Source organism: Lactuca serriola, chromosome 9 (assembly GCF_051521515.1).
Source record: "Lactuca serriola cultivar US96UC23 chromosome 9, Lser_US96UC23_V15, whole genome shotgun sequence".
NCBI classification, from domain to species: Eukaryota; Viridiplantae; Streptophyta; class Magnoliopsida; order Asterales; family Asteraceae; genus Lactuca; species Lactuca serriola.
Window position 1 is genome coordinate 35910342 of NC_136416.1, and position 72089 is coordinate 35982430.

The 72089-nt window shown below is 41.3% G+C and overlaps 3 protein-coding genes, 1 long non-coding RNA gene and 1 pseudogene across 5 annotated transcripts; 3 read left to right on the top strand and 2 right to left on the bottom strand.

Moving 5' to 3' along the window:
• The first annotated feature begins 13706 nt into the window (after positions 1-13706).
• LOC145074535 (uncharacterized) lies at positions 13707-22795 on the top strand. 2 transcript variants are annotated; one of them, XR_013691888.1, is made up of 4 exons: positions 13707-13942; positions 14410-14478; positions 21308-21433; positions 22515-22795. It is a non-coding gene; the product is annotated as an uncharacterized LOC145074535 (long non-coding RNA). The 2 variants fall into 2 exon arrangements; XR_013691887.1 differs by lacking the exon at positions 22515-22795 and adding an exon at positions 22215-22475.
• Positions 22796-24272: 1477 nt separating this feature from the next.
• On the top strand, positions 24273-26986 carry LOC145073326 (putative receptor protein kinase ZmPK1). Its single transcript, XM_079019875.1, has one exon. It carries the CDS (start codon positions 24363-24365, stop codon positions 26760-26762), a length of 2400 nt encoding a protein of 799 aa, XP_078876001.1. The 5' UTR covers positions 24273-24362; the 3' UTR covers positions 26763-26986.
• A 1921-nt stretch (positions 26987-28907) lies between these two features.
• Positions 28908-31032, bottom strand: HIT3 (HIS triad family protein 3). The gene is made up of 5 exons (XM_079020886.1): positions 30870-31032; positions 29862-29919; positions 29484-29573; positions 29243-29360; positions 28908-29149 (listed from the first exon to the last, which is right to left on the bottom strand). Exons 1-5 carry the CDS (start codon positions 30992-30994, stop codon positions 29082-29084), a joined length of 459 nt encoding a protein of 152 aa, XP_078877012.1. The 5' UTR covers positions 30995-31032; the 3' UTR covers positions 28908-29081.
• A 1512-nt stretch (positions 31033-32544) lies between these two features.
• Positions 32545-35178, bottom strand: LOC145073341 (putative receptor protein kinase ZmPK1). The gene has a single exon (XM_079019894.1). It carries the CDS (start codon positions 35130-35132, stop codon positions 32742-32744), a length of 2391 nt encoding a protein of 796 aa, XP_078876020.1. The 5' UTR covers positions 35133-35178; the 3' UTR covers positions 32545-32741.
• A 5478-nt stretch (positions 35179-40656) lies between these two features.
• LOC145075539 (NAC domain-containing protein 17-like) lies at positions 40657-43034 on the top strand (annotated as a pseudogene).
• Positions 43035-72089: the final 29055 nt, after the last annotated feature.

The following is a 72089-nucleotide window of genomic DNA, read 5'->3' on the forward strand; positions in this document are numbered from 1 at the left end:
CTTTATATACATGTAGACTATTAGGGTTTACAACTAGGAAAACCTAATCTGGCTGCTTAAGCCCTAAGCAGCCCATGGACTCCTTAAACATATCCCTTGGACGAATTCTTTATGGGCTTCCCATAGAATTCGTCCAACATATATATTATTAGGTAATCGATAGCCCAATTGTAATTATCTTATAATTACAACTCCAGTCCCCTGAGTTTAATTAATCTCTTTTAGCCACAAAATTAATTATCAAGTAATTCTTGACTAATATTAATTAAACAATATGATTTCTCCTTTAATATATTATTCTCATCATATATTAATAAATCATAATTAAACCTTTCTCTCCTTAGTTCATCCTACATATTGCTATGGTGAAGGCAACCCAAAAGGACCATTCTCATAATCGGGTCAAGTACATACCAAAATAGTTATGGACTTAGACACTAATCCAATAGTTACATCATAAAGGTCCAATATTTGGACCTAGAAGGATCCCAAAACTTCCTACATCTAGATCTAAGCTTTTATAAGGAAAGTTAGAAGCTTTATACCTTCTAGGGCTTGCAAATGGGCTAGAGAACTTGGATCCAAAAGCTCTTCCTCGATCTATGAGACTTCAAGATGATCCCTCCACTCCAAGAACACTAAGATGCACTCAAAATGACATTACAAGCTTCAAGAACACTCAAGAGGATTAGGGTTTCTGTGGGAGTTGTGTAGGGGTGAAATGGAGGTTGAGGATTGGGGCATAATGTTCCTTATATAGTGGCAAACCCTAAAAATAGGGTCTCTAGACACTGGACGTACGCTGGGCGTAAGCCCCCGCGCACCCGCGACTAAGCGACTTATTACGCTGGACGTACCCACGCGTCTTGTTGCATGCATGGCTCTACTTGCCAGCTTTTCCCATTTAGGGACTATTTATGTCAATATCTTCAAAGTGCCCTAACTCCTCCATTCTAAGTCCATTTTCGACGAACTTTATACCCACGAAAAGGTGGCGAGAAGCCCTACGCTTCTAGCAGCATATCTCAGCCCTAAAATGAAACGACCCAAAAATACAACCCAAAAATTTCAATTTTTATTATAACAAAACCATGAAACCAAGTATCACATAACAAAACCATACGTTGCATGTTTCAAAAACCATGATAAAATACTGTGAGAAAAACTGTATCACAACTGTATCCAAACATATCAAGAAACTGAATCAACTCCCAGGACAAAAACTGAAGTTGTGGTGTGTGCGATGCGATCATCCCGAGCTCTTTCCTTTGCTTGCGGAAGTACCTGAAACCAAAACTGAAACTGTAAGCACCAAGCTTAGTGAGCTCCCTCAAACTACCACATACCATACAATACATATAAAGCACATACTGGGCCTTGCCCACTGCATCGGACCGAAGTCCGGAACTAACTGCATCGGACCGAAGTCGGGAACTGACTGCATCGGACCGAAGTCCGGAACTGACTGCATCGGACCGAAGTCCAGAACTGACTGCATCGGACCGAAGTCCGGAACTGACTGGGACCTTGTCCCCTGCATCGGACCGAAGTCCGGAACTGACTGATCATAGCATAGCATAACACATATCAACTAATATAGACACATATACTGGATACTGCATCGTACCGAAGTCCGGAACATATAACACACAAACATGCTTGAATCACATAGACATAAAGCATACTGAGCTACTGCGTCGGACTAAATTCCGGAACTGCTACTAACTAAACGGGCCGACATTGTGGCCGTAGACCCGTTCCTACTGGAAGGAAACTCACCTCGTGAACTGGCTGCTGTGTGTATGGCTCTGGAAGCTAACTGCTGCTGCTCCGGTATCTCCCCGGCTACAAATCCATAAACACACTCAATCAAATGCTAATCACTACACTGGGGTAAAATGACTCTTTTACCCTTGGTCAAAGTCAACTCTCCCGGTCAAAGTCAACCCACAGTTGACCTGACTCGCCGAGTTGGGCCGCCAACTCACCGAGTCTCTTGTCTCACTTCTCAACCCTACTCGTGACTACTCGTCGAGTATGGCATCGACTCGACGAGTACCCTCTCGATTCAAGAACTCAGACAATCTGCATCCGACTCGCCGAGTTATATGAACAACTCAACGAGTTGTTCTTGAGCTAACAAGATTGCCTTGGACTCGCCGAGTTGTATGAACAACTCGTCGAGTCCCTCCATTATTGAGTCTAACCTCCGACTCACTGAGTCCATCCTACTTCTCACTGGCTTCCACTCAGAATCACTCAAAGGGGTAAAAATCGGGGACTCGCGACCTGACTCGCCGAGTCACATGCATGCAGATCCTAAGAACTCGATTATGCTCAACACCACCGCATACAAATTATAGATCTGAGTTCCTAAGGCTGATTTACCACGTAAAGTTTCCAACTTTACGTGTACATACACATGAAAAAGGGGATAAAGGCTAAAAAGGCACTTAGAAGAGTAGATCTAGGGCTATCATGCAAAATGGATTCATAAAGGTGATAGATCTACGATTTTGGAATTGAAACATGGCTAGATCCGAAGGCTAATCACTCTAATGTAATCTCTCTACTAAGAACAAGCTAAGAAATGGCTAAAAGAGGCTAAATATGCTTGTGAAAGAGAAATAAATCATAGAAACAAAAGGAAATCGGCTGATACCTCAATAAACTCTGAAATGGTTGCAAGACCTTGGATCTTCTTCTTCTCCTTTGGATCTAGCCTCATTCTTCTCCTCAAAACTTCAAGATTCACACAAGAAATGCTCAATTACTCAAGGAAACGATTAGGGTTTGCTAAATGATGCTCTGAGGGTGAAGGGGACGAGTTTGGGGGCTCATAAGGTGGTTTAAATAGGGTGCAAACCCGGGGATTTAGGGTTTCTACCTGGCAGGCAGACTCGCCGAGTCCCGAATATGGACTCGCCGAGTCGCCGACTAACACGTGCTCGAAATCTCGTCCCTACTCGAAGAGTCGGGCCATAGACTCGTCGAGTCCCTCTCGAAAACTTCTAAATAAATGCCACGTAAGCAACATACCAGGAATGGGGCGTTACAATTCTCCCCCACTTGACCCAGACTTCGTCCTCGAAGTCTGCTACAGCTGAATCTGCAAATAACTCCGGGTAGTGCTCTCTCATTTCCTCCTCAGCCTCCCATGTCCACTCAGACCCCTTTCGGTGCTGCCACTACACCTTCACTAACTGAATTGCCTTGTTCCTCAAGGTCTTTGTCTTCCTATCCAGAATTGCGACCGGCCTCTCAATATAATTCAGGCTGCTATCAACCTGAATATCCTCTAGGGGAACAACTGCTGACTCATCCACCAAACACTTCCTCAACTGAGACACATGGAAAGTGTTGTGGATCTGGCTAAGCTCTACCGGAAGATCCAACCGATAAGCAACCCGACCCACCCGGGCCAAAACCCTGAAAGGACCAATAAACCTGGGGCCCAGCTTTCCCCTCTTCCGAAACCTGATGACACCCTTCCAGGGTGAGACCTTCAGAAGGACCATATCGCCCACCCGGAACTCCAAGTCTGAACGCCTCCTGTCGGCGTAGCTCTTCTGCCGACTCTGCGCAGTCTGCAGTCTACTACGGACCTGCTGAATCAACTCGGTCGTCTTGAGCACCACCTCTGTGCTCCCAACGACTCGCTGACCGACCTCGTCCCAACAAATCGGGGTCCTACACTTCCTCCCATAAAGCATCTCAAAGGGAGGTCGATCAATGCTCGCATTATAACTGTTGTTGTACGAAAATTCCGCTAACGGAAGATACGTATCCCAACTGCCACCGAAGTCTAGAACACATGCCTTGAGCATGTCCTCGAGAGTCTGAATCGTCCTCTCGCTCTGCCCGTCCGTCTGAGGGTGGAAAGCGGTGCTGAAATGGAGACGAGTACCCATCTCGTCGTGAAACTGCTTCCAGAATCTGGATGTAAAACGGACATCTCGGTCTGACACCACCGATACCGGCACTCCATGACGTGCCACGATCTCACGCACATAGATATCGGCTAACTTTTCTGCCGATATACTCTCCTGGATCAGGATAAAATGAGCACTCTTCGTCAACCGATCCACTACTACCCATATCGAATCTACTCCTCGTGCGGTCCTGGGAAGCTTGGTGATAAAATCCATGTTGATGTCCTCCCATTTCCACACGGGAATGTCTAACGGCTGCATCTTGCCGTGAGGCCTCTGGTGCTCCGCCTTGACCTTCCTGCAGGTCAGGCATCTCTCAACATACCAAGCGACATCTCGCTTCATGCAGGGCCACTAATAATCGGGTCGAAGATCTCTATACATCTTCGTCGCCCCTGGGTGGATAGAAAATCGAGACTTATGAGCCTCATCCATCAACACCTGCCGTACCCCACCCCAGTACGGTACCCACACTCTCCCATGAAGTGTCAGCAATCCCCGACTATCATAATTAAACGAAGCTACTCGGCCCACTATCCTCTCACACTTTTGTCTCTCCTCCTTGAGGCCCTAAGCCTGAGCCTCCCTGATCCGTTCCAACAACGGAGTAATCACTGTCATCCTCAAACACAAATCTCTGATAGGGGCTACCAACACTTTGCGGCTTAGGGCGTCGGCCACCACGTTGGCTTTCCCTGGATGGTAAAGGATCTCACAATCATAATCCTTCAGCACATCCAACCACCTCCTCTGCCTCATGTTCAGACTCGGCTGATCCATAAGGTACCTCAAACTCTTGTGATCCGTGTAGATAGTACAACGTACCCCATAAAAATAATGTCTCCAAATCTTGAAGGCAAACACAACCGCCCCCAACTCTAAATCATGGGTAGGATAGTTAGCCTCGTGAGGCTTCAACTGCCTCGAGGCGTAAGCTATCACATGACCTCGCTGCATCAACACTGCTCCCATACCTGTGATTGAGGCATCACAGTAGACTACGAAGTCCTCTACTCCCTATGGCAAGGTAAGGATCGGAGCCTCGCACAATCTCTGTCTGAGGGTCTCGAACGCTGCCTGCTGCTCAGGCCCCCAACGAAATACCACCGACTTCTTGGTCAGTCGGGTGAGCGGCACTGCTATCTTGGAGAAATCCTGAATAAACCTCCGGTAATACCCTGCCAACCCTAGGAAGCTCCGAATCTCGGATGGAGACTTCGGGACCTCCCACTGCATCACGGCCTCTATCTTGGCCGGATCCACCAAAATACCCTTCTGGTTGACGAGGTGACCAAGGAACTGCACCCCGCGCAACCAGAACTCACACTTGGAGAACTTTGCGAAAAGTCTCTCCCTCCTCAAAACTTCCAGCACCTCCCTCAGGTGCTCCTCGTGCTGCTCCTGCATCTTGGAATACACCAAGATATCATCTATGAATACTATCACTGACCGATCCAACATCGGCCTGCACACGCGATTCATGAGATCCATGAACGCGGCTGGAGCATTGGTGAGCCCAAATGGCATCACCACAAACTCATAATGACCATACCTAGTCCTGAAAGCAGTCTTCTGCACATCCTCATCCCTAACCCGCATCTGATGATACCCGGAGCGTAGATCGATCTTGGAGAACCAAGACGCTCCCTGAAGTTGGTCAAACAGATCATCTATCCTCGGAAGTGGGTAACGGTTCTTCACCGTTACCTTATTCAACTCCCGGTAATCTATACACATACGATGCGACCCATCCTTCTTCCTCACAAACAGAATCGGCGCTCCCTAAGGCGAACTGCACGGCCGAATGAAACCCTTGTCTAGCAGCTCCTGCAGCTGCGTAGATAATTCCTGCATCTCAGGGGGAGCTAGGCGATATGGTGCCTTGGCTATCGGAGCCGCACCAGGAATCAGGTCGATCCTAAACTCATCCTGCCTCTCAGGAGGTATTCCCGGTAAATCCTCGGGAAATATATCCGGGAAGTCTCGCACTATCGGAACATCATCAACTGTCGTCTTGCCCTTCTCCCGGGCATCCAAGACATAAGCTACATAACCCGCGCAACCCTGCTGAAAATAGCGTCTCGCTCTCGCGGCGGAACAAAAGGTTGGTCCGCGCTGTGGCCTCTCGCCCTGAATCACCAACTCTCCCCCACTGGGAGTGCGAACCCTCACTAGCTGCAGCTCACAATCAGTGTTCTAAAAGGCGCGCCATGGCGTGAGGCGTGGCTTCGCCGTTACGAAAAGCTTCATAACGTTGCTGTTAGGCGTAACGCGTGGCAAGGCATGATATGGCGCGCCATGGCGCGTTATGGCGTGTTATGGCGCGTGTTTTTTCGTTTGAGACACAGTTTTTTTCTCTTCGTTATGTCTTTTCAAATCGGAGATACAAGTATTGTGGTTTTTGTTAACTTTTTGTTATTAGTTATTGATCTAACACTTCTAATAAGTAGTTATATTTAATATAAATTTATATTTATATGGTAATATAATTTTAAATTAATACAAAATCGCCACCTTACATCACGCCTTGAAAAACGCCGTGGCTCGCCATGGCTCGTTAAGCTTGAGGCTTGGCCTTGCCGCCACGCCACGCCTCACGCCATTTAGAACCTTGCTCACAATCAATCACCGCCCCATTGGGACTCAACCAATCCATGCCTACTATAACCTTATTCCCTCGCAGGGGAATAGGAACCAGGTCCACCGAAAACTGCTCGTCAAACAACTGAAGAGAACACCCTCTATGCACTCTGGCGACCCTCACGGTCCTGTCATCTGCTATCTCAACCTCTAGTGGACAATCCAGCTCCCCTGGAGCTCTACTAAATCTCTTGCTAAGCGCAAGCGATACAAATGATCGGGTAGCCCCCGAATCAAATAATACCATAGCAGAAATGTCGTTCACAAAGAACGACCCTATATAAAAACATATAATCATAAGCAATAATCAACCAATAATAATAAATAGATGAAGGGAAAATACATACCCGTCACCACATCAGGAGTCGCTCGCGCCTCCTCTGCTATCATCTGAAAAGCCCTACTCTTCGCCACTGGCGCCTCGGCTCGGCCCTGCCGGCCATCTGTAATCCTCAAAGTAGCAAGGGCAGGTGCAGCCACCTTCCCTACTGCAGCTGAACTCGGACACTGGGACTTTTTATGTCCCCTCTTATTGCACAGAAAGCAAATCAGATCTGATGCTGCAATGGCAGTAGCAGGGGCCGTACAATCCATGCTCAAATGCCCAGTCCGACCGCACTTGTAGCAGCCGAAACTCCCTGCCTTGCACACCCCATCGTGCAATCTCCCACACTTGCCACATCGACCGTGGCTCTGCTGACTCCTGGATCTGTGATCAGAAACCTTGGGCTTTTTGCCCGAACTGCCTGTACCCGAAACCGCCTCCGATTTCCTCTTCTTCTCCATCTCGAGATCAATCTCCCTCTCCCGATCCCTAGCAATCATGTCATCCAGCGTTTTACAGCTGGACCGGCTCACAAACTGGCGGATATCGCTCCGCAACATCTCATGATAACGGGCCTTCTTCATCTCCTCATCGGCTGCATACTGAGGAACAAGAAGAGCCCTCTCCCTGAACTTGGCGGTGATCTCCGCCACGGTCTCTGTAGTCTGGGTGAGGTCCTGAAACTCTCTGGCTAACTACTGCACCTCAATAACTGGTGCAAACTCCGCCCTGAACCTGGTAGAGAAATCAGCCCAGGTCATGGCATCCAACGCTGCATCATCTCCAATGGTATGTCCGACCTCCTCCCACCAATCCCGTGCCCTGTCCTTCAGAAGACAGGACGCCAATCTAACCTTGTCCCCCTCGGGACACCTGCTCGTGCGGAACGCGTTGGCCACATCCGCCAACCATCTAGTACTCGCTATGGGGTCCCGCGCCCCGTGATAGTCTGGAGCTCCACATGCCCTGAACTCCCTGAACGTAAGTGTGCGCGACCCCATCATGGCCGCCACCTCGGCACGGAAGGTGCCCAACCTCTCATCCATCAGCTCTAGGATACCCTCCTTGATCGAACCGAAGATCACAGGAGTCTGCTCTAAAATGATACGAGTAATCTCTGAAGAAAGAAACTCTCTGGTCTGCTCATCCATGCGCTCGTTCCCCGAGCTTGATCCTGATCCTGATCCCTCCCCGGCACCTCCACTTTCGGCTGCTGGCCTCGAACGCAAAACCACCATTGTGAAACACATCATAGCAACATCAGAAAACTGAAATATCTCAAGGGATCATTGATACTACTACTAGCTTCCTGGTCTTGTCTCGGCCTTTCTTGATTCGAGTACGGATCCTCTGCTTTCAGTAGTACGGGCCCATACTACCTTCCACATCTATCCGTACTTTCCTCAAGAACTGCCCTGACTCCACCAAGTCACTTCTACTACTACTGATCTCTGCTACTCTCATCCTAGGCTTGCCTTAGGGAAATCTCTGACTCCACTCAAACCAGTCCTCAGCTGCTGAAGGCCTCCTTGTAATGCTAATTAGCCATCACCTGAATACCATCACATGTGATGAGGCTCGGATAATCCTTCGAGTAAAAGGCTCGTCCCTACAACGGTTAGACTCAAACAAGAGCTGCGCAATAGGGCCAAATCCAATACTCTGAGATTATTCAACCCTGATCACATGTGACGTGGCGTATTCATCTAACGGCTAACTCTCATCACCAAGAGTTCTACAAAGCACGAAGCAAGCAGCATTCGGACACCGGAAACTACTCAAGAAAATCTACTCTCATAACGAGAAACTGTACTAGCATACAATGCTAAGCTCGCGCTACCAGGCATAACCTAAACAGGCTATCCTACTGCTGTCTACTCAATACTAGCATGCAATTCTCATAAAGCTGAAACACATAAAGCAGGCACATAAGGCATCCTCCTAGATCCTTAGTCCTATACTAGCATGTTGTTCTACTGAAACTGGAACAATTAATCATAATAATAAAACTTGTATGGGTAATTTGGGAGTACTTACTTGAGCTCGGCTGATCGCACGCACCACACCATTATCTTGTTTAAAAATTCTTTTCTTTCTAAGTGCTTTTCAAAATTTCACTCGAAAACATTTTTCTTTTTGAAAATCTTTTTATCTTTCCCTTAGTTTGAGTTCAAATGCACCCGGAGGTGTATCCAAATCCCTCAAACCAAGGCTCTGATACCAACTTGAAACGACCCAAAAATTTCAATTTTTATTATAACAAAACCATGAAACCAAGTATCACATAACAAAACCATATGTTGCATGTTTCAAAAACCATGATAAAATACTATGAGAAAAACTGTATCACAACTGTATCCAAACATATCAAGAAACTGAATCAACTCCCAGGACAAAAACTGAAGCTGTGGTGTGTGCGATGCCATCATCCCGAGCTCTTCCCTTTGCTTGTGGAAGTACCTGAAACCAAAACTGAAACTGTAAGCACGAAGCTTAGTGAGCTCCCCCAAACTACTACATGCCATACAATACATATAAAGCACATACTGGGCCTTGCCCACTGCATCGGACCGAAGTCCGGAACTAGCTGCATCGGACCGAAGTCCGGAACTGACTGCATCGGACCGAAGTCCGGAACTGACTGATCATAGCATAGCATAACACATATCAACTAATATAGACACATATACTGCATACTGCATCGGACCGAAGTCCGGAACATATAACACACAAACATGCTTGAATCACATAAACATCAAGCATACTGAGCTACTGCTTCGGACTGAAGTCCGGAACCGCTACTAACTAAACGGGCCGGCATTGTGGCCGTAGACCCGTTCCTACTGGAAGGAAACTCACCTCGTGAACTGGCTGTTGTGTGTATGGCTCTGGAAGCTAACTGCTGCTGCTCCGGTATCTCCCCGGCTACAAATCCATAAACACACTCAATCAAATGCTAATCACTGCACTGGGGTAAAATGACTCTTTTACCCTTGGTCAAAGTCAACTCTCCCGGTCAAAGTCAACCCACAGTTGACCTGACTCGCCGAGTTGGGCCGCCAACTCATCGAGTCTCTTGTCTCACTTCTCAACCCTACTCGTGACTACTCGTCGAGTATGGCATCGACTCGACGAGTACCCTCTCGATTCAATAACTCAGACAATCTGCATCCGACTCGCCGAGTTATATGAACAGCTCGACGAGTTGTTCTTGAGCTAAGAAGATTGCCTTGGACTCGCCGAGTTGTATGAACAACTCGTCGAGTCCTTCCATTACTAAGTCTAACCTCCGACTCACTGAGTCCATCCTACTGCTCACTGGCTTCCACTCAGAATCACTCAAAGGGGTAAAAATCGGGGACTCGCGACCTGACTCGCCGAGTCACATGCATGCAGATCCTAAGAACTCGATTATGCTCAACACCACCGCATACAAATTATAGATATGAGTTCCTAAGGCTGATTTACCACGTAAAGTTTCCAACTTTACGTGTACATACACATGAAAAAGGGGATAAAGGCTAAAAAGGCACTTAGAAGAGTAGATCTAGGGCTATCATGCAAAATGGCTCCATAAAGGTGATAGATCTACGATTTTGGAACTGAAACAAGATCCGAAGGCTAATCACTCTGATGTAATCTCTCTACTAAGAACAAGCTAAGAAATGGCTAAAAGAGGCTAAATATGCTTGTGAAAGAGAAATAAATCATAGAAACAAAAGGAAATCAGCTGATACCTCAATAAACTCTGAAATGGGTGCAAGACCTTGGATCTTCTTCTTCTCCTTTGGATCTAGCCTCCTTCTTCTCCTCAAAACTTCAAGATTCACACAAGAAATGCTCAATTACTCAAGGAAACGATTAGGGTTTGCTAAATGATGCTCTGAGGGTGAAGGGGACGAGTTTGGGGGCTCATAAGGTGGTTTAAATAGGGTGCAAACCCGGGGATTTAGGGTTTCTACCTGGCAGGCAGACTCGCCGAGTCGCCGACTAACACGTGCTCGAAATCTCGTCCCTACTCGATGAGTCGGGCCATAGACTCGTCGAGTCCCTCTCGAAAACTTCTAAATAAATGCCACGGAAGCAACATACCAGGAATGGGGCGTTACACAAAACCTTCCCAAAATAAACTCCCATCCCATAAATGACCAAAATGCCCCTAACTTTGGTTTCTGAAATCCACAAACGAATACTTTTAGAACAGGGCGTTACATTGGGATTCCTGGTGAGTACATAAGGTTTTCAACCCATAATAATAAAGATATTATGTTTCATCATCAAACAATTAACCTAATTACTCATCCCCATTATCTTCTTTATTCTTAAGGATCTACCATAAGAATCATATATTCTTCATTTATTCATTCCTAAGGATTGTCCTAAGGAATAAGCACGAAGTCCATCGCTGCCAATGGCACATTTGCCAATGTTATCTATTAGGCACAATTGCTAATATTATCATTTAGGCACGGCTAGGATGTTTAGAGTACATCGTAGTTCACAAACAGCAACAGGTTGTAGCGCAGCTACCAATGTTCATCTATGTCATTTTTCATCCCTCATCATTCATCGACTTATCTGTACCCAATATTTTTATAGGTATAAAATACATATATAGTTTACATCAAATAAAACATATATATTTGGTTCATCCATCATAACGATCAAGAACACAGATAATATGCACACATAGCACGTAATTTATATTAAATACTTCATATCTATGTGTAAGATGAAAGTAACTATGCACTCACTTCTTAAAGTGATGATTCCAAACTCGGGCAGCGCTTCGCTTCTAAAAAATATATTTTCCTTCGGCGAAACCTAGTATCATTGCCGTTAGATTTTAGTCTAATAATTATAGCGACTATTTACGAGCGATATTGTTTTATAAGTGTTAAACAATACTTTCCAGCCACTATGTACAGACAGGGGCGAAACATGAAACATCGGAGGGCAGGACCATTTTGACATTATAGCACTTCTGAAATCCAACAACCCTATACGGCCCTTCAAACCAGATTCCCCATACCGCGAGTATTTCAAAGATATTATAATAACACTTTCTATATTATATTTTATAATTAATATATATATATATATATATATATATATATATATATATATATTGTTTATAAGTTCATAATAGCGACATTGAACTTAAACATAAGCTATACTTAAAATAGGGTAAGCATAACTCACTTACTGGGAGGTTTGGCTAGGAACCAGGATCTGCGGGGGAAAAACTTCCAAGCCGAAAGCTCTTCTTCTCGGATCCTTCTAGCGCTCCGGGACTCGCCTCTAGCACTCGGGAAGTGCTAGGGAATGGAAGGGGCTAATAGGAGTGTTTGAGAGATAAAGAATGGGAAATGTGTGAGTTTTTGGGGTGATTTGTGCATTTATTTATAGGCTGAGTTCGGTACGAATGTGGGGAATTCCCTTGCTGAACATTGGGTGTTTATGGCCACGTGTCATCATCTGGTGCCAAGCCATAGTGAGGAAGCAGTGGTTTAGACTTTAGATCGCGCAACGTGTCGCTCGCTGGTTACTCCAAAAACTAATTATCTTCTAAAATCCGTAAATTTTGCATACGAGCTCCGTTTTTGACATTCTTTATATCCACACGTACGTATTGATAAGATATACAACTTTCCTTTTGACTCCATCGGCTAATTCTCGACCGATTTTAAATTTAATTGCACGAGAAGATTACACTGTTAACGACCATGTAAAATTCATAACTTCTACATACGGACTCCGTTTATGTCTATTACGACTTTTGTTTAGATCGTTAAGGCTAAAAAGTAATTTATCAAAAACTCACTTTTTACGTTACGCGGTGTCTTGCCGGTTTAGCCGTAAAACTTCGACGGGTGATAACTTTTTTGTTATAACTCGGATTTCAATGTTCTTCATATGTACGGAACCCATGTAACATATACTCTAAATTGGTTAAGATTATTCATTCTAAATAATTTTCTATCAAAAAGTCGTTTTTGATGTTTATTGTCTCTAAATTGACTAGCCCGAATCTACGGACGTTACAGAAGGAGGTGTATGCAAAGTGACAAACCTTCTTTTAGAAGAATAAGGAAGTTGTGAACATCGTAGAGGAAAACGATTTGAAGTGGTGGATCGGTGGAGGGATTAAACTAACCCAACAAGTAATCAAATGAACAGTATCCTGCTCAGGTATTGTTCCTAAGAGCTATGTGCATATATATATATATATATATATATATATATATATATATATATATATATATATATATATATATATAGCAAGTAATGTCCAACCTAGCTGGGTTGATGCACCGGGTTTTATACCCATGTGGGGCGTGAAGTTGGGAGTTCGATTCCCTTAAACTACCTCTTGTGGTGCCACATGTGTGGAATTTTTTCCTGGAAATTCCTATGACGGCTGGGTTTACCCTGTAAATGAGCTCGAACCCGGGGTGCTCATTGAAATATTGCGAGTAGGCTTCTATTTAATCCGTTTGGTCTTTCCTATATATATATATATATATATATATATATATATAATGAAGACTTATTTTTAACTGTGGAAGGCATTTTTTATTGGATTTTAGATACGTTTTGTTTTTTGTTCTTAGATTTAATGGTCATCAGTGAAAATGATTTTCAATAATAACAAAAAAGGAAAAATAATAATTTATTAAATGAAATAGATATATCTATCTCTTCCTAATAAAAACCTCTCTAAGGTGCCCCATGTCATTTTTATAAACCATTCCTATGACACGGCATTTTCTAAGACTTTATTACTTTTTTTTCCCGCTCATCGATTTTCCTCCTCAATCGGATGTTTCAATCAATCCAAAAAATCAGGAATTAATCTTCAAAATCTTCAATCAAATCTTGCCTCAAATTTCGATCATTTGAATCGGTCTACAATTTAATTTCAAAATCCCTTAGAACCTACTTTTTCTCCATCTCCATCTCGGTTGCTGCAACATTCAAGGCAAACCAGTTTCCCGTGGCGGGTCCTTCCCTTCCCTTCACATTCACCGTAACCTTCATTCAGGTATGATTCATGGTCAATAACCCTAAGTTACCATCTACGAACGTTGCTTCATCCTCATTGTTTCTTTGAAATGAATCTGACATTGAAATTGAAATTTTGAAACCACTTTCACATTTTCTCTCTCTTAAAACCTATACATATTTTGATTCTTGGTTACATCCATTGATACCTGTTAACTTTTCATTCATAATATCAACAAATGACGATTTTTGAAAGAAAAAATGTTCGATTTCCTCTATAAATCAAAAACTATATGAGAAAATTAATAAGACAATATATCAATCAAATCGATTAATTAGGAATCATCGATCTTAACTTCGTCTTCTTCATATCTTCCCTGTCAGTTAATTCCTTACACGATATCTTTTCCTTTATTTTTTCACTGATGAAGATTGATACAATAAATTGTAAAACAAAGAGAGCTAAATGTATACATCCGCTTCAAATTGACTTTCTTCCTGTTTTAGGTTTTACTACAGCAACAAATTCGCAAATCAAAAGACAGAGAACGTTGACATTCAACACAAAGCCTAATGGTATGTCGATTTTATTTATAGGTTTCAACTTTAAGATTCAAGTCATCATTTTCTGATGTATTGTTGTGGTAACCATTATGTCTCAAATTGTCACGATTTCAGTGTTTCTTTACGTCTACCCTTGCTCTTCTTTTTCAATATGTTGTTCATCCAAGTTTCTTCTTTAATCTGTTATTCTTATATTATATTTTTTGTTTTCAACATTTGATTATCATTACTGGATGTATGGTATTTGATTGTGATAATCCAATGATATTCATAAATGTCACACCCCAAAACCGGAACGGCGGAAACGTTCTGGGGTGGATGACGTCATGTCAAGTATCACAACACATGCATTATAGAAATCAAAGTACAACAAAACATTGCATTAATAGTAATAATTTTACATGGTTACATTACAACGTATTAAAGTATACAAGCAAATAGAATAAATACAGCGTGGTACTAAGCTATCTTCATCAACAACTCCTGGGATGTACCTGTCTAATTTCTGACCTGAGAATACAAGTTATTTGAAAAAGCGAGTATCAACATTTTTACAAATGCTGGTGAGTTCATAAGTATTTAGTGACATTTATTCAAATATCTTTATAAAGTAGTAGTTTAAGTGTTTACTGTGTATTAGAGTTCTTTCCATAAAATCCTATATTTTCTTTAATAAAGCAGCCTTCTACCAAGACTGGTCAGTGTTTTGTGGTAAAAAGTCATTTTCCCTACATTGCTATCATTATCAAAATACTAAATTTGATTATTGAGGAAAACAAACGACAACAGGGAATAGCATATGCCTCAGCAGTGAGGACTGCTGACTAAGGCAAGGAATCATTGACTCCAGGAGAGTATCGAACTAACGACACGCCTGGTTCAGTCTAACAATTAGAGACTCAGACCCCAGAAGGTACCAAATGAAAGGTACAGCTGGTAAGGTCTAAAACAGTGAAAAACAGACCCCAGACAGTATCAAATGAAAGATACGTCTTGTAAGGTCAAAACAGAGAAAACAGACCCTAGACAGTATCAAATGAAAGATACGTCTTGTAAGGTCAAAACAGTGTGACTCTGAAAATGAATTACCACCATACAGTGTAAATTGTCAGTGAAATACCGTTACCTTAAGGCCAAAGAATTATAAGGTAAACCCAGGATACTCGTAACCATACTGACTAGAGTACCAGACGCCCTACAAGCGTCTAAAATATGACATTTGTCACCCGTTGGCTTGGTAGGCCAGGACTGTAGCTAGCAGTCTGGGTGCGGGGGTGTCAATCCCGTATAGATCTATACACACAATGTTCGCTCTCCCTACAAGAGATTCTGGTTACCAACTAGACGACGGAGAAGGCCGTGTCCTGAAGATGCATCCCAAATAGTGGGTAGAGACTTCCAAATAGTGGGTAGGGTGTAAGTGTTGAACTAGAGGTAGAGACTTCCAAATAGTGGGTGGTGTGTTTCTAATGTAAGTGTAGACTAGAGGTAGAGAACTCTCAACTGAACTGACTAGAGAATTCCTGTATGTCCATTCTCATATACATAATATATAACTAATGAATCAAACGACCTTCGGACGGCCATTCGATCCCACCAGACCACATCTCAACGAAGAAAAGGAAATAGGGCGGACGAGCCTTCCTAAGTCTTTCAATCATTACTTATATGTACCTATATAAGCACAAACATACATCTAACTACGACTGAGTGTGTATTAAGTAGAAGTGATTCTTGTGAAGTAGGAGTGTCTAACAAGTGAAGTAGGAGCGGTCGCAAGTGAAGTAGGGGTGTCGAACAAGTATAAGCGTATCACGCCGTAGAGACGACATTAAGTGAAGTAAGAGCGTCTATCAGGTATAAGCGACTACAAGTATAAGTGAAATAGAGACAATAACAGGTATAAGCGTATCAAGAAGTGAAAGCGTTATCAAGTAGGAGTTTACAATAAGTGAAAGCGAAGCAGCGGTAACTAACAAGTATAAGTATTCGACGTGAAAGAGAAATTTGATGAAAACCTTGGAAAACCTTTCTATTTCGGAAAATCGCATTTTGTATTCTTTGGTAAAATCAGTGTGAAAACCTTTAGAAATCCTTGGAACCTTTATAAATTGGTTTGAAATGATTTTGAATAAAACAGTATAAGTAAGAGTTTGAAACAGTTTGAAAACCTTTTTGAAAGTCGTTATAGTATCCTACTCGGTAAAACAGTGTACAGTGTGGTAAAATCTTGTGCATGCGGGTTATCAATCACATGTGATTGATATGATAACCGGCATGTTTAACTTGTATTCCCCCCTATAAAACATGTAAAAACATTAAAAGGTTCATTCAGGGGTATGAACTCACCTGGTATAAATAGGTCCGACGAAGGTGTCGTTTGGGCGTTCGGTGTCACGTAAGGACTCGAACACACTCAATGACCTATTTAACATATGATAACATATTTTCACATACAATTAGTATATTTAATACTAATTAAACACGTATACGCACTCAAAGGAGCGGAAAACACTTTGGTTAAGTGTTTGGGGCGTCCCGGGTAGCGTCTAAAGGTGTGTATGGTTTAGGAATGGAGTTTACTCTCCAAGATTAAACCCTTAATATGTTGTTTACCAAGGTTTTGAAAACCGGACCGGAGACCGAACCGGTCGTCTTACTGGTTCGATGGTTCAGGTGGTCCAACCGGTCGGACCGGTCTCAAAAACCGGAAAAACCAGATGATGTCATAATTATATTTAATTATATAAAAAATACAAAAAATGAAAAAAATAAATATTTTTTAAAATTTCCGGTTTTGACCGGTTCGACCGGTTTTTACCGGTTTTCACCGGTTCAAACGATTACCGGTTTTTTGGCCTTTAAGAACCGGATCCGGGACCAGTTCCCGGTTGAACCGGTCGAACCGGCCGGTCCGGTCCGGTTTTCAAAACATGGTTGTTTACGGCCCAGGGACTATTCACCATGAGTTTACGGCCATAAACTCATGGTGAAGGGTTCTAGTGTGTTTTAAGGCTTCAATCTTGTTCATGGAATTATTCTAGGTCCAAATCTAAGTGGTATGGATGAGTTTAAGGCTTCTAAGGGCACCATTATGGAGTTTACGGCCCATGAACCATCCCTAAGGGAGTTCACGGCCGTGAACTCCTATACCATGGTTTTATTGAAGTTTCAAGCCCTTATTACACTCCTAGCATTTTATAGAAGTAGTCAAAGGCCATTTGGGGGACAAAACTTAATGTTTTGACATGTTTAAGGGTGTTTACGCCCTGGTACATGCCTGGGCCGTAAACTCCTTTTGTCCCTTCATTTTGTTGTGCTTTATGGCCCTAAGCATTTCCTAAGTTCATATCTAAATTCTATCATGCCTTAGATGAGTTTTTGGGACCATTTAACATGGAAATTGGGTGTTTACGGCCTAAGAATAAGCTTGGGCCGTAAACCCTCTTTTAGGTCCTAAAAACTTGTGTTTTGGTGTCCAAACTCATCTAGGTATATCCCTTAATTAGCATGCAAGCCTAAAGGAAGGAAAAATTGGGGTTTGGCCAAGTTTTGGGGTGTTTACGGCCTAAGGAGCTTCTTAGGCCATAAACTCCTTGTTTTCCCCTCATTCTTATGATTTTCTAGATATAAACACTTAGATGTATGATTAGAACAAGTTAGGAAAGAAAATCTTACGTTTGGAAGCCGAAATTCGCGATTTTGGAGTCGGATTCGGGTCTAGAGAGAGAGAGTAGTGAGAGAGAGGGTGGAAAAGCTCCAAATGGAGTTTACTCCCCCTTATAAATGGGTGGGAGTTGGAGCTCAGTGGGATTCTACCCGATACTGCCGGTAGACGGGGCTTTTGGGCGCACCCGATTTAGTGGTCGTAATAATAAAACTTAACATTTTCCAAATAAATGGAAATGTGTATTATGTGTTTTTATTCCCTTTTATCACGACTTAACGACATATTAAATATAAACAAATGAAAAGTTTATTTAATTGACGATCTCTAATTAACGGAACTTTTATAAACTGGAAAATTCTGTTAACGGTAACGGGGAAATGTAACGGAACAACTTGGGTTGTCACATCATCCCCCCGTTAGAGGGAATTTCGTCCCGAAATTCAGGTCTAGGCAAGGAAGTAGGTATGAATGGCCAAGTAGAGGTATGAGAGTACTTCCTATACGGTTGTCCTCGCATTCCCCAGTGAACTTTAGTCTGTGTTTGTCATTCCAACAGACCTTCACATACGGGATGCGGATTTCGTCTCGTGTAACTAGTGGGTTCCGATTGGTGTATCTACGAGGTTAGGGTTCTCAATGGTTTCTATCAAGATGAGTGGGGTACGAAGAGTGATATCGGGCAATCGCATATCTAGTCTAAGAAGTGGATTGACCAGGTGTGAGTCTTGTGGTATATCTGAAGGTAGTAGCGGCCTGAATAGGGTTGGACGAAATCTCCATGAGAATTCTCATATGGTCCTAAGCTCTCGGAATGGTAGAGCTTTTCAGTACTCAGAACATAGTGTACTTCTATGGCAAGATCATCACTGGCGTGATCGCCATTCCGAAGTTCCTAACGTTCTCACTCGTACTGTGTGTGTAGTCCTTCAGGTTGGTTCTTAGGAACCTCGAGTGGTCTTTGGTTTCGTGTTTTCTGTCAACTGACTGATAGAGACTTTCTAGATCGTCGAGTGGGTTGCGTGACTATGGTTATCGGTTTGCTGTAGAGTGTCTATCTCAAGCTTGTGCAAAATGGACCTGCACTAACGAATCTTGAGATACGGAAACCCTGAGGGTCAGGGAGATAGGGTTTCACCAGACGAGCATTGGACTATCTCAGGAGGTGGTTCTACTATCTCTGCATGAGATGGTATTCGTGGAACACCTAATAGTCCAAGGATTCTCCAAGACTTTGGTTTATTCTAGTGCGGAAAGCGCATGTTCCTGCATAACCCTTCGACTAACACCAAGGCTGGTGTCAAGTCTATAATCTCTTCGGGATCTGGTCACGAGGCTTAACGCAATTACTTTCGCACTTGATCAAGTATTCTTGGCCGCGAAGGTTATCCTGTGGATTCTCGGTATCCTAACGTTCACTTCGGAGAAGGTATTTTTATCGTCTACAGGGTGACGACAATTTCCTCCATGCAAGAGGGTGGAGGATGATAGGCACTACCTGTCTATAACAGGGTGGGCAAAGTGCCTGAGTAGTAAGAGCACCTACTGCAACTACTCTTCCGAAGGTTCTGAGTTTCCTCGGTCTAGGTCAATTCTAGTGAGTATAGTGTCTCATCACTCGGAACTTTACTAGCTTAACCCGCAGTGATTCTCTTGACTTCGGCTTCTATGTTATGGAATAGGGTGAAAGTGTTTTGCTAACAGGTTCGTGGTGGAGCTCATACTTAGCCTAACCACCAATACTTGGTGTATGCAGGCAGTATACAATTGAGGTCGGCAGGATGTTTAGCTATGCGACTCCACCCCAAACCCACAACCCAATGAGGAACAGGGAGTAAGGAGGAAACACACACCTTAAATCTTTTTGATCTCAATTATATGCCACCTTTATGCATATGCCGAGTTATAGTGGTCAGTCTCATGAGTTCTGTTCTTTGGGTTCACGAACTGGGTGCGCGAGGTGCGTAGGGTCTCCCGGGGGAATCTACGGAGTATGCTTCGGTTGGTTGTCGTCTACTGGAGTTTCTACAGTGTCCTTCGCTTCGGTGTTCATCTGGCTACGAGGGGTCGGTCGACGACGCGTGGTACCCTCTCTTGGGTACTTCGGAAGGTTTGAGATAAGAGAGACGATTGACGGTTTGCATTAGGTTTGATTATTCGTGTTAGGTTTAGGTTCGGGAGAACCTTTATTTGCCGACATGGCTATGGAGAAAGTTCTTTTTACACAGCACTAAGAATGTACACATGGTTGCACGAAGTCGAAACATGATCAATAGGGTCGTCGAAGTTGGCACACTCCAACATGATATAAAATGAAGAGCGGTAAAGTCATGCGCCAAACGGGCACACAAGTTCTAAGCGTCTCGGGTTTCGTCCTATGTATCACTACCGCGGATACTTGGACCGATAGAGTCGACGCGGAACCATAGAGAGTCCTAAGTGTTTCTGAATAGAGTACCTTTTTATGAATGGATTCTCACGAGGCATTTCTATAATCGCCTCACATATACTAGTCATGTATATTTAAGGTGGGGAGGACTGTTGACTGAGCGACCCCGCCCTAAATCCACAACCAAACGAGGAACAGGAAATGAGGCGGCATTCGCTCACTCTAGGTCTGTCCATCTTAAATATACATGGCCGTAACGTATATGTTTAGCCATTATAGTTTTACCTGATAAATTTTTAAATTTTATAACAGTGCTGCGACTTTCGCCTTACTGGGAAGAATTTACATTTTGAATTAAACCTTTATTGTTTTTAGTTTAGTTAACCGAGATCGAGAGACGTACCAAAAATCTACTGAGTTCCTTGACGCTTCTTCCTAAGCAGTAGAGTCAGGCTCCTCCTGTGTCCTTGTTGTTTCCTTCAGCTGGGCAATTCCTTTTGAAGTGTCCAATCGCACCACATAGACGGCAAATTGGATTGGTCGTCACTTTGGTGATTGATGCAATACGCTCCACCGGAGTTCTGCATACACGAGCAGTATGCCCCTTCATGTTGCACCTAGCATATAAGAGTTCCCGGCAGGCACCATGATGATGGTAGTTGCACTTGCTGCAGTGGGGAAGATCTCCTAGGTACGGTCTTCTTGGAGTCGGGAGGGAAGGATTTAGCATCGGAATTTCATGTTGAGAAAGTAACTCGGTGATTATCTTTTGTCGATAAATACAGTGAAGACATAAGGATATGTTGAAAGATTAAAGAGTTTGAACTCCATCTCAAAATTTTGTGCATGTTTGTACCGGAAGATCACAACCGGTAGCTATCATGGCTGCTTCAACAAGAGTACATGTAAAGGTAATTATTTTTTTCCCTTTTTGTAACTTCCGAATTTAATAAATTTGTATCCATAAGCATCTATATAATTTTATAGTAAACTAACCATCTTTTAAAGTCTCTTATTATGTGATCATGTCATGGTGTTGTTCAAGGATTTGCTGTCTCACATTGTAAAACGAATAGTAGCCACCATGTGTTAGAAAAAATGCCACAAACAATAAGTACATAATGATTGCATTGATTTTAATTTTAGAAAGTTTTCTATTAGATTAACCAGCTTATTTGCCTATTATTCTTAAACAATGTGTTGCTGAAATATTTCACTTTATATATGTTGGAGTAACATCGTATAGAAGTTTGAATATGATATATTGAAATAGATTTATATTTGCAGTCATAATGGTTAGCTGGTGATTTGTTTCATGTTTTTGGGTTAAGAAGTTGTTTTTTAGATCTAAGAAACAATGGCGCATATGTATAATTTGGAGATTGTAGCACGATGGTTAATTTTATCGTCATGTTGGGAACTTGATGCTTTTTAGAATGAAAGCTAAGATTAAGTTAATTCCAGCTTGGTTGTTGCTGACGAATAAATTATCTAATTAAGGCTGGTTAAGCTACAAAAGCATCGATTGTTACGTTTCTATTTTATCCCATGATACCATCACTATACTTAATTGTTCTATATTCTTTTAGTTAGGAGTAGATTGATTTTGACCTACTAACATACTATAATGGAGAAATCCATAAGTTATTATTAGTTGTAGGCGTTCAAACTTGAAATTATTTTCTGCTGCAGATTAGCTTTTTAATACATAATGTTGATTAGCATACTATACAGGGGAAGATGAACCGCTGGCATTATCCTGTAACAAAAACGGTATATAATATTTATGTTTGTAGAAACCTATTTTTGTATTAAGTTTTTATATGATAGTAACGTGGTTAATAGAACAATTAATTTTTTTTGGGGTTTTTTTTTATTGGAACATCATTTTTTTTGGGTATTACAAAATCATATTTCTTATTACTCAAACAGATTTTTTATTCTCTATCTATATATTTGTTCACTACTAACCATTTATTATCTGTCAAGCAGGATATTGAATTTGGGTTGTAGGGTGCTGGAAAATCTATTATTATGAGTTTCTTGGATTTTGGTATTTTGATGGATTCTAATATAATATATATGAATTTTTCCATTACTATATAACATCCTTTCATATTATTTTTGTTTAATATAGATTAATGGGAACCCCAACAGAAGGTACATGGCCTAGAGTAAGATCTCTACCTAATCATGTCTTGTAATTAGCAATGTTTATTTGTTTCAACAATCATTCAAGTCTGATATGAATTCATATTTTATCTTTGTTATAATGTGCTTCATGGTTATAATTAGCTCGATATTCCAAAATATAATGATTTAATAAGAAATTTATGTGGGTTGTAGTGATCTAATTACTTATTGTCGCTTTTGATTAATATGTAGGTTAATACCAAATTACTTTCTTTCATTTTGATTTTGGGAAGAGTATAAATGGTAAATTGACGGTTTGTGTGATGGACTATTAGTGTAATACAATAACTTTGTAATTTTCATTTTTAATATTATTTTTGTATTTTCTTAATTGTTTTTAAATTTACCATTAATCATAACAATTTTTTTATCTCTTATTTTACTTTGTTATCCGTGTATTACACGGGTTATAACCTAGTTAGTATGTGTATATATATATATATATATATATATATATATATATATATATATATATATATATATATATATATATATATATATAGATCTGGTAAGAAAATTTTTTTGTAGGAAGGTAAGAAGTTTTTTTGTACATATTTTTTTTACGAACAAGATAAATGAATCACTAGATGATTCACAAGAAAAAAATTTCAAGAAAACATCTTCATGATTCATTTTTAAGGAAATTAAGAAAATATTCATTTTTATGACAATTTTAGTAAATAACAACAAAATTATTGTATAAATGAATCATCAACATGTTTTTTGAAAAATTTTTCTTATAATCATCTTACAAATAAATCATGTGATGATTCATTTTGTTTGTTTGCTAAAAAAATATGTAGAAAAAAAACTTCTTACCTTCCTACCAAAATTTTTTCTCTTATTTGATCTGGACTATATATATATATATATATATATATATATATATATATATATATATATATATATATATATATGTGTGTGTAATTTAGGTGGACAAGAACTCAAGAATAGTCCATGTCATATACCGACTCAAAATTTATTTAAACCGCAAAAATCTCATCAGATCCTCATTTAACCGGTCAAATATAAGTTTAAGGAGGTATAACACAGGAAAAAAAAACATGAGGGACCATTTAAAACCAAAAGCAAAAGTTTATTGGGTTACAATGATATTAAGCCATATACTTCACGTTTAAAGATTAATAATCAAGGTCTATTAATTACTATTAGTAATAGTAATTCCGTGAGGTAATCTTGGCTTTCCTGTTTCATATATTAGAACTTATGAAGCGGATTGCAAAAACCATTTGCTCCAAGTCTGTCAACTTGGAGAAAATGTGTCAACAGTTTTTGTCCAACTTGGAGTATAAATCCAACCAAATATTAAAAATAACAAATTATTATTATTAATGACTAATAGAGCAAGGAAGCTAACAAGTAACAACCATGGGTGACCCACTGCTTTCCCTGCACTAGAGGGCTGCTTTTAATCCAATAGTTGTTTCAAGAAAACAGCCAACGAAATTACAATACGTACAAAAAAAAAAAAATTCCAACCATGACTAAATTATGCAGTTTAAAACGACTGAGGTAGTCCACGCATGGTCAACTTGTGGAATATAGAATCTCAAAACTGAAATCTTCTACAGCTTGATAAAACCAATAAAATGCTTACATCCTGGCTTCAGAAATCGTAAACAGCAAATGATGAGAGAAACATTCCTTCTATTCCTCCTCTTCTGTTCCTTGATCGAATCTTCAGCTTCAAAGAACACCATTAAAGACCATCTTCAGAGGGGTTCCTCTCTATCTGTTGATGATAGTTCAGACGTCATAAGGTCCCCAGACAACACTTATACCTGTGGCTTCTATGGTTTCCAAAGCAATGCTTATTGGTTCGCAATTTGGTTCACAAACTCCAAAGAGCGCACAGCGGTCTGGACAGCCAACCGCAACACACCTGTGAATGGCCGTGGTTCAAAGATGACATTTAGGAGAAACGGAGCCATGGTTTTGACAGATGTGGATGGCATGGTCGTGTGGGAAACAAACACAACCTCCACAGATGTAGATAGAGCAGTGCTGCTGAATACAGGTAATCTGGTGCTACAGAACCAAAAAGGTCAGATTCTTTGGCAAAGTTTTGATTATCCAACAGATACTCTATTGCCTTCTCAAACACTAACAAAGAGAAAAAGCTTGATATCTGCTTTAAGAAGAGGAAGTTTTGAACCTGGATATTTTGTTTTGAGCTATAACAGTATTAACGTGTTAATACTGACTTACGACAGCCCAGAAACAACAGTTTTGTACTGGCCTAGTCCCAATCCTGGATTTAATGTCTGGTCTTACGGAAGAACTTCATATAACAGCAGCAGAATCGCATTCTTTGATGATTTTGGTGTATTTAGGTCGAGCGATCGGTGGCAGTTTAATGCTTCAGATATGGGTTTTGGGATCAGAAGAAGGTTAACCATGGACTATGATGGTAATCTCAGGATTTATAGCTTGAACGATTCAACTGGATTATGGTCGATTTCATGGCAAGCTATTGCACAACCATGCAATGTTCTCGGAATCTGTGGGAGAAACGGGATCTGTGATAATGGAGTACTACAATCGGAATGTTCATGTCCACCCCACCACCAGCAGACTAACCCTACTGATGTAAGCCAGGGTTGTACGCCTACTTTCAATACAACATGTTCAAACTCAACAAAGTTCGGATTTTTGGAAATGCCGAATACAGATTATTATGGCTTTGATTTAAATTCAATAGATGCATTCTTACCAACTTCGTTCGATGCTTGTAAGGATATGTGTTTACGAAATTGTAGATGTATAGCATTTAGTTACAGGTTAACTGGTGAAGGATTTTGCTTTATTAAAAATGCTCTTTTCAACGGCTTTCGGTCTCCTAATTTCCCAGGAAGCATCTACTTGAAAGTACCGATTGACATGGAAACAAGTGAATCTGTCTCAGTTCTTACTAGTTCTAACGCCACATGTGTAGAGGTCGTCACAGTCATGCTGGGTTCTCCATCTATGTATGAACCATCTGAAACAAAGGTGAAATGGGTTTATCTTTACTCCTTCGCTATAGCTATTGGTGTGGCTGAAGCTTTTGTTATGTTGTTAGGGTGGTGGCTTTTTTATAGAAAAAATGCCCTCCTAACCAGCTTAGAAGAGGGGTATCGTATGGTATCAAGTCAGTTTAGAGGGTTTACTTATCAAGAACTGGTGAAGGCGACACAAAACTTTAAGGTGGAGATAGGGAGAGGAGGCTCAGGGACTGTGTATAAAGGGATTTTGGAAGATGAAAGGGTGGTGGCTGTGAAAAGGTTAGGAGATGTGAGCGAAGGTGGAGAGTTTTGGGCAGAAGTCAGCACAATCGGTAAAATCAATCACATGAATTTAGTAAGAATGTGGGGATTCTGTTCACACAAACGATACAAACTTCTGGTGTATGAGTACGTGGAAAATCTTTCTCTTGCCCATAGATTGTTTTCCACGACTTTTCTTCAATGGAAAGAAAGGTTCAAAGTTGCCGTCGGCATAGCAAAAGGTTTGGCTTATTTACACCATGAGTGCCTAGAATGGGTGATTCATTGTGATGTTAAGCCAGAAAACATTCTTTTGGATGAGTCGTTCGAAGCAAAGATTGCAGATTTTGGTCTTGCAAAGTTGACTCAGAGAGGTGGTCAAAACTCGGAGTTTACTAGGATTAGAGGAACAAAAGGATATATGGCTCCAGAATGGGCTAGTAACCTTCCTATCACGGCAAAAGTTGATGTGTACAGCTATGGGGTTGTGGTTTTAGAAATGGCAAGGGGAATTCGACTTTCTAATATTGTTGTGCAGGAAGGGGAAGAGGAAGAAACCGAGCTTATGAGGTTCCTAAGGGTAGCGAAAACGAAGCTTCAAGGAGAAGAAATGGAGTCATGGATTGAAGAGATAATTGATTCGAGGTTGGGAGGATTGTTCAGTATGAAGCAAGCTGCAAAACTTGTTGAGATTGGTGTAAGTTGCGTGGAGGAAGACCGCAATAAAAGGCCTACTATGGATTCAGTTGTTCACGATCTAATCGATTGCGAGTCGGAGTAGACATGCTTCGTACTGTTTGTTTTGGTATTCCTGTGTAGTTCAGGGTTAACCTTTTATAGTCATAGGCGTAATTGAAGGCTTACTATAATTAGTTATATTGTTTAATAGGAAGTGTGCTTTCTTTGTTTTATAGTATCTTCAACTAAGTTACTATTCGTATAGGCAGTGTTGAGTACCTTTTTATAGACAATATTTTTTGTTTTATTACTTGAACGAATTTTATCTTTATATATGAGTATCTTTAAACTTTTTTTACTTGTGACACAGGAAATAACTACATAAAATTGACTCCGTGTGAAAACAGGTCTATTTAAATATAATCCAACATTTGACAATGTATTTTCAAAATACATTGTTACTTTATAGATATATTGCGAAATAAAATTGTTTATTTCAAAAAATAACAACTTATTTATATTCTTACAACATTTGACATTGTAGACCCTTATGGTCTTGAATATTTTACTTTAGGCCATCGATGTAACATGATGCTTGTTATTCTTTTGTCACATGTAGATCGTACCTACAACCGCATAAACTTGGCAATATATTTCGTGACAGGTCAACTTCCTTGAGTGTCATTTTATTAGCATCTTCATGGGTGTCACTCTTCCACCAAACACTTCTTTTTCGTGTGCGTCCCTTTTAAACATGGTCCCACCAAGCTCCGACCCTAGCAAAAAGTTTTTAGGCGACGATCTTCACATGTCGATGCTATAGGATGTCCATGATATTGAAAAATCTCTTGACCTCGTACAACCAGTCGAGAATACCTTCAAGATCCATATTCCCATTGAAATTTAATTCTCATGGACTACTCTTGTCTTGTTAGCAGGAAGACGCCAACCTCCCCTAGCACCACTACGGGTGTTGTCTTGTTGTCTTTGATTATCGTCATTGTTTCCAACCTTGTAATTTCCACGGCTATTACGATCATCTACGATCACGATACGTAGTTCAATCAGCTAGTTATGGACCATTTTTAATGCCGTTCGCCATCAAGATGCAAAGGTGCTCTAATACCAACGGATGCAAAACAAAAGCAACAACAATAAATATTCAATAAGACTTTATTACTTAATTCATGATGCCTATAAAAGGCTTACAAACCCTTTACATAGAGGTTGTAAAGGGATCTAATTTGGCAAGTAGGCCAAATTTTGGAAAACCAGAATTAACATTAAATTCCTCCAATTAAGCTTCTAAATAAAAGTAGGAAATTCATAAAATAAAGAAAGCATATATTTTCTCAAAATAAAATAAAAATGGAAATTGCCCGAAAATTAGGGAAAATTGAGAATTGGAAGCCTAAACAGTGGAATTTGAGTATCAATCAAGCTCCGGTTTGTAAAGATCTTTCGGTTGATATATCGCACATCTCCAACTACGTATGGATCAAAAGTTATGGGTTTCTTTTGATCCTGTTTGTTATGTTCCCATTTGTCCATAAATGTTGTCAACGATGGTGTTTTGTTTGCTGATGTAACGCTGTGAGCTAAGTAAATGTTTTAACCCAATCCACCAACACTTTTAATCCAATTACCTGAACCTAAATTTGATGAGGCCTATTCTATTATAAAGAAAAATGATCCATAAATAGGCTTACTCTAAAAGTCTAGTAGCCCTAAGGTGTTATGAACCATAACATCGGTAGATTTTCAGCCCCAATAATTGCATGCAAGTCGTATTAAAACTTCATGCATTAAAAGAATCTGAATTGATACATAAATATTTTCATGACTTTTGTAGCAGGTTTTCCAAGAGTCTGGACTCTGGAGTAGTCCATTTTACACGGAAGACCCTGAACATTTTATATTTTAATGAGAATTTTAAATAAGTTTTAATTTAAGTAATAAAATTACTATTATTTCTCTGGATGATTCTTGCATTAGTAGTAATGTTATGGTTAACCTACAAACTACTTTAAATGTCATCTGTGGGGGTAACTTATATTATATCATAATATGCTGAAATGACTGGAAGATTCGGCAATCTTTTAGGGCTATGTTCAATGATTAAGGCATTCATGTCTTTTGTTCAGACAAGATTAAGCAAAAAAAAAATTACAAATTTTGTCCCATTCAGACTAATAAATGTCAAACACAACAAAAGAGGGTCTTTTTAAGTCTTGGACAGCATACAATATGTACTCAAAGCCTAGATTTATTATTATTATGAACATTGCCATTAATAGTAGGGGGGTCCTGCTAATTGGTTTAAATTTCAAGGCAAACACAGCCCATAAATGTGCATTACAATTCAGTCAACAATATCAAACAACTAGGCTTTTTTGAGTAGTGAGGGAAATGCCATATTAGATTAGCCAGGTGGCCAGTTCATTTGTCGTCCCCCAAGGAGGTGAACATGAAGATGGTAAACAGATTGGCCTGTAAAACATTGCAAAAAATAATTAAAAAAGTTGCATAAAATACTAAATGGATGATAATGATATTAATATAAAAGTATAAAAGTATACGTACACCCATTTGGTCCATCATTGATCACAATTCTGAAACCTTCTTCAAGACCTTCTTGCTTTGCTACAACCTTTGCAGTGTACAGAAGATGACCAAGAATCTCACAATGCCTCTCCTCAGCCTACAAATACAACATCACATGAAAATGAAATCAAACCATACAAATTTACAAAAAAACATATATATATTTTTTATCAAATTAAATTAATATATGATCGTGTAAAATGTGAATATACTTAATTACCTTAGACAGACCAGTCAAACCATCCCTAACTTTTGGAATAAGCAAAATGTGTGTTGGTGCTTGAGGAGCAATGTCCCTGAATGCAAGAACCTGCCAAAGAAGAGGAGTGTGAAATTTAAGAAAAATAACAGCCACTAAGTGCTTAACCCAATCAAAGGGTGGTGTCCTTATACATTAAGCCAGATTTTTTGGCTTAACCCATTAAGTCATTCTGACCAGATTAAGCCAATAAAGAGTGGTGCCCTTATACCTCTTGCAAGAAGGTTGAATTCAAGTACATACAAATTTCATCATTAAACAAATGTTGGTAGTTAGTTCAAACTTCAAAGTATAAAAATATCTCAACAACTAGAAGTCAAAACAGTAATGTGCTGCTACCTTATCATCCTCATAAACCACATTTGCTGGTATTTGCTTGTTAATAATCTTGTCAAAGCTGTAAAATGAGAAAAGGAGGTCAACATAAGCATATTTTAAGCTTAGAAGATGTCAAAAGAAGACATAATCAATGAAAACTGAAAAGTCTTTTGATGCAGTATAAATTTATAAGAAAAAATGTAATCCCCTAAGATATCAAAATGTGTAGTTGCTGTTATAGCAATCACCAGCTAATCAACTAGAAAATTTTAAAAGAAACCAATCTAAATGGTAGAAACTGCTAAGCATTAAGTCTTCCATTTTAAATAAAATAGATCATTAAATCTATACAAGATTTTGAGGTAAAGTAAGAAGAGTCAAAGGTAGTGGAAGTGTACAGATATTAAGTAGAATACATGTTCAGAAGCTTCACTGGAGCCTACAACCTAAGAAGGATCAAGGATGTAGATTTAATGAATAAACAAGCATAATGCCATTTTCGAAGATTTATTGATATATATATAAGTGTACAATATTCTGATCAATGAATAGATAAGAGAAATACACCACTTTATAGAGGGTAAAATACATTAAATAGCAAGTTAGCAACAAATTTTAACAAATGCTCCAGTTTGGTCACTCAAGAAATGTTTGTACACGAAGAGAAGATAATCAATTCAAGTTCCTTGCTCTCTGGTCTCTACATTTGGGACCTATGAAGGAGATATATTTGTGATGAACTATTACCAAAAGCCATGGCAATTTTTCGCATTTGAATAACATCGTAAATCGACTTGCAAAGCCCTAAAGTTATCCCTGTTTTGGGACTTAGGAAGTATAAAACGACAGAAACGGGTTTAGTTAACGAATCAGTGGTACAAAACATTAATCATACAATCAGGAACACGATTACAACGGAAAGCCATATATAAGCCCACGACAACAGACGAAACGATGTAGATCAAAAGGTTATGTGGATAATCATCCAGCACTAGCAGATGAGTAAATAGTGGCAGAGGAAGAGTGTACATGGTGGGAGAGTCGGAGGCAACGGCAGCAAGAGCTGCGTCTTTCTCAGACGCCATCGCAGAAGACTGTTGGGGAGCACCGGAAATGTGAGAGTTGAGTACCTGTAGCCGCTTACAGCTGCTCATTCGTATGCATTATTTTCCTTTTTCCTTTCATAGAACAAAAATTGTACTACCTAATTTAGAATAATTACATGTTTCGTCCCTTAGATATGTTACTGGTTATGGATTTCGTCCTTAAGACTATTGTTTTACTTGGACTGTCCTTTTAGTTTCTATTTATTTTATCCATGGTCACCACCTAGATGTTGTTATCAATGTTTCCTTGAATGGATATGAAATGATATTACCCTTTTTAAACTAAACGGTGTCATACCACCGGTAATATGTATCCATTGTGCAGATGGGGACATATGTACTGGTGTTTGTGTTTATCGTATGCAAAATAAAGAAAAAGAGGTCATTTTGAAAGAGAGAGAGCCGCCGACAAAATATTTGGGTGAGGGGTGTTGTTTACCGCTGCTAAAGACTGTCCAATCAGCATGCCAACGGTAAAAACTGTATGACACACTACAGCCTTAATATATTTTAACATTTATTTTAAACAAAAGACAACTTGGGGTGATTTGACATTCTAAAGTGTCTTAGAGTGAACGTCTCCAGTCTTTAAAAAGTCTTATAATCTACATAAGAGGGAGTTGAACATGATTTGAGGCTAAGTATGGCTTACCTATTACGTTCCGAGTGCAACCACTTCACATGCACACATAGAAGCAACAAAAATACATAATTACTTGCAATGATTCAACAACAGATTCAATACTTTACAAAATATTTGCAATGACAATTTGATTAAGGTTGATGGTCATGGTTAGGAATCCCAACTACGTCACTGCTAACACAATTCCACTTTCATCCCTCGTGAGTTCAATTCAATCGATCCATCAAGCAAATGATGAGAGTAATGATGAGCAAGGTTCTAGCTAAGATAATTAGTTTGGTTTTTGTTAAACTTTGACTAATTTTCTATTGAACTTTGAATGTTTTGGTATTGTAAGATTTATTGATAATTTATATTAGAGTTGAATATCTTTGTATGGAATTTGAACGTTTTCTATTAGATTCAAGTGCTTTATAATGTTCGTGTTTGATAAAAAAACGGAACAATAAATCTACTATAATAAATGAAGATCAATTTTGCCACATATCAATCTCTTATGAATTTTGACACTTGTCATTTTATTATATTTTTTAAATAAATAACATCCACATGTCAATTTATGAGTTTTTAAAATTAAAAAAGTCACATAATACTTTTACTTATATATATAAAGTATTAAATGTAATAAACATGATAGTAAATTGCAATTAATATGTTTGTTCATTTTTTATTTCAAAATTTTATTTTAAAAAATACATATTATTTAAATTTTAATATTTTATTTTTTTAATCAATCCGTACAATCGTGTCTTACACCTAATAATTATTAAAAAAAAAAAAAAAAAAAAAAAAAAAAAAAAAAAAAAGCAACCATGTAACATGCCTTCCCCAAGACCCAAACATACATGTTCTAAGTCAATGGACCACTTCCTTTCCAACCTCTCTCCATGCATTAAATTTTATGTAAAATAATATCAATGCGACAACATAACTAACTTAATTAGAGAATTTGATCTTTAGTATGAACTAATTAATTAACAATTGCAAATTTATTTACGATTAAGTAGTGAAGTATCTTTTGTGATCATGCTACAAATATACAAGTTACAACCATAAAATCATGCTACACGTCTCTTTTTTCAATTCCTCATTTCCTCTATTATTAAACTTTTTTTTTTCGAAAACACGGAAGTCCTATGCCTCATAGCACATCTACTCTGACTCACAATCAATTAGAACTTGTACAACTGAACCCATTGTAGGCCTTTTATTTCTGTCTTCCTCCACACAACTTACACCAATCTCAACAAGTTTTACAGCTTGCTTCCTACTAAACAATCCTCCCAACCTCGAATCAATCATCTCTTCAATCCATGACTCCATTTCTTCTCCTTGAAGCTTCGTTTTCGTTATCCTTACAAACCTCATAAGCTCCGATTCCTCCTTTTCTCCTTCCTGCATAATCATATTAGAAAGTCGAATTCCCCTTGCCATTTCTAAAACCAAAACCCCATAGCTGTAGACATCAACTTTTGCTGTGATAGGAAGGTTGCTAGCCCATTCTGGAGCCAGATATCCTTTTGTCCCTCTGATCCTGGTAAACTCCGAGCCTTGACCACCTCTCTGAGTCAACTTTGCCAGACCAAAATCTGCAATCTTTGGTTCGAACGACTCATCTAAAAGAATGTTTTCTGGCTTAACATCACAATGGATCACCCATTCTAGGCATTCATGGTGTAAATAAGCCAAACCTTTTGCTATCCCGATGGCAACTTTGAACCTTTCTTTCCATTGAAGAAAACTCGAGGAGAACAATCTCTGGTCAAGAGAAAGATTTTCCACGTACTCATAAACTATAATTCTGTGTTGTTTCTGTGAACATAAACCCCACATTCGCACCAAGTTCATGTGGTTGATTTTACTGATCGTGCTCACTTCTGCCCAAAACTCTCCACCTTCGCTCACATCTCCTAACCTTTTCACAGCCACCACCCTTTCATCTTCCAGAACCCCTTTATACACAGTCCCTGAGCCTCCTCTCCCTATCTCTACCTTAAAGTTTTGTGTCGCCTTCACCAGTTCTTGATAAGTAAACCCCCTAAACTGACTTGATACCATACGATACCCCTCTTCTAAGTTGGTTAGGATGGCATTTTTCTTAAAGAAAATCCACCACCCTAAAAAGATAACCAAAGCTTCAACCACACCAATACCTATAACGAAGGAGAAAGGATAAACCCATTTCACCTTTTTACCAGATGATTGATACATAGATGGAGAGCCCACCTTAACTGTTACCTCGGGACATGTGGCCATAGAAGTAGCAAGGAGTAAGGCAGAATCTGTTGTTTGCATGCCAATTGGTACTTTCAAATAGATGGTTCCTGGGAAAGTAGGATATCTATAGCCATTGAAAAGAGCACTTTTTGTAAAGCAAAAAGCTTCACCTGTTAGCCTGTAATTAAATGCTTCACATCTACAATCTCCCAAACAGATGTCCCTACAAGCTTCGAACGAAATGGATGTAGAAAAATTTAGATCAAACCCATAGTAATCTGTATTCCGCAGTTCCAAAAATCCAAACTTTGTTGAGTTTGCACTTACACATGTTCGATCGAAAGTAGGCTTACAACCCTGACTAAAATCATTAGGGTCAGTCCATTTATGACCAGGTGGGCATGAACATTCCGGTGGTACTCCATGAACACAAATCCCGTTTCTCCCACAGATTCCATGGATATTACAAGGTTGTGCAATAGCTTGCCATGAAATCGACCATAACCCAGTTGACTCGTTCAAGCTATAAATTCTGAGATTACCATCGTAGTCCATGACTAGCCTCCTCTTAATCCCAAAACCCATATCTGAAGCACTAAAGTGCCACCAATCGCTCGAGTTAAATTCACCCACATCGTTAAAAACTGCCATTCTGCTGCTGTTATACGAGGTCCTTCCAAACTTCCAAACATTAAAACCAGGATCAGGACTAGGCCAGTAGACACTTGATATTTCTGGGCCATCATAAGTCAATATTAAAACGTTAATACTGTTAAAGCTTAAACCAAAACACCCAGATTCAAAACTTCCTTTTTTGGAGGTAGATATCAAGCTTTTGCTCTTTGTTAGTGTCTGAGAAGGCAAAAGAGTATCAGTTGGATAATCAAAACTTTGCCAAAGAATCTGACCTTTTTGGTTCTGTAGCACCAGATTACCTGTATTCAGCAGCACTGCTCTATTTACATCTGTCGAGCTTGTGTTTGTTTCCCACACAACCATGCCATCCACATCTGTCAAAACCATGGCCCCATTTCCCCGAAATGTCATTTTTGATCCACGGCCATTGACAGGTGTGTTGCGGTTTGCAGTCCAAACCACGGTTCGGTCTTTGGAGTTTGTGAACCAGATTGCAAACCAATAAGCGTTGCTTTGGAAGCCATAGAAACCACATGTATAAGTGCTGTCTGGGGACCTTATCACGTTGGAATCATCATTAACAGATAGAGAGGAACCCCTCTGAAGATGATCTTTAATGGTGTTCTTTGAAGCTGATGATTCGATCAAGGAACAGAAGAGGAGGAGAAGGAATATTTCTCTCATCATCATTTGATGTTAACAATCTTTTGAAGTCAAATGTAAGTAGCTCAATGGGTTTCTTATATTACAAGTTGCGCATGCATAATTCAATCCTTATATTTATAATATTATTATGGTTGGACCATCTGATACGATCAATCTACTTTTTGTGTCTGAGTTGTTTGACGGTTTCGTATTCTGTCAATGGATGAAAACAATTCCCTTTTATTATATACGTATTTATTCCTTTTGTATATGTCATGGTTGACGAACTTGAAGTTTTAAAACACGTCCAATTAATTTCTGAAAGTCAATGTATCTTATAGCAATAAGACTCGATCATACCAATTTCATTTTAGAGAAAATTACCTTTTTGGTCCACATGATTATGTAGTTTTTTTAATCAAATCCACTGCACCTTTTTCAAATATAAAATGACACGCATAGTAATTTCATTTTGTTTCAATTTTAGTCCCCATCATACATTTTTATGTGACTATTTTACCCTAAAACATATATATTTTTGTTTTAATTATCATTTTGAGTTTTATAAATTTGAATGGGCCACCTACGATTCATTCATTCCACTACAAGGATCGAGCCCTATGCAGACAATACCTATCCAGACGACATATGTCGTCGGCAAAAGTCGACCTATACCGGCGACATGTCGTCAAGACACCGTTTTCAAACATTGACCATATGTCTTTGACCAGAAAAGCTATGCCGACGACAAGTCGTCTGCGTAGACTCGGCGGGAAATGACAAAATATTGGCGGTATATCGAATATCTATACCGACGACATGTCGGGAAGTGAAATATATATATACACAAACATAGTGAAAACCTTAATTATCTTCTTCTTTTACCCCGTTTTTGTAATGTCGTAAACCAATAAACCCCGTATATTGGATTTGGACAAGAAAGAGGTTTGACAAGAGAGATTGATGATTTCCTAAGTGTGGTGGCCCCTTACCGGGATGTAAATATATTATTGTAATGTCATTAATTAAACATAAACCAATCCTTGTATTTGACCCGTCAAACACTAAACATCGAATGCAATGTAAAAAAATCATACTATCTCTAAGAGTAGGTTTTTTATTCTCTTTTATCCCAACATAAATGACCGGAAAGCTTAATGCTTAGTGAGAAAAGACATCTCTCTCTTATGTAATCAGGTTTCTTATACGCAAATAAATCAAAGAACACTACAAATAAATTTACATATAGTGACACAATTTTTTAGTGGCATAAAATGTTTGTGCCACTGTATTACAGTTTTATGGATAAAATTTTTGTACCATTGTATTACAGGTTCAGTGGCACAAAATTTTTATGACACTGTAATCTGACTTTTAGTCGCATATAAATTTTCATTCCCGTTGCTTTCTAAAAGTTCATTCCCGCTTTCCTTAAATTTTAATTCCCGCTCACCCAAAATACCTATAGAAATTTTATTACTACCTATGTCCCAAATTAATTGTCCACATTTGACTTTTGAAGTCTTTATTCTTCAACTTTAACCTTAAATATTTTTATTTTTGATACATAATACTTGATGCAAAATATAAGAATAGATTATATTTTAAATGTCTTTTCATTGTTATAAGTTTTATCAAGTAATATATAACCAGCTCTGCCCATCGATATCTCCATTCGCCTTCTCTATCCTACTAAAAGCTCACCCTTGACACACTTTAAGGTTTGTATTTACATCGTTCTAGAATTTCCAGATTTTCAAAGTCAATTGTTGTTGGTAAGAAGTTTTTTGAGCTTTTTTTTAGAAAAGAATAACTATCGAATGCCAAAAGAGGCAGAGAGAAAATCAATAAATAGAATGAAAGGTTACACACATAACCTTATACAAAGAGACTATGACAAAAAAAACATTAAGTACAAGTATTACGACTAATAGCCCCCTTCAAGCTGAACGGTGGGGGACCTATAGTGAGCAGGTCTCTGAAGAATTTAAATTGATGACGCGGCAGACTCTTCGTGAAAATGCCAGCCACCTGAAGCTTGGTAGAAACGAACTTGGTGTGAAGCTTGCTGGAAGAAACAAGTTCCCGAATAAAATGGTAGTCAAGATCAATATGCTTGGAGCACTTATGAGAAATAGGATTTTGTGTGGGAATATGACACTCTTGTTGTCGCATATCAAGGTGGGGCGAGCATCCGGGAGAGCATGAAGTTCTCTGAGCAAGTGAGTAATCCAGATTATCTCAGCAGCAGTATTGGCCATAACCTAATACTCGGATTCACAATTGGAGCGGGAGATGGTAGGCTGCTTTTTAACACTCCAGGAAACAAGATTCCCGCCTAAGAAGATGGAGTAACCATAGGTAGAGCGTCGTGTCTCAAGACAGCAAGCCCAGTCGACATCATAGTACCCGAGCAGGGTGGATGGGGGCTTCCGATGAGAGAACGTAAGACCATAAGACATAGTGCCTTTGATATATCAGAGAATCTGTTTTACACTTTGAAAGTGAGAAACAGTCGGTGCTTGTAAAAACTGACTCACTTGATTCACCGCATACGAAATATCAGGACGAGTAATGGTCAAATATTGAAGAGCACCGACAAGAGACTGATAGTGGGTAGGATCAGCGTACGGATCATTGGTGGTCTCAAATGTTGCATTAGTGGCTAGAGGAGTCGACACCGGTTTGGCATCTAGCATGTTTTCCCTCTTGAGTATGTCATGAGCGTATTTGGATTGACCAAGAAACAGACCATCAAATGTATATGTCACTTCTAGGCCAAGAAAATAGTTTAGGCGGCTAAGATCCTTTATGGAAAATTCAAGATGCAATTTTTTGATAAACGAGTGGATCACGGAGTCCTGATTACCAGTAAGAATCAAATCGTCAACATATACAAGTAAGTACATTATGCAAGTGTCTCGTTTAAAAACAAACAGAGACGGGTCAGCCCGACTATACTCAAAACCATTCGCAAGCAGGAAGGTGCTGAGATGATGAAACCATGCCCGTGGGGCTTGTTTGAGGCCGTAAAGGGCCTTGTTGAGGCGGAAAACATGATCCGGAAACTGGGTACTATGGAAACCCGACGGCTGCTCCATGTATACAAGCTCACTTAAGGACCCATTAAGAAACACATTGTTGATGTCTAACTAGTGGAGAGCCCACTTGTTCGCCATAACCAAAGATATGACGACACGTACCGTGGAAGCCTTGACCACAGGGCTGAACGTATGGGAGTAGTCCAAACCTGGAATTTAGTTGAACCCTTAAGCAACAAGGCGGGCTTTGTGACGATCAACTGAGCCATCAACGAGATATTTCATTCGGAACACCCATTTGCAGCCGACAACATTATGATTGGAAGGTCGAGGGACCAACATAAAGGTGTTGTTTTTCGGGAGAGCATCCAACTCATGTTCCATGGCTTGGACCCAATGAGGAGATTGAGCAACGACTTTGTACCCTTTTGGATCAGCGGAAGTGTGAAGCTTTGCAAGAAGCCCATGAGAAATGGAGCTAGCCATATCCGCTCGATGTTTTGGTTTGAAAATACCAGCCTTGGCTCTAGTAATCATTGGGTGACTCGGGATCATTATAAGTACCGAAGAACCAGACAGAGGAACCGGTGAAGCCGGAGTAGGTGATGTTGTCGATGGGGGATTCGGAAAACAATCATCAGCAGAGTCAGAAGGAGCACCACCTTGATCTGTCGGGGCATCACTTATATCAGAAACAGTGTCACTGGAGTCGGACGAACAACCTGTTGTATCATTGGTGGGATCAGGCTCAGTGGTAGCGGAAGATTGGACAGGATTAACACAAATACTGCATGGCTTTGGAGATGGCGCTGGATCAAATGCAGGAGTCGGCAAGACCGGAGCAGGTAGCATGGCATATGACAATTTTGTTAGAGCAAGTAAATGTGCCGGAGTAGCCTTGGAGTCATCAAGGAGCGGAAAACATTATTCATCAAACTTAGCATACATGGTTATGTAAATACGAGATGTAGATGGTTCAAGGCATTGAAAACCCTTGTATTGTGAGCAATAACCAAGGAAAATGCAGGGAAGGCTGCGAGGGGATAGTTTGTGATCCGCATAATCCCGTAGATATGGGTAAACCCGACACCCGAAAGGGCGAAAATGAGCATATGTGGGCGGTGTGTTGTAGAGCAACTCAAAATGGAGATTTATTATGTAAGACATATGATAGGAGGCAATTTATGATATATACCACTGAGCTAAGCGTATGAACCCAATAATTAGGGGAAACATAGCCATGAAACATCATTATGAGACCGGTCTCGACAATATGTCGATGCTTGCGCTCCACCCAACCATTTTGGGCAGGGGTATAAGGACATGATATGCGATGGAACGTGTCATTAATATCAAGTAAGGACCAGACTTTGTGATTTAGAAACTCCGTGCCACCATCACTTTGATAAATCTTCACCTTGGCATTAAATTGAGTTTGTACATATTTGAGAAACACATCTAATACATCAACAAAATCGAACTTAGCTTTGAGGGGGTAAAACCACGTAAAGCGTGAAAAACCATCCATAAATGACACATAATAGCAATAAGAATCAACAGAACATACAGGGGATGGACCCCAAAGATCACAATGAATAAGATCCAAAACATTCATAACACGTTTATCATTGTTTACAAAAGGTAATCGATGTGCCTTTGCCATTTGACAAGAAGAACATATGGACAGGTTAGGTAAAAGGGAGGAAACCAACAACGGGCCCTGTTTATTTAAAAGTGAAATAGCGTCATAAGAGACATGCCCTAAACGAGCATGCCTAAAATCAAAAGAAGCTTTCAACGCAACTTTGGTGGACTTAAAAAGGGCTTGAGGACCGATGGAAAGCATGTAAATACCTTGACTAAATTGCCCCTGAGCTAGAACATGTTCAGTCTTTCGATCATGAATGTAAAAATGCAGGTGAGAAAATAAAACATACATGCAATTATCATGGGTTAATTTGCTAACAGATAAGAGGTTTTTAGTAAGTCGCAGAATGACTAACACATCCCGAAGATGGATATCTCCTTTGAAGGAGGTGTGCCCTGCATGAGAAATGGGAAGAGCGGTACCATTTCCAAAGAAAACATTGTCGTTTCTGGGGAAGGGAGTCGGATGTGTAACTGATGCCGTGGTGGAGGACATATGATCGGTTGCACCCAAATCGACATACCAATGCAGACCAGATGAAGTCACGTGGCAGTAGGCATGAAAGGCCTGAGCAAGATCAGCATCCGATCTAAGGGAAGGAGAACTCGGAGTGGGTGAAGCATACCGGACAAGTTGCGGACACGCATTGGCAAAATGGCCATTTGTGCGACAAAGATGGTAGTGCAGGGGACGACGCCTGTGGCCTCTACCCCCACGAAAATTCCGACCACCGCGATCCCGATTTGACTGAGATTTAGTCGAATGAGCATTGAACACCACCGGAGGAGTGACAGACCCATTGATGGATTGCATAAATAATTTGTGATCTTCGGACTGAGCAAGAAGGTCGTGAAACGTCATAGTAGAACGAGATGCCCGGATGGCGGTGGAGACTGTCTCAAACGGAGCACTGAGACCACACAAAAACCAATGGACTTTATCAGAATCGGCAACAGGGTGTCCAATAGCCTACAATTGGTCATAAATAATGCGAAATTTTCTCCCAAAATCGAAGATAGAGGAAGAGCCTTTTGATACCTGGCAGAGTTGATCTCGAAGGTTTTGAACTCGTTCGATGGAGGAGCTGCTACATGCGTCTTCTTGGGCATCCCATATTTCCTTATCGGTAGAGAGCCCAACAATTTCTGAAAAAGCCTCTTTAGAGAGAGAAGCTTGAAGAAGTATGACTGCCCTTTGATCAACAAATTGCCACTCTGCTAATTCAGGATTTGGAACATAGGTCCCTTCCTTGACAATCGTGGAACGCAGCTTAGCGAAGGAGCCATCAACGAGAGGCAAGAGATTATGATATTAGAGAAGCGGCAGTAGTTGATTTCTCCAAATGAGGTAATTGGAGGAGGTGAGGTGATTGGAGATTAGGTGGAGAATAGTGTTCATTGAGACGAGAGAATCAGAAGAAGATGATCCGGCCATGGAAGAGGCGAAGAGTTTTAGAGAGAAAAGGAAGAGGATTCGATCAGGCATTCTGATACCAAGAAAGGAATAACTCTCGAATGCCAAAAGAGGCAGGGAGAAAATCAATAAATAGAATGAAATGTTACACACATAAACCTATACAAATAGGCTATGCAAAAAAGCATTAAGTACAAGTATTATGACTAATACTTTTTAACTCAATTTCTTGTAATTTGCTGCAAGTCGCTTCGAAAACACTATTTTTTAACCCGATTTCTATTACCAAGGTCGGGCACCTTCAGGAAGACAAACCGACTGGAGCTCAAAAGATGCCCGTTTACCTAAGAACACTATGTCCTTTACAAAATCTTTAAGAAAAGCATGCTCTGACCCAAAAACAGGGAGCAATATAGGGCTCCATTTGTCGAGGAGGGATGGAATGATGAAGATTGTGTGGATCTTGATGCTTTTTTGGTACTGAAACGGAATCTGATTCCGATTCCGGTGAATGATGTGAAAATTTTGCGACAAGAAGAGGAGAATGTGTTTAAAAATGATATTGTTGAGTTTTTGAACAAAATTATTGATGAACCAGAGATTCTTCCTCAAGTCCCGGAAGTGGAAGAGACTGGGAATAGTTGTGATTTGAAAGATTTTATTGAAATGGATGATTTGGTTGGTCCACAAGCCGGAATTTCTGATTCCATTCCGGAGTTTGGGTCTTTGGCAGAATTCGATTTCTACCATGAATTCAGGGTTTGTGGAGTATGGACCTGAAAACTCGGGTCTTGAGAGTAAAGTTTTGAATCATGGTAATGATGAATTTCAAATAAGTTATGATTTGTGGGATTACAACAATCATAGAGATAGCAACATCACAACTACTCAAACAACTCAACAAGTTATTTCTCATCCATCATAAGGTATTGAGGCCTTTTTCTTTTTTTATTCCCATTAAACATGATAAATAATATTTGAATTTTTTGTGAAAAAGTTGAAACTTTCTGGGAAAAAGATCTTTTGCCACACTTTATCTTCTAAGTGGTTCTTTTTGCATCAAGTCCAAACGAAACACCCATTAAGTAAGCGAGACTGTTTCTGTTTTTAGATCGAATGAATGTCTAAGTTTGAGTAAATGACCATTTTACCCTTCTCAAATAAAGATACATTTGTTCTTACTTCACACATAAAAATAAATTTCATTAATCTTTAAGTGATTATTTAGAGTAAAGGGTAATGTGGTAAAATGTTGGGAAGAGCTTTCTAAAAGAAAGAAGGTTGAAAGTAGGATGCTATAATTAAAGAATGAAGAAATAAATAAAAGTAGGTTGCTATTTCTTGCATTTATGGATGATATGCTCTATCATTTTAAGAGCTCGTGTCTAGACGCCAATGACATGGGAACTCTGACCTTTTCTCGGGGACTTCAAGACCATGCTCTTTAAGAGCTCCTCATCCGACATATTACATATATAATATGTAATCAATAGCTAATTACATAATTTTTTCTTTTTCTATTTTGCGTGATTTTCCTAGGTGTAATAATCGAAGTGAATTCTGAATTTTATGTAAATCAATGTCCTGAAAATGACTTAGACAATGGCAATGACACGGTCGTGGTTTTCATCAACTTTATGGTCGTTTGTGGATTCTATACCAACAACTCCAACTTCGGCTTCGGAAGGGGGTGATCTTGTAAATAAGGCATTTGAAAGAATGTCTAGATTTAGTAGGGGTAGAAACGTAATTTTGGTTGATGATTCAACATTTCACAATAGGAAAAAACATAAGAAATCAAATGGCCATGGTGATGGTCATCCCTATAAATTGGTTGAAAGTTAATCAGACATGTATGTGAGCCTTAAAATTCTATTAATTAAAAAAAAAGTTTAATTTTCATGTTTTATTAGAAAGTTTAATTTGGTTGATTGAGATATGTATAGTTTCAATATGGTATGTGTCATGTAACAGTTGACCCAATCCTCTCATGTATGCATAATTTTTATGTCTTGTTCTAGTGCCCTCTTTAACTTTACTCAATTAAATAGTAATAGCTTCATGGATCAGCTTTTTTGGTTAACATTTTTTATTCTTTATAATTCTAGGTTTCAAAGGAAGTGAATAAGAAAGGGGGAATGAAATGGAAGTCCATGAGATTTGTGTTTCAAAGGAAGCTTCATGGATCATTTTTTTGTATCATTTTTGTTTTTTGGTTAACAATACTAGGACAACATTTAGACTTATTAATTTTTTTAAGACATTTGTGTTTTAAATATTAAGAATATTATTGTTAGACAAATTTGAATTGAAGCAATGATATTATGTTTCTATGTATTATCTTAATTGTCTTATTGTTGTTTTATATTTGATTTAAAATTAAAAAAATGGAACTTATTTATTAATATAATATTGTTGTGTTACTAAAAGCATGAAAATAATATTTAATTTAGCAGTTAAATAGTGTCCTAAAAATAATGCCACTAAAACCTACAAATATTTTAGTGACATAATCGAAAAGTGTCACTAAAACCCAATAAAGTTGCAGCGACACAACTAGAAAGTGTCACTAAAGGTCTTTAGTGGCAGCGCTTTTTGTTGTACTTTTTTTGTGCCGTTGATTCACCAGGGGGCCTTTAGGGGCACTTTTTCGGTTCTTAGTGGCACTTTTTTTGTGCCACTAAATGTCATTTTATTTATAGTGGAATTAACCAATGGGCTCATATGGATCCCCATTTATGATTTGCATCATCTTGAAATCTATGTTTTTGTGTGGAGCATTGTTTTGCTCTTATATGTTAAGAAGTTCTTATCATCAAATGGATAATACTCCCATGTGTTTTCATGGTATGAACCAAATAAATTTGACATTCCAAATAGATTTGGTAGAAATGGTATAAATAGAAGAAAATACAACAAGAATCTGAAAGACACAGACAAATATAAATCTAGAAATTTAAGTCTAATATTGTAAATGCCAATTACTCTCCTTGACGGATGAGTTAAGTTGTGAAGGGAAGGGGTTTAAAAACGGTAAACTATTTGAACGACTCATATAAACCCTTATAAACTCTCATATGCGAGGTAAATCGCATATCAATAATAGTAATTTGGGCATGCAAAGGTTTAAACATTGGATCTTCTATGTGGAATTTCGCATCTCAACTACTAAATGTTCAATCCTCCTCCCCCCCCCCCCCCCCCCGCCCTTTTTTGGAAAGGGGGTGTTTAAAAACAAACTATTGGAATAATAACATATTTAAATCACTAAAACAACATAATCAAAAAAAGTTTTAATATTGGTTTGTTACAAAAATAATAAACATAAGATTTTTATTAAATGTTTTTGTTATTTATCTTAAATACACTTCAAGTCTCTTTCATGCCAAACAATTTCAATTTTTTTTATCAACCTTAAATCTTTTTAAATCCAAATCCTACAAAATGTAAATTCCAAATCCATTATGTTAGGAAGTAGCACGGATAAAACACGAAACCACAAGTCCACAAGCTCGTCTACGGCAGGAGATGAGTATTCTTTATTTATGAGTTCTCAAATAGAGGTTACATGTACAATTCATAAGATATTTGCCTACTCACTAGAATTCAAGACACGAACAAATGACTAGCGCACATCACTTTTATATACTAGGAATCAAACCTAAAACCCTAATAACCCAAGCCTATTGTTCCATAGGCTCATGAAAGGTGCTAAACAATTACAAATTGCCACGCAATCGCTTCAAGAATCTTCATCATTGAGATACATTGCATGAGCATCAACAAAACACATGATGGAGCATCATGAACCAAGATGGATCATTAAGAATGCTCATGGCGCATCATGAAGGAGTATCCTCCATCATGATGGCTCATTCTCCCTCAAAATGGTGCATCATGTCATTTGGGGCATCCACCTTAAGCATCTTCAACATCCGAGTATCCTTGAACAATCTTGAACATCCTAGTATACCTTATATGTAACGTCCCACAAATACCGATAAATTTTTCATTTTAAACAATGAGTCATACATATGATTTAATTTGACAATATTTACTTTTGCATTTAGGATTCAATAGTTGGTCTCGTGTATTTAATCACATGTGATTATATTTTTAAACAAATATGATTTATATGGAAAAAAAAATGTTTTTATGTGTTTGTGTAACATCCCAAAAATACGAGCCAAAATTTTCATTTTTTTAAAACATGTACTTAGCAAAACGTTAGGAATAAAACGTTCAACGATCATATCATTTCACAAAACATATTGCATTTCTGGAAAACATTTTTATAAAACATAAAAGTGTCAGAGTACAAATCCCCAGGTGATATCATAATGCGGAATATAAAGCATGTGTGTGATGTACCGCTACCGCGCCAGCTCCTTCCTCTTCGAAGAAGAGGTACCTGAAATCAAAACTGAAAACTGTAACCACGAAGCTTAGTGAGTTCCCCCATAGTACCTCACACCATACAAACATACAATGAACAGCTAGGAGATACGGGCCTCGCCCACACTCATGAAGATACGGGCCTCGCCCACACTCCGCTAGTTGGGAGATACAGGCCTCGCCCACACTCCACTAACTGGGAGATACGGGCCTCGCCCACACTCAGCTGCTAACCTATAATATACAAGTATCACACAGACAACGAGTATAGACAACTCTATCGTACTGGCATACATCATAATCAACTCATCCAAGAGATACGGGCTCGGCCCACACTCTAATACTAACATCTCGTCTATACGGGCCAGCCTTGGTGCCTTAGACCCGTTACTACTGGAAGGAAACTCACCTCAAAGTAACTGCTGATCTGTGTGGGAACTGAGTGTCTGCTGCTGCTGCCGCTCTGGAAATCCTCCGGCTATAATTCCCACAAAACCCTTAGTCAAATAATGCTAACCGACTTCAGGGTAAAATGACCATTTACCCTTTACAAATCAAGAGTCAAGTCAAAGTCAACTGTCAGTTGGCTCGACTCGCCGAGTTGACTTGTCAACTCACCGAGTCCCTATCCCTTTGTCCGACCCTAAACCCGTCTCTACTCGTCGAGTTAAGCATTAACTCGACGAGTTCTCCTTCTAAACTGAAGGCCAATAGTCCTTCATCCTGCTCGCCGAGTTGTATGAACAACTCGTCGAGTTCGTCTTCATCCGAAGAACACTCTAAGCTGTGACTCGCCGAGTTGTATGAACAACTCGCCGAGTTGTTCTTGAGGCAAGAAGATTTCCTTGAACTCGCCGAGTCATGGCACTGGCTCGCCGAGTTACTTCACGAGTGAGTCTAGCTTCCGACTCGCTGAGTCCTATCCCACGACTCACCACTCCACCCCACAAGCACGAAAAGGGGGAAACTCGGGGACTCGCGACTCGACTCGCCGAGTCGGCCACATGCAAATACTATACACGCGATTCTGCTTGAATCCTGCTCATGCTATTCATAGATCTGGGTTCCCAGGGCATGAATAACACGTAAAGTTTCCAACTTTATGTGTAAATATTCACCAATGAAGGTTTTAGGGATCAAAATGCACCAAAAGAGTAGATCTAGGGCTTTCATGCAATATGGCTCCATAAAGGCAGTAGATCTAAGCTCCTGGAGCTCGATCCCACCTAGATCTAGAGGCTAACAACTGATTACAAACCATAAGGCACAATCAAGCCTGTGGAAAAACTCAAGAAGGACTTCCATGGAGCTAAAAAGGGGCTATAAGCATGAAAACAGAGGGAATCGAGTTACACCTCAAGGAAAACACTGAGATAGCTCAAAGATGCCTGGTCTCCTCCTCTTCTTCTTGATCTACTCTCCTTCCCTCTCCAAATCTTCAAGAAAACACACTAAAAATGCTTCAAACTCACAATGAACAAGGCTTGAACGAAGTGTAGGGATCTGAGGGTGAAGGGGGCGAGCTTGGGGGCGGATAAGAGGGTTTAAATAGGGTGCAAACCCTTGAAATTTAGGGTTTCATCAGACAGCGGAGACTCGCCGTGTCCAGAATGTGGACTCGCCGAGTCGCCAACTTAAACGTGAATGGGATCATGTCTCTACTCGGCGAGCGGACCTACAACTCGCTGAATCCAAGGCTAAAAAATGAAAAACACTAAGATAAATTTTACGTACCAGGAACCAGGTGCTACAAATCTCCCCCACTTATTTTAGACTTCGTCCTCGAAGTCTGCTGCTCGATCCTGAAACAGCTCGGGGTAATGCTCCATCATTTCTTCCACTAGCTCCCAAGTCCACTCGGACCCCTTTCGGTGCTGCCACTGCACCTTCACTAACTCCACCTTCTTGTTCCTTAGATCCTTCGACTTCCGGTCGAGGATTGCGATTGGGCGCTCAATGTAATTCAGGTTGTCATCAACCTGTATATCCTCTAACGGCACCACCGCTGAATCATCCACGAGACACTTCCGCAGCTGGGAGACATGGAAGGTGTTGTGGATCTAGCTGAGCTCGGCTGGCAGATCCAGTCTATATGCCACCTTGCCCACCCGGGCTACAACCCTGAACGGTCCAATGTACCTCAGGCCCAACTTGCCCCGCTTCCTGAATAGAATGACGCCTTTCCAAGGCGACACTTTCAGGAGAACCATATCCCCGACCTGGAACTCCAGGTCTGATCGACACTTGTCAGCATAACTTTTCTGCCGACTCTGCGTAGACTGAAGCCTGCTCCAAACCTGCTGGATCCTCTCGGTCGTCTTGAGCACCACCTCGGTGCTCCCCATGACCCTCTAGCCAACTTCACCCCAACATATCGGGGTCCTGCACCTCCGACCGTACAACATCTCGAATGGAGGACGGTCAATACTCGCATGGTAGCTGTTGTTGTACGAGAACTCATACAAGGGAAGATAGGTATCCCAGCTACCACCGAAGTCTAGCACGCATGTCCGCAACATATCCTCCAAAGTCTGGATGGTCCGCTCACTCTGACCACCCGTCTGCGAGTGAAAGGCGGTGCTAAAGTGCATACGAGTGCCCAACTCATCATGAAACTTCTTCCAAAACCTGGAAGTGAACCGCACATCTCGATCTGATATCACTGACACTGGCACCCCGTGCCGCGTCACTATCTCCCTGATGTAGATATCGGCCAACTTTTCGGCCGAGATACTTTCCTGAATCGGAATAAAATGGGCGGTCTTGGTCAATCGATCCACGATGACCCAAATCAAATCCACTCCTCGCGCCATCCGGGGAAGCTTTGTCATAAAATCCATCGTAATATCCTCCCATTTCCACAACAAGATGTCCAACGGCTGCATCTTGTCGTGCGGTCTCTGATGCTCGGCCTTGACCTTCCTGCAGGTCAAACACTGCTCTATGTACCACGCCACATCCCGCTTCATGCAGGGCCACCAATAGTCTAGATGAAGATCCCTATACATCTTCGTCGCCCCTGGATGAATGGAGAATCAGGATTTGTGCGCCTCCTCCATCAAGATCTGGCGCACACCTCCAAGATACGACACCCACACCCTACGGTGTAGTGTCAATAACCCCCGACTATCATAATCGAAGGAGGTGAATTGACCCACTATTCGCTCACTCTTTCGATGTTCCTCCTTCATAGCCTCCTGTTGAGCCTCCCGAATCTGCTCCAACAGGGGAGTCACCACAGTCATCCTCATGCAAATATCCCTGATCGGCGCCGTCTTGCGGCTAAGCGCATCGGCCACCACATTGGCCTTCCACGGGTGGTAAAGGATCTCGCAATCATAATCCTTTACCACGTCCAACCACCGACGCTGCCTCATGTTCAGATTCGGCTGATCCATGAGGTACCTCAAACTCTTGTGGTCCGTGTAAATGGTACATCGAACCCCGTAGAGGTAATGCCTCCAAATATTGAGGGCGAAAACCACCGCCCCCAACTCTAAATCATGCGTCGGGTAGTTCGCCTCGTGTGGCTTCAGCTGCCTCGAAGCATAAGCAATGACATGCCCCCTCTGCATCAATACTGCGCCCAAACCTGAGATCGACGCATCACAGTATACCACAAAATCCTCTACGCCCTCGGGCAGGGCTAAGATCGGCGCCTCGCACAATCTCTGCCTCAGAATCTTGAACGCTGCCTGCTGCTCAAGCCCCCATCGAAAGACCACGGCTTTCCTAGTCAACCGTGTCAGGGGTACGACTATCTTGGAGAAATCTCGAATGAATCTCCGATAGTAGCCTGCCAATCCTAGGAAACTCCGAATCTTGGATGGAGACTTCGGAACCTCCCACCTCATCACGGCCTCCACCTTGGTCGGGTCTACTGAAATCCCGTTCTGGTTGACGAGGTGCCCCAGAAACTGCACCTCGCGCAACCAAAACTCACATTTGGAGAACTTGGCGTACAAGCTCTCCCTTCTCAAGGTCTCCAAAACCTCTCTCAGATGCTCCTCGTGTTCCTCCTGCGTCTTGGAATAGACCACGATGTCATCAATGAAAACTATCATAGACTGATCCAACATCGGTCTACACACGCGATTCATGAGGTCCATGAATGCGGCAGGAGCATTGGTGAGCCCGAACGGCATCACCACGAACTCATAATGGCCATAGCGTGTCCGAAACGCGGTCTTCTGTACGTCCTCTTCTCTGACCCTCATCTGATGATAAACTGAATGCAAATCGATCTTGGAGAACCAAGATGCTCCTTGCAGCTGATGAAAGAGGTCATCAATCCTCGGGAGTGGGTAACGGTTCTTCACTGTCACCTTATTCATCTCCCGGTAATCTATACACATCCGATGCGACCCGTCCTTCTTCTTCACAAACAGGATCGAGGATCCCCAGGGTGAACTGCTCGGTCGAATAAATCCCTTGTCTAGCAGCTCCTGCAGCTGCATAGACAACTCCTGCATCTCGGGAGGAGCCAATTGATAGGGTGCCTTGGCTATTGGAGCCGCACCAGGAACTAGGTCGATTCTAAACTCCACCTGACGCTCCGGAGGTATTCCAGGAAGCTCTTCCGGGAACACGTCAGCGTAGTCTCGCACCACTGGAACCTCGCTCACCGTCGCTTTACCCGTCTCCCGGGTATCCATAACATACGCGACATATCCCGCACAACCCTGCTGAAGGTAGCGCCTAGCTCTCGCTGCTGAACATACTGCAGGTCCACGCTGTGGCCTCTCACCGTGAATCACCAACTCTCCCCCACTCGGGGTCCTGATCCGCACTAACTGTTGTGCGCAATCTATCACCGCCCCATTAGGGCTCAACCAATCCATGCCTATAATCACCTTGTTCCCCCGCAACGGGATGGGAACCAAATCCACCAAATAGCGCTCCTCAAATAACCTCAGAACACAATCCCTGAACACCGCTGATGCTCGCACCGATCGATCATCGGCAATCTCTACCTCTAAAGGGCAATCCAACATGCCCGAAGACTCAGTAAACCTCTTGCTAAGCACAAGGGAAACAAATGACCGGGTGGCCCCCGAGTCAAACAACACCTGGATAGGAATACTGTTCACATGGAACAATCCTAATGCATTTACACAGAACACATATCAATATCATAACATTATATATAAAAAAGGGGGGGGAGGGGGAAAGAATCATACTCGTCACCACATCGGGTGTCGCGCGTGCCTCCTCTGCCGTCAGCTGAAACGCCCAACTCCTCACCACTGGAGCCTCTGCCTTGCCCTGTCGGCCATCTGTAATCCGCAGGGTAACTGGGGCTGGCGGCTTAACCGGCGCTGATGCTGTCAACTGGGGGCAATTGGCCTTCTTGTGGCCCCTCTGGTTGCAGTGGAAACACAGCAACTCAGATGTCTGAACAACCAAGACAGGAGCAGTACAATCCCTGCTAAAGTGCCCCGCCTTGTCGCACTTGTAGCAGCCTGATGATCCCAACCTACATGCTCCCTCATGCGACCTGTCGCATTTCCCGCAGCGGCCCGGCCCTCCTTTGCCTTTCGGCCTCCCATCTGATCCTTTGGGCTTCTTCCCTGAAGCCCCAGCCACCTGCCCCGCCTCTGCCTTCCTCTTTCGAATGTGCTCTAAATCAATCTCCCTTTCCCTCGCCCTGGAAATCATGGACTCCAGGGTAAGGCAAGCTGAAAAGCTAACATGCTCTCGGATGTCAGCCCGTAGCATGTCATGATAACGGGTCCTCCTCATATCCTCATCTCCCGCATACTGGGGCACCAACAATGCCCTCTCCCGGAACTTGGCGGTGATTTCCTCCACAGTCTCCGTCGTCTGTCGCATGTCCAAGAACTCCCTGACCAGCTGCTGAAGCTCGACAGCCGGTGCAAACTCCGCCTTGAACCTGGTCGCGAAGTCCGACCAAGTCATAGCCTCGACAGCCGAGGCCCCCAACGAGTCCCCCACGGACTCCCACCAATCCCTAGCTCGATCTCGTAAACACCCTACTGCGAACCTCACCTTCGACCCCTCAGGGAAGAAGCTAATCATCTGTGCAGACTCAATGTCTGCAATCCATCGTCTGACAGCTATGGGGTCCTTCGCCCCGTGAAAATCTGGCACAGCACTGCCCCGAAAGTCCTTGAAAGATAGCGTGCGAGATCCCGACTGGCCAGATGCCATGTCGCTCCTGAATGCCCGGAGGCGATCCTCCATCAACTCCAATATCCCTTCCTTGATCGACCCGAAGATAATGGGGGTCGACTCAAGGATGCCTCTGGTGATCTCTGACGCGATGAACTCGCGTAGCCCCTCATTTACTGGCTCGGAACCTGATCCCGAACCCGATCCCTCTCTTGTACTGCCAACTGCTGGCCTCGAGCATAGTACCACCATTCTGAAACACAAAATAAATAACAACTGTTAGCGATACTGATACCTCTGGAGGGATCACACCTACTACAAGTTCCCTGGTCTTATCTTGGCCTTCCTCAATTCGGGTACAGATCCTCTGCTTTCAGTAGTACGGGCCCATACTACCTTCCACATCTATTCGTACCTTCTCCAAGGACTGCCTTGACTCCACCAGGTCCCTTTCACTACCGCTGATCTCTGCTACTCTTATCCTAGGCTTACCCTAGGAAACCTCTAACTCCACCCAACACAGTCCTCAGCTGCGGAAGGTCTCTTGGTGATGCCAATTAGCTATTACCTGAATACAATCACATGTGACGAGGCTCGGATAATCCTTCGAGTAAGGGACTCATCCCTACAACGGTTAGGACTCAAATAAGAGCTACACAATAGGGTCAAATCCAACACTCTGAGATTATTCAACCTTGATCACATGTGACCTTAACGTATTCACCTAACAGCTAACTCTCATCACTCAAGGCCCACATAGCACAAAGCAAACAGCATTTGGACAAAAGGAAACAATCTCAAGCAACTCAATCCTCGTAGAGAAAAACTGGACTAGCATATAATGCTAAACTAGTACTATCAGGCATAACCTAAACAGGCTATCCTACTGCTGTCAGGGGCGGACCTAAGGGTGGTCCACGGTGGCACCGGCAACCCCTAACTTTTTCGGCTGTAGTGGTAAATTTTTCTAAAGTTTTTGAAAATTTTATTTTTTCTATTACCGTGCAACCCCTAACTCTCTCGTGCAACCCCTACTATAAAATCATGCGTCCGCCCCTGACTGCTGTCTACTCAGTTCTAGCATGCAACTTTTCATACACTGAAGCACATAAAGCAGGCACATAAGGCATCACTCCTAGATCCTTAGTCCTATTCTAACATGCTGTTCTATTGAAACTGATAAACATAACATAAGCTTGTATGGGTACTTTGGGGGATACTTACTTGAGCTCGGCCGGTCACGCACATCACACACTTTGTTCTTTCTTAAAACCCTTACTTAGCCTTTTAGAAAACATTTTCTTTTTCCAAATTCTTTTAATCCCTCGATTTGAGTTCAAACACCCCCGAAGGTGTGTCTGAATCCCTCAAACCAGGGCTCTGATACCAACTTGTAACATCCCAAAAATACGAGCCAAAAATTTCATTTTTTTAAAACTTGTACTTAGCAAAACGTTAGGAATAAAACGTTCAACGATCATATAATTTCACAAAAGATATTGCATTTCTGGAGAACATTTTTATAAAACATAAAAGTGTCAGAGTACAAATCCCCAGGTGATATCATAATGCGGAATATAAAGCATGTGTGTGATGTACCGCTACCGCGCCAGCTCCTTCCCCTTTGAAGAAGAGGTACCTGAAACCAAAACTGAAAATTGTAACCACGAAGCTTAGTGAGTTCCCCCATAGTACCTCACACCATACAAACATACAATGAACAGCTAGGAGATACGGGCCTTGCCTACACTCATGAAGATACGTGCCTCGGCTACACTCCGCTAGCTGGGAGATACGGGCCTCGCCCACACTCCACTAACTGGGAGATACGGGCCTCGCCCACACTCCACTCTTAGAGAGATACGGGCCTAGCCCACACTCAGCTGCTAACCCATAATATACAAGTATCACACAGACAACGAGTATAGACAACTCTATCATACTAGCATATATCATAATCAACTCAGCCAAGAGATACAGGCTCGGCCCACACTCTAATACTAACATCTCGGCTATACGGGCCGACCATGGTTCCTTAGACCCGTTACTACTGGAAGGAAACTCACCTCAAAGTAACTGCTGATCTGTGTGGGAATTGACTGTCTGCTGCTGCTGCCGCTCCGGAAATCCTCCGGCTATAATTCCCACAAAACCCTTAGTCAAATACTGCTAACCGACTTCAGGGTAAAATGACCATTTACCCTTTACAAATCAAGAGTCAAGTCAAAGTCAACTGTCAGTTGGCCTGACTCGCCGAGTTGACTTGTCAACTCGCCTAGTCCCTATCCCTTTGTCCGACCCTAAACCCGTCTCTACTCGTCGAGTTAAGCATTGACTCGACGAGTTCTCCTTCTAAACTAAAGGCCAATAGTCCTTCATCCTGCTCGCCGAGTTGTATGAAAAACTCGCCGAGTTCATCTTCATCTGAAGAACACTCTAAGCTGTGACTCGCCGAGTTGTTCTTGAGGCAAGAAGATTGCCTTGAACTCGCCGAGTCATGGCACTGAGTCACCGAGTTACTTCACGAGTGAGTCTAGCATCCGACTCGCTGAGTCCTATCCCACGACTCACCACTCCACCCCGCAAGCACGAAAAGGGGGAAACTCGGGGACTCGCGACTCGACTCACCGAGTCAGATGAACGACTCGCCGAGTCGGCCACATGCAAATACTATACACGCGATTATGCTTGAATCCTGCTCATGCTATTGATAGATCTGGGTTCCTAGGGCATGAATAACACGTAAAGTTTCCAACTTTACGTGTAAATATTCACCGATGAAGGTTTTAGGGCTCAAAATGCACCAAAATTGTAGATCTAGGGCTTTCATGCAATATGGCTCCATAAAGGCAGTAGATCTAAGCTCCTGGAGCTCGATCCCACCTAGATCTAGAGGCTAACAACTTATTACAAACCATAAGGCACAATCAAGCTTGGGGAAAAACTCAAGAAGGACTTCCATGGAGCTAAAAAGGGACTATAAGCATGAAAACAAAGGGAAATCGAGTTATACCTCAAGGAAAACACTGAGATAGCTCAAAGATGCCTGGTCTCCTCCTCTTCTTCTTGATCTACTCTCCTTCCCTCTCCAAATCTTCAAGAAAACACACTAAAAATGCTTCAAACTCACAATGAACAAGGCTTGAACGAAGTGTAGGGCTCTGAGGGTGAAGGGGGCGAGCTTGGGGGCGGATAAGAGGGTTTAAATAGGGTGCAAACCCTTGAAATTTAGGGTTTCATCAGACAGCGGAGGCTCGCCGAGTCCAGAATATGGACTCACCGAGTCGCCAACTTAAACGTGGTCCGGATCCCGTCTCTACTCGGCGAGTCGGACCTACAACTCGCCGAGTCCAAGGCTAAAAAATGAAAAACACTAAGATAATTATTACGTACCAGGAACCAGAACCAGGTGCTACAGTTTGACTCTAGAGTTGTTCTCGTATGTGATTAATAGGCCGCTTAGGCTGATTTTTGCAACAATGTTATAATCACATGTGACTATCCGTATCTAATCACATATAATTTATATGGAAAAGATTTGTTTTTTTTTTGTGAATATCCTTACCAAAATAATAGATAATTACCATTTAATCAAATATTTGTTACCTTATAAGATAATGTTTAATTATTTGAGTTATTTGATGAATTATCCTGCAAGTTTTTTGACTAGGTCAAAATTAGATAATTGCCTTGTTTGAATAGTTTCAAATTGCACCCTTTAGGTTTTATAGTTTAAATTTGAACTTAAAAGTTTTGTTTTTGAAATTTTAATAAGTTAGACCCTAATGTTTTGAAAAGTTTCAAAACTTGCCCTCAAGTTTTGGAATTTAAATTTTTGATTAAAAGTTTAATTTTGAAATATTTAAATTCTAAACCCTAATGTTTTGAAACGTGTCAAAACTTGCCCTCAAGTTTTGGAATTTAAAAGTTTAATTTTGAAATGTTAAATTCTTAAACCCTAATAATTTGAAAAGTTCAAATCACACGCTTATGGTTTTATTAATTAATTAAAGTGTATAATTAAAAGAGATTTAATAAACCCATAAAGTTTTGGTTTACATTTAATTAATTTAAAAGTATAATTTACTAAATTGAACCACCTAGTATTTTAAAAGTGTAAAATACACCCTATACTATATATATAACATTAAAAGTCTAATATTATATATATGTATGAGTAAACAGTCAGTCTTACTGTTAGTTGGCCTCATTCACGAAGTTGGTCTATAAGGGGTGTTTAAGGAAATTGCCTATAAAATGGCGATTGAATGAGTATCCACTCTTAACCACCGTACTCTTGACTAGTGAAGGGTCGTTAGGCGAACGGGTAGGATAGGACAGAAACCTTCCATTATAAGTATACCGAAGTACAAAGTAACTAAATGCTTATACAAATTCCCAAATTATAATTACTTTAGGCAAATTGTGAAATTGTATGCTAATCCATGGGATTACACTTCGTACCCTTGTCAAACGTTAGTGGAGCGTGTGTGGTTAACCGGCACACTAATTTGGGGATGATATTGGTGACGAAGGGTGGCTCGATACTTATCATAGATCAATGGAGCGTGTGTGGCTAACCGGCACATTGATTAGATGATAGTAGCATTGGGTGCACCACGTGATTCGTATGGTTACTCACACCTTGTTTGTGATCCTCGGCATCCCAGTCACAAATGGTAGGGCATAATCGAGATTAAACATGCCATCGAAAAGTTCAATGAATCTCAAAAGATCTAGGAGTTTCAATTTATTTAAAACTTAAACTTCCTTTTCGTTTTTCATGGTGGAAATTGGTAAATCGTCATTTACCTACCTTCAAATATTCTGCGACTAGATTACGGCATCCCTCTTCTAGGTGGTAGAGTATTGTGTTGGATCCTAGCTTGATGTTTCATTTGGGTGTTACATCAAGAATTCTAATCAACTTAACTTGAATTTTCTCCCGTTTTGTAGATGTCTAGTTCTGACAATCATGGTCTTCCCAAATCCCATGGAACAAGCTTTCCAAATGAAGATGACATTCCAAGATATTATCAAGGAAATGAGAGTCATGCTTCACTCCCTCCACCTCCTCCAATTATTCTCCCTGCCCCACAAGTTCAAAGGCTTGAAAAGTTCAAGCTCACTCAAGCCCTTTTGGCAAGTAAACACAAAGATGGGAAACCTGTGTATACACACGTCTTAGAGATGAAGTCACACATTGATAGGTTAAGCATGTTGGGTGTCGAGATTTCAAGTGAGTTGGCTGTTGACTGGGTTCTTCAGTCACTTCCTGAATCATATAGTGAGTTCGTTAGAGAGTACTATATGATGGATCACGACGTGACCCTCATTGATCTCACCTATTTGCTTATAGCTGCTGAATCAACAATGATTTGGCATGCTGGTCAAGCAAATTTGTTTGGTGAATCAAACTCCCAAACTTCAATGGACACTGGCAACATTGGAAGTCCAGAAAGAAATAAGTCTGTGATTGTCCGGTGTGCTATGCCAAAGGAGTCCATTTGCTTTTATTACCAAGAGAAGGGGCATTGGAGACGAAGCTGCCATAACTACCTGAGAGATCTAAGAGATGGGAGAGTCAAGACGTATGGCTCTGCTTCAGGTAAAATCCATTAACTAACTCTTTTAAGTTCCTATTCTAGATTCTTAATACATGATGTGATAAGATTACATTTTGATGTTTTGTAGGATCGAAGAGAAGAGAGGAAGCTTAAGGGAAGAAATGAGCTGAATCTAATCGTGAAGAAAGTGGATTTCGATCGCATTGTTTAAAGATTGGATTTTTGAGCTACTACTTGGAGTTAGAATAGATTGTTAGGAAATATGTAATAACACAGTTTTTCAATTGAATTGCATTGTAAGGACAATTTTTTCCGCAATAAAATGAATTTTGATTTTATCTTATTTATTTATCCTTGCAATGGCATGTATGAAAAATTAATGTTTTAAGGTTTCTATTATTAGCAATAATGGATTTGATTCTTGCTTATGTTATTTGTGGAGATGTCAAGAATTCACCAAATAGGGAGAGTTTCTCATCGCCCAAGATTCAATTGGACGGAAACTTGGAATCTTACAACTTGGTTGCGTGATGAATGAAAACTTTTATATTTAGAAATTAGACTAATTCTTTGACAAAGTGTCAAGTGAAGGACTAGTAGATCGAGTACACTAGGTTGTGCGTTGATCAAGTCCACCACAAAGAGAGATAAGATATTCGTCATGATTTTCTAAAAGTTTAGTAAATATGATTATACTTATAAGATTAAGTGTAATTCCGAGTTGATTGAAAGAGTTTCAATGAATAGTAGAACAAATAAATAAGAATCAAGTAGGCAGAAAGATAAAAGTTTCTCTATTCTAAGAAGAAGGGAAAGTACCTTTTATTGTGTTTTATGATAAGTATTAGTGATTAAGAACAATATCTCCATTGATTCTCTAAGTGAGTCTTAGTACATTTGTATGCCTAAGAAGAGGAATCGGGAATTGAGGAATTGGTTAAATCAAGAAGTCAATCATACTTCGTTCCAATATCGAATCTTAGAGTCATACTCCAAGATTGCGAATTGAGTGACAAGTCTTAAGTAGGTTTATAACACTCATCAACTGTGGAATTTGGAAAAGGTTTTCTTATTCTTGCACATTTGAAATTGGTAAGTTGTGATGTCTTGGATAAGACAAAGACCAACTGGGACCAATTTGTGAAGTGTTTTGTCTTGATAAGAACTACACTAACTCTTGAATATTTGTTTGTCAATAAATGTTTCCTGACAAGAGAACCTTATATGTCAAGGAGTCGGTGGGAGTTTTAATGATCTTGGAAAAGTTTCAAGAACAGATCAAGAATAAACCTTATCGATCATTGTGACATCCCCATTTTCACGGCCAGAAAAGACCGATGTTGTTTATGCTTTATAAAAATCAGAGTACTTCATTTTATAAAAATGTTGCGGAATTTGTTCCCAGAAAAACATGGTAAATACGTTATTAAAACATTTTCGAAGAAACGTATTTATTTCATTTTAAAACGTTTGGGATGTCATCGTTAATACAGAAACATAAGCATAAACAGAACTTACAATTATTTACACTAGTGATCTACATCTCTTTAAATCTCTCAGTGTAATGTCACTTCATATCAACACCTGTGATATAAATAAACTGAGTGGGTCAGGTTGGGAAACCTGGTGAGTACATAGGGTTTTCAACCCACAATAATATAATTATTATGTTTAAACAATCAAATAATCAACCCAATTACCCATCCCCATTATCTTCTTTATTGTTAAGGATCTACCCTAAGAATCAGCTATTTCTCATTCATTCATTCCTAAGGATCATCCTAAGGAAACAACATGAAGTCCATTGTTGCCAATGACACTTTGGTCAAGCGCAGCTGCTAATCTTGTCACTTAGGCACAGCTGCCAGAATTGGGACATTTCCTATGAGGCGCTTCTGCCGGTATTGACCTTTTAACGCCACTGTCATGGTCATAAGGCTCCCTATTAGGCACAGCTGTTGATACTGTCCTTAGAGCGCAGCTGCTAGGACGTTTACCGTAGATCTAAAACATCTACGGGTTGTGGCGCAGCTGCCAGTGCTCATCTATAGGGTACTTGGTCCACTGCTGCCAATGTATTACCTATAGGGCACTAGGTCCGTACTACTAAAGTTCCTCTATTTCAGCTTTTATCCCTCATCATTCATCTACCCATGTTTTACGCAACATATTTTGTAGATATAAAATACTTTATACAGTTTACATCATTTAAAACATGTATAAAAATCTTTCACCAGCATAGACAGCAAGTATTAAGACAATATGCACACATAACACGTAATTTATATTAAAATACTTCATATCTATGTGTAAGATGAAAGGGACCATGCACTCACTTGAGAAGGTGGTGACTCGGTACTCGGACAGCGCTTCGTTTACTTTAAAATAATTTCCTTCGACGAAACCTAGTATTATTACCACTAGATTTTAGTCTAAGATTTACCGTGACTAATTATTAGTCTTATTATTATTATTATATAAGCGTTTAAACAATACTTTCCAACCACTATGTACAGACAGGGGCCAGACATAAAACACCGGAGGGCAGGACCATTTTGGCATATAGCACTTCTGAAATCCAACAACCCTATGCGGCCCTTTAAACCAGATTCCCCGTACCGCGAGTAGTTAAAAAGATATTATAACGACACTTATATAATTCATAATAATAGCTCAAATATTTATTATAAATTTATAATAACAATACTAATTTTAAATATAAACTATATTTAAAATAGGATAAGCATAACTTACTTACAAGGGGATTTTAGCTACGAGTCGGGCTCTGTAGGGGCAGAACTTCGTCGCTGAATCTTTCTAAGAAAGATTCGTGCAGCGCTTCAGCGCTCACCTTACTATACTAAAACTACAGAAAGAGAAGTCGAATCACGAGGGACCGAAATGCTCGGGGGATAAGGAGAGAAAGACTCTTGAATCAAGAGAATGGTGCAAGAAATATGAGAGCCCAAGGCTCTTATTTATACTAATTGAATTTACAAAAACTACCCTCCATAATTACTTAATGACCTTACAGTTATATAAACAACTAAACACCCCTTTATAATACTATTTTAAATAGATTTAATGATATTTGCACTAAACTAATGTCGAAAGAACTCAACATTAGTCTTATAATGACCGCATCGTCGATACCTTTCTAATGATATATACATATGTATATATATGTGTACGTATATATGATTTATACTTTATTTTAATACGTAAATATGCTATTATAATTTGTAACTCGTTCATACGAACTCCGTTTTTGACGTTATTTATATCCACGCGTAGGTGGAGACGTACTCTACAACTTTCGTTTAGACTCCGTCGGCTAATTTTGACTTTATTTTTAAAGTTATATTTTTAACAGGTCGGGACAGGATTGGTCCGTTAAAATCTCATAACTTCTTCATCCGATGTCCATTTTCGTCTGTCTTTTTATTGTTACACTACTAATAATGAGATCTTCAATTCTCGTTTAGGTTGTGTCGGCTAAAAATCGCTCGATCTAATATTCGAATTTCGGACTGTACACTGCTAATCCGAAACTTCGAAAAATCGTAACTTCTTCATACGAAGTCAGATTTGGGCGTTCTTTTTATCGAAGTTCTTAGTTTAACATATTCTACGACTTTCGTTTAGAGCGCTAAATCTAAATCTCGCTCTATCATAAATTTACTATTTACGCTTCTCGGCGCCGTGCTGGTTCCGACGCGACACTTCGACGGGTCATAACTTCTTCGTTATAACTCGGATTTCGGCGTTCTTTATATGTACGGAAACCCTGTGACATATTCTACAACTTGGTTAAGATTATTTATTCTAAATAATCTTTTTGTCGAAAAGTCGTTTTCGACCCCTATTGCCTCTAAATTGACTAGCCCGGATCTGCAGGCGTTACAATCATCACTAGCACACGACTTGAGGTTAACAACCTATCGTATTGACATTATTTTGTTTCTATGCCATTCCAATTGAGTTAATTATGCATGTGAGTTTTATGAGTTCTCATTTGAATTCATAAAGACAAAGTACCTTGATCGATGGAAAGTACATTGATATGTAAGGATAAGTTGCTAAACTACTTAGAAGACATGGTGGGCACTCGTGTCACCACAAGGCAATAAATCAAGATTAAGAAAGTTCAGTCCATATGAGTTTGGATTTGTCGTGAACTTTGGTTTTGACAAATTCATATGGATAGGAACACATACACCATAGAATCTAAGCGTCATAAGATTCCCTCCTTCATGAAAATGATTGTGAGGAAATGCTTTCACTAAGAGAGATTTTAAGAAGATAGCAATTGTGAAAAATTGTATTCTCAAATTCGATTATGGTTACGAAATCCCTTTCCATAGTTCAAATTGTGAGATTTGGCAATTAGTCTAAACATTTGGGACTTAGTAACATAAGTTCTGAATTTGTCTAGACACACATGTAAGCTTTCTAAGGCAAAGGTGTATAAATTTAAGAAGCTTAGATAAAGGCTTATCGAAGCATCTGGTATTAGAAATATGAATTTCAGAAATTCAATAGGCATTGTTTTCTGGAAGTTCATTTGTTTTCTGAATACATGTCAAAGCTAGTGGGAGCATAAGTGTTATGCTTATATGATAATAATCATCATGATATTAGGATCATAACTGTTGTGCTTGTATGATTATTATGGCGAGTATTGCAAGTTAGCAATATTAATTATAGAAAAACAAAGATTCAATTTGCAAAGTTGCATGGGTTGAAAAGTTGTTTTGCTATAATTAAGGGAGAGAATATTATACTTCGTTTCAAAATCTAAAGCTTAGATTGAGAAATTTTAATAAATTTAGTCAAATAATACATAGTGTGTTCTCAAATTTCGATTATGATTACGGCATCCCTCTTCATAATTCGAATTGTGAGAACGTGACACATAAAATATTATGGCAAAAGATTGATAAAGTATCATATCTTTATGTAAGACATTATGCATCGTGTCCCATACGCTTCAGGTATAGGATCGATTGCAAATGCTATAATATTTGACCATTCTAAAATTTTCCAAATGTCTAGCGCATTAAGAGGGCAAAAGGACTAGAATCGGTTTTGACTAAAATAATTAAACAACTATCAAAGGACGATCCAAAGTTCGTTGAGGATTGGTCGCTTGTGAGTAGTTGGAAGTATGGTATTGGATGGACCGTATCGACATTATTATGAATAGATAAGATTCTATTAAGAATGAGTTGTCATATGGCAAATATGGAAATGTTTCCATATTGGGAGTTGGATATTGACAGTTTTTGTCTAGATTAGAAACTTCCATGCAAGAAGGATGTTCAAAGGAATAAACTTTGAATGTGAGACTTCACATCTATGGAATTGTCTTGTAACAATTTCTAAGAGAGTACTTTGTAATTTCATTAGCAAAGTCTTGGTGACTTTTGTGCTATGACTTTGTGAAAGGATCGTTGCATAAAATGTTAGAATCTAGCATATTCTAATAGTAGCAAAGAACCTTGTGTTCTTACACAAATGATAAGGATTGGGAATTGTGAAATGAGCATCATTGGAATAGTTTTTCAATTGATCTATTTCACAAAGCATGGACCATTGAAACAAATTGTGCATGCGACAATTGTTGTTATTCAAGTAATGAGTTGATTATCCGAAACATTAAATGATAAATAATGAGTAATCAATATGGTGGATAAATAGAAGTGTTTTATTTACTCTCACAAGTTTGGGGCCATATAGGATTAAGTATTATTATTTTGTTTCAGTTTGCATGTTTTGACTTCCAGAATAACTGGGTTATTCAAACCTCCATAGTCGATCATACGTTAGAAGTAAGTATGAAGGAAGACTGTCATGAAGAGTCTGTAGATTGTCTGAAGAGTTTAGACTTAGCACAAGTTTGCTGCAGGGTTCATGAATGCTTTGATAAGATTAGAGTATTGGATGAAACCCACGCACACTTGGATCACGTCAGGGATTTATCACGGGTGATTAGTGAGACGATAACATTGTATATTCTTGAAACCGAGATGTGTGAGTTGTTATTTGTTGGTCGGTTGCACATTGATAATAAGTAAACGCACCAGTAACTTGGTGTTATAAAACTTATTGTTGTGTTTGATTCGATCAGTAAATGCAAGCGAGCATTTGAGTTGATTTTTATCCATTCCTTTTACCCAAAGTGGGATAAAAGCGATATATGTGGGCATCTCGATGATTTAGTGATGACACCTGAGCGCTTGGCCAAGTCGGGACTAAGTTGATGTGTTCAATTATAGTCTGTTGTCAGTCGTCATAAATCGGAAGTCGGGAAACATTATAGAGAGAATGATTGAAATTCATGTCTTATGTCTATACGATATCTTGAGAATGGTGAAACGACCCAAAAATACGACCCAAAAATTTCATTTTTCAATATAACCAAAAACCATAATCTGAGTGTCATATCATAAAACCATACGTGATGTATCCCAAACATAATAAAAACACTGTGCGGAAAACTGTATCATATCTATGTCATATCAAAATCAAAAACTAAATCAACTCCCAGGATAAAAGCTGAAGCTGTGGTGTGTGCGATGCCATCATCCCGAGCTCTTCCCTCTGCTTGCGGAAGTACCTAAAACCAAAACTGAAACTGTAAGCACGAAGCTTAGTGAGCTCCCCCAAACTACCACATACCATACAATACATATATAAAGCACATATTGGGCCTTGCCCACTGCATCAGACCGAAGTCTGGAACTAGCTGCATCGGACCGAAGTCCGGAACTGACTGGGACCTTGTCCCCTGCATCGGACCAGAGTCCGGAACTAACTGCATCGGACCGAAGTCCGGAACTGACTGCATCGGACCGAAGTCCGGAACTGACTGCATCGGACCGAAGTCCGGAACTGACTGATCATGGCATAGCATAAAACATAACAACTATTATAATCACATATACTGCATACTGCATCGGAACAGAGTCCGGAACACATAACACAAATATGCTTGAATCACAAAGACATCAAGCATTCTAGCTACTGCATCAGACCAAAGTCTGGGACTACTGCTAATTAAACGGGCCGGCATTGTGGCCGTAGACCCGTTCCTACTGAAAGGAAACTCACCTCGTGAACTGGCTGCTGAGTGAATGGCTCTGAGGGCTAAATGCTGCTGCTCCGGTATCTCCCCGGCTACAAGTCCATAAACACACTCAATCAAATACTAAACACTGCACTGGGTAAAATGACTCTTTTACCCTTGGTCAAAGTCAACTCTCGGTCAAGGTCAACTCTCGGTCAAAGTCAACTCTCAGTTGACCTGACTCGCCGAGTTGGGCCGCCAACTCGCCGAGTCCCTATTCTCACTCCTCGACCCTACTCGCTGCTACTCGTCGAGTATGGCATCGACTCGACGAGTACCCTCTCGATCCAAGAACTCAGACAATCTTCATCCGACTCGCCGAGTCATATGAACAACTCGACGAGTTGTTCTTGAGCTTAAGAAGATTGCCTTGGACTCGCCGAGTTGTATGAACAACTCGCCGAGTCCCTCCATTACTGAGTCTACCCTCAAACTCGCTGAGTCCACTCCACTACTCACTGGTCCCACTCGACACCGCTCAAAAGGAAGAAATCGGGGACTCGCGACTCGACTCGCCGAGTCGTTCTTCCGACTCGCCGAGTCACAGCCATGCAACTATTCTACACTCGATTCTGCTCGAATCCATTACATACAAATGATAGATCTGAGTCCAATAAGCTGATTTACCACGTAAAGTTTCCAACTTTACGTGTACAAACACATGAAAAAGGGAATAAAGGCTAAAAAGGCACTTAAAAGGGTAGATCTAGGGTTATGATGCAAAATAGCTCCATAAAGGCAATAGATCTGGGCTCTACAACTCCTAAATGAACAGATCTAAAGATATCTCGACATAATAGGGCTTCCATATCAACATAACGCTTGAGAAAAGCATCAACTAGATCTAGAGGGGGTTTTAAAGCATAAAAGGGAAGGAAATACGAAGAATACCTCAAAGAACTCTTGTTTTCCCTTGAATCTCTGCTCTACAATTCTTCTCCTTGCTCCTTTCTTCTTCTCCTTCTTCAAGCCTTCACAAATGCACAAAAGATCACTTAAAACACTCAAGAACGAATTAGGGTTTTCTCACAGCTCTCTAAGGGTGAAGGAGGCGAGAATGGAGGCTATAAGGTGGCTTAAATAGTGGGCAACCCGGGGATTTAGGGTTTCTCCCAGACAGACAGACTCGCCGAGTCCAGAATATGGACTCGCCGAGTCGCCAGCTAACACGTGCTCGAAATCCCGTCCCTACACGGCGAGTCAGGCTATGAACTCGCCGAGTCCCTCTTGCAAACTTCAAAATAAATGCTATGGAATCATCATACCAGAGACGGGTCGTTACAATTCTCCCCCACTTATCTCAGACTTCGTCCTCGAAGTCTGCTACGGCTGAATCTGCAAATATCTCTGGGTAGTGCTCTCTCATCTCCTCCTCAGCCTCCCACGTCTACTCAAACCCCTTCTGGTGCTGCCACTGCACCTTCACTAACTGAATTTCCTTGTTCCTCAAGGTCTTGGTGTTCCGGTCCAGAATCGCGACCGGCCTCTCAATATAATTCAGGCTGCTATCAACCTGAATATCCTCTAGGGGAACGACTGCTGAATCATCCACCAAACACTTCCTCAACTGAGACACATGGAAAGTGTTGTGGATCTGACTAAGCTCCTCAGGAAGATCTATCCGATAAGCAACCCGACCCACCCGGGCCAAAACCCTGAAAGGACCAATAAATCTGGGGCCCAACTTGCCCCTCTTCCGGAATCTGATGACACCCTTCCAAGGTGAGACCTTCAGAAGGACCATATCTCCCACCTGGAACTCCAAGTCCGAACGCCTCCTGTCGGTGTAGCTCTTCTGCCGACTTTGCGCAGTCTGCAGTCTACTACGGACCTGCTGGATCAACTCGGTCGTCTTGAGCACCACTTCTGTGCTCCCGATGACTCGTTGACCGACCTCGCCCCAACAAATCGGGGTCCTACACTTCCTCCCATAAAGCATCTCAAAGGGAGGTCGATCAATGCTCGCATGATAACTGTTGTTATACGAAAATTCCGCTAACGGAAGATACGTATCCCAACTGCCACCGAAATCTAGAACACATGCCCTAAGCATGTCCTCGAGAGTCTGAATCGTCCTCTCGCTCTGTTCGTCCGTCTGAGGGTGGAAAGCGGTGCTGAAATGGAGACAAGTACCCATCTCGTCGTGGAACCGCTTCCAGAATCTGGATGTAAAACGGACATCTCGGTCTGACACCACCGATACCGGCACTCCATGACGTGCCACGATCTCCTGCACATAGATATCGGCTAACTTCTCCGCCGATATACTCTCCTGGATCGGGATAAAATGGGCACTCTTCGTCAACCGATCCACTACTACCCATATCGAATCCACTCCTCGTGCGGTCCTGGGAAGCTTGGTGACAAAATCCATGGTGATGTCCTCCCATTTCCACACGGGAATGTCTAACGGTTGCATCTTGCCGTGAGGTCTCTGGTGCTCCGCCTTGACCTTCCGGCAGGTCAGGCATCTCTCAACGTACCAGGCGACGTCCCGCTTCATGCAGGGCCACCAATAATCAGGTCGAAGATCTCGATACATCTTCGTCGCCCTTGGGTGGATAGAAAACCGAGACTTATGAGCCTCATCCATCAACACTTGCCGTACTCCACCCCAGTACAGTACCCACACCCTCCCGTGAAGCGTCAGCAATCCCCGACTGTCATAATCGAACGAGGCTACTCGGCCCACTATCCTCTCACACTTCTGCCTCTCCTCCTTGAGGCCCTCCACCTGAGCCTCCTTGATCCGCTCCAACAACGGAGTGATCACTGTCATCCTCAAACACAGATCTCTGATAGGGGCCGCCGACACTTTGCGGCTTAGGGCGTCGGCCACCACGTTGGCCTTCCCTGGATGGTAAAGGATCTCACAATCATAATCCTTTAGCACATCCAACCACCTCCTCTGCCTCATGTTCAGACTCGGCTGATCCATAAGGTACCTCAAACTCTTGTGATCCGTGTAAATGGTACAATGGACCCCATAGAGGTAGTGCCTCCAAATCTTGAGGGCAAACACAACCGCCCCCAGCTCTAAATCATGGGTAGGATAATTAGCCTCGTGAGGCTTCAACTGTCTCGAGGCATAAGCTATCACATGGCCTCGCTGCATCAATACTGCTCCCATACCTGTGATCGAGGCATCACAGTAGACTACGAAGTCCTCTACTCCCTCTGGCAAGGTAAGGATCGGAGCCTCGCACAATCTCTGTCTGAGGGTCTCGAACGTTGTCTGCTGCTCAGGCCCCCAACGAAATACCACCGACTTCTTGGTCAGTCGGGTGAGCGGCACTGCTATCTTGGAGAAATCCTGAATAAATCTCCGATAATACCCTGCCAACCCTAGGAAGCTCCGAATCTCAGATGGAGACTTCGGGACCTCCCACTGCATCACGGCCTCTATCTTGGCCGGATCTACCAAAATACCCTTCTGGTTGACGAGGTGACCAAGGAACTGCACCTCGCGCAACCAGAACTCACATTTGGAGAACTTTGCGAAAAGTCTCTCCCTCCTCAAAGCCTCCAGCACCTCCCGCAGGTGCTCCTCGTGCTGCTCCTGCGTCTTGGAATACACCAAGATATCATCTATGAATACTATCACTGACCGATCCAGCATCGGCCTGCACACGCGATTCATGAGATCCATGAACGCGGCTGGAGCATTGGTGAGCCCAAATGGCATCACCACAAACTCATAATGACCATACCTGGTCCTGAAAGCAGTCTTCTGTACATCCTCATCTCTAACCCGCATCTGATGATAACCGGAGCGTAGATCGATCTTGGAGAACCAAGACGCTCCCTGAAGCTGATCAAACAAATCATCTATCCTCGGAAGTGGGTAACGGTTCTTCACCGTTACCTTATTCAACTCCCGATAATCTATACACATACGATGCGACCCATCCTTCTTCCTCACAAACAGGATCGGCGCTCCCCAGGGCGAACTACTCGGCCGAATGAAACCCTTGTCTAACAGTTCCTGCAGCTGTGTAGACAACTCCTGCATCTCAGGGGGAGCTAGTCGATACGGTGCCTTGGCTATCGGAGCCGCACCAGGAATTAGGTCGATCCTGAACTCAACCTGTCTCTCAGGAGGTATCCCCGGCAAATCCTCGGGAAACACATCCGGGTAGTCTCGCACTATAGGAACATCATCAACTGTCGTCCTGCCCTTCTCCCGGGCATCCAAGACGTAAGCTACAAAACCGGCGCAACCCTGCTGAACATAGCGTCTCGCCCTTGCGGCGGAACAAAAGGTCGGTCCCCGTTGTGGCCTCTCGCCCTGAATCACTAACTCTCCCCCACTGGGAGTGCGAACCCTCACTAGCTGAAGCTCACAATCAATCACCGCCCCATTGGGGCTTAGCCAATCCATGCCCACAATAACCTTATTCCCTCACAGGGGAATAGGTACCAGGTCCACTGAAAACTGCTCATCGAACAACTGAAGAGAACACCCTCTATGCACTCTGCCGACCCTCATGGTCCTATCATCTGCTATCTCAACCTCTAATGGACAATCCAGCTCCCCTGGAGCTCTACTAAATCTCTTGCTAAGCGCAAGCGATACGAATGATCGGGTAGCCCCCGAATCGAATAATACCATAGCAGAAATGCCGTTCACAGAGAACGACCCTAAATAAAACATACAATCATAAGCAATATTCAATCAATAATAATAATAAAGAGATGAAGGGAAGATACATACCCGTCACCACATCAGGAGTCGCTCGCGCCTCCTCTGCTGTCATCTGAAACGCCCTGCTCTTCGCCACTGGCGTCTCGGCTCGGCCCTGTCGGCCATCTGTAATCCTCAAGGTAGCAGGGGCAGGTGCAGCCACCTTCCCTACTGTAGCTAAACTCGGACACTGGGACTTTTTATGTCCCCTCTGATTGCACTGAAAGCAAATCAGATCTGATGCTGCAACGGCAGTAGCAGGGGCCGTACAATCCCTACTCAAATGCCCAATCCGACCGCACTTGTAGCAGCCGGAACTCCCTGCCTTGCACGCCCCCTCATGCAATCTCCCACACTTGCCACATCGACCGTGGCTCTGCTGACTCCTAGATCTGTGGTCTGAAACCTTGGGCTTTTTGCCCGAACCGCCTGAACCCGAAACCGCCTCCGGTTTCCTCTTCTTCTCCATCTCGAGGTCAATCTCCCTCTCCCGAGCCCTAGCAATCATGTCATCCAGCGTTTTACAGCTGGACCGGCTCACAAACTGGCGGATATCGCTCTGCAACATCTCATGATAACGGGCCTTCTTCATCTCCTCATCAGCTACGTACTGAGGAACGAGAAGAGCCCTCTCCCTGAACTTGGCGGTGATCTCCGCCACTGTCTCTGTAGTCTGGGTGAGGTCCTGAAACTCCCTAGCTAACTGCTGCACCTCAATAACTGGTGCAAACTCCGCCCTGAACCTGGTAGAGAAATCAGCCCAAGTCATGGCGTCCAATGCTGCGTCATCTCCAATGGAATGTCCGACCTCTTCCCACCAATCCCGTGCCCTGTCCTTCAGAAGACAGGATGCCAATCTGACCTTGTCCCCCTCGGGACACCTGCTAGTGCGGAAAGCGTTGGCTACATCCGCCAACCATCTAGTACTCGCTATGGGGTCCCGCGCCCCATGATAGTCCGGATCTCCACATGCCCTGAACTCCCTGAATGTAAGGGTGCGCGACCCCATCATGGCCGCCACCTCGGCACGGAAGGTGCCCAATCTCTCATCCATCAGCTCTAGAATTCCCTCCTTGATCGAACCGAAGATCACAGGAGTTTGCTCTATAATGATGCGCGTAATCTCCGAAGAAAGAAACTCTCGGGTCTGCTCATCCATGCGCTCGTCCCCCGAGCCTGAACCTGATCCCTCCCCGGCACCTCCACTGCCGGCTGCTGGTCTCGAACGCAAAACCACCATTCTGAAACACATCACAATTACATCAGAAAACTGAAATATCTCAAGGGATCATTGATACTACAACTAGCTTCCTGGTCTTGTCTCGGCCTTTCTTGATTCGAGTACGGATCCTCTGCTTTCAGTAGTACGGGCCCATACTACCTTCCATATCTATCCGTACTTTCTTCAAGAACTGCCTTGACTCCACCAAGTCACTTCTACTACTACTGATCTCTACTACTCTCATCCTAGGTTTGCCCTAGGGAAACCTCAGACTCAACTCAACTAGTCCTCAGCTGTTGAAGGTCTCCTTATAATGCTAATTAGCCACCACCTGAACACCATCACATGTGACGAGGATTAGATAATCCTTCAAGTAAAAGACTCGTCCCTATAACGGTTGGACTCAAACGAGAGCTGCGCAATAGGGCCAATTCCAGCACTCTGGGATTATTCAACCCTGATCACATGTGGTGTGACGTGTTCACCTAATGGCTAACTCCCATCACTCAGAACCCCACAAAGCACGAAGCAAGCAACATTCGGATAAAGGAAACATACTCAGGCAAAACTATTCTCATAACGAGAAACTGTACTAGCATATAATGCTAAGCTCATACTATCAGGCATAACCTAAACAGGCTATCCTACTGCTGTCTACTCAATACTAGCATGCAATACTCATAAAGCTGTAACACATAAAGCAGGCACATAAGGCATCCTCCTAGATCCTTGGTCCTATACTAGCATGCTGTTCTACTGAAACTGAAACTGAACAAATAACTTGTATGGGTAATTTGGGAGTACTTACTTGAGCTCGGCTGATCGCATGCACCACACCCTGATCTCGTTTAAAAATTTCTTTCTTTCTAAGTGCTTTCAAAATTCTTTTAGAAAACATTTTCCTTTTAAAAATCTTTTTATTTCCCCTTAGTTTGAGTTCAGATACACCCGGAAGTGTATCCGAATCCCTCAAACCAGGGCTCTGATACCAACTTGAAACGACCCAAAAATTTCATTTTTCAATATAACCAAAAACCATAATCTGAGTGTCATATCATAAAACCATACGTGATGTATCCCAAACATAATAAAAACACTGTGCGTAAAACTGTATCATATCTATGTCATATCAAAATCAAAAACTAAATCAACTCCCAGGATAAAAGCTGAAGCTGTGGTGTGTGCGATGCCATCATCCCGAGCTTTTCCCTCTGCTTGCGGAAGTACCTGAAACCAAAACTGAAACTGTAAGCACGAAGCTTAGTGAGCTCCCCCAAACTACCACATACCATACAATACATATATAAAGCACATACTGGGCCTTGCCCACTGCATCAGACCGAAGTCTGGAACTAGCTGCATCGGACCGAAGTCCGGAACTGACTGGGACCTTGTCCCCTGCATCGGACCAGAGTCCGGAACTAACTGCATCGGACCGAAGTCCGGAACTGACTGCATCGGACCGAAGTCCGGAACTGACTGATCATGGCATAGCATAAAACATAACAACTATTATAATCACATATACTGCATACTGCATCAGAACAGAGTCCGGAACACATAACACAAATATGCTTGAATCACAAAGACATCAAGCATTCTAGCTACTGCATCAGACCAAAGTCTGGGACTACTGCTAATTAAACGGGCCGGCATTGTGGCCGTAGACCCGTTCCTACTGAAAGGAAACTCACCTCGTGAACTGGCTGCTGAGTGAATGGCTCTGAGGGCTAACTGCTGCTGCTCCGGTATCTCCCCGGCTACAAGTCCA

Bases quoted from the DNA above. Each gene is read 5' to 3' on its own strand.
- LOC145073326 (XM_079019875.1), top strand. From the start codon at position 24,363: ATGATGAGAGAAACATTCCTTCTATTCCTCCTCTTCTGTTCCTTGATC.
- HIT3 (XM_079020886.1), bottom strand. From the start codon at position 30,994: ATGAGCAGCTGTAAGCGGCTACAGGTACTCAACTCTCACATTTCCGGT. The intron at 29,920-30,869 runs GTACACTCTTCC...CTCATTTTACAG, and splicing joins GCCTCCGACTCTCCCACCAT to CTTTGACAAGATTATTAACA. The intron at 29,574-29,861 runs GTAGCAGCACAT...CTTCTTTGGCAG, and splicing joins TGGTTTATGAGGATGATAAG to GTTCTTGCATTCAGGGACAT.
- LOC145073341 (XM_079019894.1), bottom strand. From the start codon at position 35,132: ATGATGATGAGAGAAATATTCCTTCTCCTCCTCTTCTGTTCCTTGATC.